Consider the following 60,948-nt stretch of genomic DNA (forward strand, 5'->3'; position numbering starts at 1 on the left):
CGAAAATATGCTGATGGTGATTGGCTGCCGGGGTTTTGAGACTTTGAATCTAACTCATTTGTGTTCCAGATCTGTTAAACCTCTTAAAAGCTGCGTAAATGTTAGGGAGCCTAATAAACGTTAAATAATATAAACAGTTATACGATATATATACACTTTAACTTATATGGGCATTTGGCCTGAAAAACACAAATAACTCGTGTTTAATATTACAATAATATCACGATAATATTCAAACAAAACTTAAAATATATTTTTCACTTACTCACATCCAGAAATATCCATTCGTTCAGAGTATCCAAGTCGTTCAAATATCCAAGTCGTTCAGAGTGCCCACTTTTCATTTTTAAATATATAAATATTCTTGGGTATGTGATTATTTGGACTTATGCTGAAAATTGATCGCTTCCCAATCACTTATGTCCAGTAGCCTTCAGAAATATCCATTAGGAGGGATTCAGAATTTAAAAAATTATCTGTCCTGGCAGCTAAATATTTGGGGCTGTGGGTTTGCGCTAAAGCTGTGCTAACATAGTGTTAATTAAAATATATGCTCCACTAGACTCGCTCCGCGTTCTGTTCCTAACTAGCGAAAGTACGGAATGAGTTTACAGGGCCGTGGTGGCATTTTTTTCGGGAGATGTCATGTATGCAACACCCTGAAAAGACAGCTTCCCCTTTCGTTAAAGGGTGAGATACATTTTCAAAACCAATGATTTAATTCAAAATATTTAGTACATACATTTTAACACACGTTATAATTCAACATTTTTACTATTTCTTACAGATAAAGGGTCCGGTTAGCCCTGACCATTATCCGTTTCCAATTCATCATTGCAAAGTCGCTTGCCCGCTCCATCGAAGCTCTGGACGTTTTCACTCCAGGGAAAGATCCTCCTTCGGCCTTGTGAGTCCTGGGTATGTCTCAACGATAACCTCGGCCATCGCCGTAATTGTTCACGATTTTCGAAAAGACTGTCCAGCTTATTCATCAGTGTTAGGAAAATATGATAATCACACCATTTAAAATTGAACACTGGAATACAGAAGTATACATCCTTGCATGCTTTGGAAAATACATGTGAACTGACAGTTTTCGTCACATTTGCACTATCAAATTGTTCACATGCTAAAATTGTCACTCTGGAGTCAGGGGTATACGCCATTGAAGCGATTCTTAGGGCCATCAGATCACTTCGTCCGCAGACCAGTTCTTCCAACGCAAATCCTGGTAGACTTGAATCAAATCAAATCAAATTTATTTATATAGCCCTTCGTACATCAGCTGATATCTCAAAGTGCTGTACAGAAACCCAGCCTAAAACCCCAAACAGCAAGCAATGCAGGTGTAGAAGCACGGTGGCTAGGAAAAACTCCCTAGAAAGGCCAAAACCTAGGAAGAAACCTAGAGAGGAACCAGGCTATGTGGGGTGGCCAGTCCTCTTCTGGCTGTGCCGGGTAGAGATTATAACAGAACATGGCCAAGATGTTCAAATGTTCATAAATGACCAGCATGGTCAAATAATAATAAGGCAGAACAGTTGAAACTGGAGCAGCAGCACAGTCAGGTGGAAGTTGAAACTGGAGCAGCAGCATGGCCAGGTGGACTGGGGACAGCAAGGAGTCATCATGTCAGGTAGTCCTGGGGCATGGTCCTAGGGCTCAGGTCAGTTGAAACTGGAACAGCAGCATGGCCAGGTGGACTGGGGACAGCAAGGAGTCATCATGTCAGGTAGTCCTGGGGCATGGTCCTAGGGCTCAGGTCCTCCGAGAGAGAGAAAGAAAGAGAGAAGGAGAGAATTAGAGAACGCACACTTAGATTCACACAGGACACCGAATAGGACAGGAGAAGTACTCCAGATATAACAAACTGACCCCAGCCCCCCGACACATAAACTACTGCAGCATAAATACTGGAGGCTGAGACAGGAGGGGTCAGGAGACACTGTGGACCCATCCGAGGACAACCCCGGACAGGGCCAAACAGGAAGGATATAACCCCACCCACTTTGCCAAAGCACAGCCCCCACACCACTAGAGGGATATCTTCAACCACCAACTTACCATCCTGAGACAAGGCTGAGTGTAGCCCACAAAGATCTCCGCCACGGCACAACCCAAGGGGGGGGGCGCCAACCCAGACAGGATGACCACAACAGTGAATCAACCCACTCAGGTGACGCACCCCCTCCAGGGACGGCATGAGAGAGCCCCAGTAAGCCAGTGACCCAGCCCCTGTAATAGGGTTAGAGGCAGAGAATCCCAGTGGAAAGAGGGGAACCGGCCAGGCAGAGACAGCAAGGGCGGTTCGTTGCTCCAGAGCCTTTCCGTTCACCTTCCCACTCCTGGGCCAGACTACACTCAATCATATGACCCACTGAAGAGATGAGTCTTCAGTAAAGACTTAAAGGTTGAGACCGAGTTTGCGTCTCTGACATGGGTAGGCAGACCGTTCCATAAAAATGGAGCTCTATAGGAGAAAGCCCTGCCTCCAGCTGTTTGCTTAGAAATTCTAGGGACAATTAGGAGGCCTGCGTCTTGTGACCGTAGCGTACGTGTAGGTATGTACGGCAGGACCAAATCAGAGAGATAGGTAGGAGCAAGCCCATGTAATGCTTTGTAGGTTAGCAGTAAAACCTTGAAATCAGCCCTTGCTTTGACAGGAAGCCAGTGTAGAGAGGCTAGCACTGGAGTAATATGATCAAATTTTTTGGTTCTAGTCAGGATTCTAGCAGCCGTATTTAGCACTAACTGAAGTTTATTTTAGTGCTTTATCCGGGTAGCCGGAAAATAGAGCATTGCAGTAGTCTAACCTAGAAGTGACAAAAGCATGGATTAATTTTTCTGCATCATTTTTGGACAGAAAGTTTCTGATTTTTGCAATGTTACGTAGATGGAAAAAAGATGTCCTTGAAATGGTCTTGATATGTTCTTCAAAAGAGAGATCAGGGTCCAGAGTAACGCCGAGGTCCTTCACAGTTTTATTTGAGACGACTGTACAACCATTAAGATTAATTGTCAGATTCAACAGAAGATCTCTTTGTTTCTTGGGACCTAGAACAAGCATCTCTGTTTTGTCCGAGTTTAATAGTAGAAAGTTTGCAGCCATCCACTTCCTTATGTCTGAAACACATGCTTCTAGCGAGGGCAATTTTGGGGCTTCACCATGTTTCATTGAAATGTACAGCTGTGTGTCATCCGCATAGCAGTGAAAGTTTACATTATGTTTTCGAATAACATCCCCAAGAGGTAAAATATATAGTGAAAACAATAGTGGTCCTAAAACGGAACCTTGAGGAACACCGAAATTTACAGTTGTTTGTCAGAGGACAAACCATTCACAGAGACAAACTGATATCTTTCCGACAGATAAGATCTAAACCAGGCCAGAACATGTCCGTGTAGACCAATTTGGGTTTCCAATCTCTCCAAAAGAATGTGGTGATCGATGGTATCAAAAGCGGCACTAAGGTCTAGGAGCACGAGGACAGATGCAGAGCCTCGGTCCGATGCCATTAAAATGTCATTTACCACCTTCACAAGTGCCGTCTCAGTGCTATGATGGGGTCTAAAACCAGACTGAAGCATTTCGTATACATTGTTTGTCTTCAGGAAGGCAGTGAGTTGCTGAGCAACAGCCTTCTCTAAAATTTTGAGAGGAATGGAAGATTCGATATAGGCCGATAGTTTTTTATATTTTCTGGGTCAAGGTTTGGCTTTTTCAAGAGAGGCTTTATTACTGCCACTTTTAGTGAGTTTGGTACACATCCAGTGGATAGAGAGCCGTTTATTATGTTCAACATAGGAGGGCCAAGCACAGGAAGCAGATCTTTCAGTAGTTTAGTTGGAATAGGGTCCAGTATGCAGCTTGAAGCACTCAGGGCCTGTTCAATTTGACACAGCACGAGTCTTATCTTAAGCCATTCTCTCATCCTTAGCGCTGGAGAAAAACTCCTGGGTTCTGCCCGATAAAGGGGTTTGGGGCCGCTGTCTGTGAATATCTTAACCGTAGATTCCTCAGGTTGGAATATGTCACTCGTACCCAAAACTACTTTAAAACATTCTGGAGCCTCACGCAAAACATCCTCCAGGCTTTTGTCATTGGGTTCATGACATGAGCTCCAGAGCACCCCGAGAATTGGCATGTGAAACATATTTTTATGTTTAATATTCTGGGCTTTATTTTAAAAATCTTGTTTACTGTTCTGGGGTCGCATGCCTTGTTCTGGACTTTTATTTATAATGTGTCTGCCACAGCCAATACCCCCCGGACATTCCTGCTTCATTAGATAACAACCATAAGGGCAATAAAACTGGGGGTGGGGGGGCCATACACTTTCAAAAGTTCAATCACTGAACGCCCCCCAGTTCAACCAGGTCCCTAGACATCAATCAGCATGAGAACTTCAAAGGATGCAATATAGATATAAAATAACACACCCTCTATCACGTGACCACAGGAACAGGATGGCCTGGCCGAAGGCCCATATTTGGACATGTACACGTCATCATGGACACAGGGTCATAAATCAAAAATTTGACCCGTGCCGTCTACTTTATTCTCTCTCAGGGTGCCTCCCCCTTTGAAGAGGGGGATGACTGCGGCAGCTTTCCAATCCTTGGGGATCTCAGACGATATGAAAGAGAGGTTGAACAGGCTGGTAATAGGGGTTGCGACAATGGCGGTGGATAGTTTCAGAAATAGAGGGTCCAGATTGTCAAGCCCAGCTGATTTGTACGGGTCCAGGTTTTGCAGCTCTTTCAGAACATCTGCTATCTGGATTTGGGTAAAGGAGAACCTGGAGAGGCTTGGGCGAGTAGCTGCGGGGGGGGGGGTGGAGCTGTTGGCCGAGGTTGGAGTAGCCAGGAGGAAGGCATGGCCAGCCGTTGAGAAATGCTTGTTGAAGTTTTCGATAATCATGGATTTATCGGTGGTGACCGTGTTACCTAGCCTCAGTGCAGTGGGCAGCTGGGAGGAGGTGCTCTTGTTCTCCATGGAATTTACAGTGTCCCAGGACTTTTTGGAGTTAGAGCTACTGGATGCAAATTTCTGCCTGAAGAAGCTGGCCTTTGCTTTCCTGACTGACTGCGTGTATTGGTTCCTGACTTCCCTGAACAGTTACATATCGCGGGGACTATTCGATGCTATTGCAGTCCGCCACAGGATGTTTTTGTGCTGGTCGAGGGCAGTCAGGTCTGGAGTGAACCAAGGGCTATATCTGTTCTTAGTTCTGCATTTTTTGAACGGAGCATGCTTATCTAAGTTTAGATATACAGATGTACACACAACTTTAGAAGAAATTGATCGGGAAAGTGAGACAGAAATTGTTGGAGGACGATTCATTTAGCGATTCCCAATTGGAGGACTGGTAAGTTCTTCTCATGCTAATGCCGTTGTTTGAAATTAATAATATAAAATATTACTTGTGATTTTTTTTGTAGAAATATATAAAAATGTAATGTAATGAAATGTGAGATGCGTGTGTCTGCCGCCCCACCCCACCCCCACATGAAATAGCCTATTTGAGGTTGTTGAGGGGAGGGCAGGCCCACAACAATGTGAAATGGAGACAGTAGATACAGCTGGTCTGTTGTAATATAATAAAGACAGTAGATCTAGCTGGTCTGTCATAATATAAATGAGACAGTAGATCTAGCAGGTCTAATATATTCAACCTTATGTTCCCGGTACTCTATATGTATCTGTTCATTATACCTGTTTATACAGGGCTCATATGTGAAACTATTCTAACTGAACATTTTCTGTCACAGTGACACTGACTCCGAATGGGAGCCCCCAGTGCCGAGGTGTCCATCCCCCACTGAAACTGGTTCATCCAGCTCCTGCCACAAGTGGTGTTCATCTGCCCAAATTTATTTCTGCAGGCAAGGATGTGCCTCAGGGCCAAAAGGGCACAGCATGGAGGCGTCGCTGTGTTCTTTGCAAAATGAAGTCCCCTATCACCTGCACCACATGCTTAGTGACCCTCTGCTTTACAGCAGAAAGAGACTGCTATGGCACCTGGCATCAGCAGCACAATATTGTGTAGAGGACTGAGGGTCTTCCAAATACTGAGTGTTATTTTGTAAATGTATATATTTATTTTCATGTTTTTTCTCCATTTTTTTGGAGGGGTGTGTTAGAATACCATTTTGGTATTTTGTATATAGTTATTCCATTCCAAATGTATAACTTCACCAATTTGGCCACTTGGGTACATTTGGGCTACTTGTGTGGGACACCTGGGTGACTTCATGATAAATGTCATGTAGCACACTCATTTTGGAAGTTATCATTCTGAAACTTCGCACAAGTACTGATGCCCTCTTATGTTTTTCACTGAAATTGTCCCCATCATCCTATCTGAATGTTTGTTTTGTCTTGTTCATTTTAAAGATGATGATACAACAATAAAAATGAAAAAACGTATGTTTTTTTCATTGTATTATCTAAACCAGATCTATTGTGTTATATTCTCCTACATTCAATTCACGTTTACACAAACTTCAGAGTGTTTTCTTTCAAATTAAATCAAGAATATGCATTTCCTTGGTTCTGAGCCTGAGCTACAAGCAGTTAGATTTGGGAATGTCTTCAGGCGGAAATTGAAAAAAAGTAGCCTTAAAATAGATAGCCCTAAACCGCATGTGTGTGGAATCATACATTGTCCAATCTGTAAAGGGCCTTTGAAAAGCAGAGACGCTGAAGTGGTTCAAGATGTGCCACACGAGTGATATATTCAGCCCTTGGCTGAAGATGAACATTCAGAGAAATATGTGTTCTATGATTTTGAGACAAATCAGCAATCGGGGGTTCATTTACCTATTTTTGTATCTACCATGACTTTCAAAGGTGAAAAGTGGTCGGCAGAGGGATCCAATTGTGCACTGCTCTTTCTAAAACACTTTAGAAAACCCCAGTACAGAAACTTCACGTTTATAGCGCACAATGCTAGAGCCTACGACTCCTACCTTCTTCTGAACCCCTTGATACAGCAAGGCGTGGCACCCAGTGTCATAGCTCAAGGTAGTAAAATCTTGTGCTTTGTAGACCCAGCCTTCAACCAGAGATACATTGACAGTTTAAGCTTCTTACCCATGAGATTGGCTCAAATGCCAAAGGCCTTGGGTTTGAAAACTCTGTGAAAGGCTGGTTCCCCCACTTCTTCACATCTGAGGAGAATCTACATTATGTTGGATCATATCCCAGCCCAGAAATGTACGGGTGTGATCAAATGTCTCCCAAAGAGCGTGAGAGATTCATGACGTGGTACGAGACAGTAAGACATGGCACCTTTGATTTCCATAAAGAGATGGAATCATACTGTGACAATGATGTGGTTATACTTCGTGAAGGATGCCTCAGATTCAGAGAAGAGGTAATCAAAGATGCAGGCATTGACCCCTGGAGTTGTACAACTATTGCATCGGCATGCATGAAAACCTATCGTACACACTGTCTGCCTCCATCCTCTATAGCAATTCCGTCGCCTGACAACTACCGACGCCAATTCAAGTCATACTCTAGTGGGTCCATTCAATGGTTGGACTATATGGCCCAGGATAAAGACATTTTTATTCAACATGCTTTGAATCGGGGGGAGAAGGCGTTTGGCTCTTACCCATGTAGATGGATACACCCAGATTGACGGGGTTGAGACCGTATATGAGTACAACGGTTGTTTCTTCCACGGTTGTAAATCTTGCTTTGTGCCCCACGCCATGTGTGTCCTAACCCAAAAGACTTTTGGGGAAATGTACCAAGAGTTTCAAGACAAATTGGATTCTTTACAGGCTACTTACGGGCTAAAAGTGGAGGTTTTGTGGGAGCACGAATGGGCCGCCCTCAGAGTCGGATCCTCATGTTCAAGCCTTCCTTTCCAGCTATGACACACCAGAACCCCTGGAACCATGACCGGCCTTGTATGGAGGCCGCACCAATGCTTTGACCTTGCGGTATGTAGCGCAACCCGACAAGACAATAGGATATGTAGATTTTACATTCCTTTATCCTCATGTAATGAGTTCCTCATGCTATCCTAAGGGGCATCCGGAAATTATTCATCGCGATTTTGACTTACCTCAAAACTATTTTGGTCTGATCAAAGCAACTGTCTACCCTCCTAGGGGTTTGTTTATACCAGTGTTGCCTTACAGGGGCCCTCAATGAAAACTTTTCTTTCCCCTTTGTCGCACCTGCAGTGAAAACAAACAGATCAAGAAAGAGCCCTGACAGGGGTTTGGGTCACAGTTGAATTCTCTAAGGCTTTAGAGATGGGGTATCGTGTGGCCAAAATCTTTGAAGTGTGGAACTTTTCCAAGAAATCAGACACTCTTTTTAAAGAGTACATCAAGACCTTCTTGAGATGCAAGCAAATGGCTTCAGGCTATCCTGCATCGGTCACAGATCAAGAGGGCAAAGACAGGTACATTCAAGACTATCACGACAGAGATGGCATACTTCTTGACCCTGACAGAATAAAGGTCAACAAAACCAAACGAAATGTGTCGAAATTGTACTTAAATTCGCTTTGGGGCAAATTATCGCAGAGATGTAATATGCTAACAACAACGATTATTAAAGACCCCGAAGAATTTTTGGAATTTGTTTTTTTTTGGACCAATACGAAATATCACATTTTTCATTCTTGAGTCAAGACATTGCCCTGGTGCAATGGCGACGTAACAAGAAGTGGGTTCTACCCCCGGGTAATGTAAATGTGTTTCTTGCAGCATTTACCACGGTTTATGGCCGAATTGAACTGTACACGCTCATGGAGCAGCTTCAGAGGTGGGTTCTTTATCACGACACAGACTCTGTGGTCTATGTAAGCAAACAGGGGGATTGGAGCCCCCCACTCATCAACTATCTGGGTGGCTTAACGAGTGAACTCGAAGAGGGTGACCATATCACAGAATGTTCCTCCTGTGGTCCCAAAAGCTATGCTTTTAGGACTAAAAAGAATCACGTGGTGTTGAAAGCCAAAGGCGTGACTCAAAACTATGAAAATGCCCCGCGTGTAAACTTGGAATCAATCACACGCTTGGTCAAGGGGTTCCTAAATGACAGGAATAGTGACTTGGAGATTTTGAGCTCCTACAAAAAGATTGTTAGGGATAAAAAGGGCTTCCATCTGAGGAATGCCCCACTTACTAAAAGATTCAGGGTAGTCTATGACAAGAGACTGCTTTTGCCTGACGGGGCCACATTGCCCTTTGGCTACTGACTTATGCTACAAGCCGCAGTGTGTCATTAAAGCTTAAGATATAATGACTGCTGTAGAAGGTTTTGACCCCCGGTTGCAACTACCATTTTCGGCCTTAATCGCATGGCGGTCTAATAGTGGTAAAACTTGTTTTGTAAAAAGTATTTTAGAGAATTCTGAACATGTGTTATCTCAAAAGCCTGATAATGTTGTGTGGTGTTATTCTTGTTATCAACCTCTGTATGATGAATTGTTGTAGACAATAAAAATCAAGTTTGTTGAAGGAATACCTGAATCCCTGTCTGACGATGAACTTTTACCTCCTCATAAAAACAATCTGCTGTTTTTGGACTAAAGTCCCCGTCCTGTGCAGACATTAGGCAAAACTCATCCTTGGCCCTGGTTAATTTTAGTCTTAAATCAACGTCCTTGAAAGAAAATGTTAGAGTGTATAGGGCCTAGTAGATGAAACTCTCGAGATTCGGCACAGTAGCGAGCCCGTGCCTCCAGTCCTTTGTTTGCACCGGTGGAAGGGTCTGTCGATTCCATAGAGACTCCTGCAGTATCCTTGCTAAACAGCCCGGCGCTGAATTGTGTCTTGAGAGTGTCTTCAGAGTAGTTGAGTAAGCACTCCATGATGGCCCTATATGGGTATGTGGCACTGCTTTGACTGATTAGACGTTCACCCAAAGTCACATCCACTTGGGAGAAGATGGTGGCCACTGGGTAATTAATGAGACTCACTTTGGCATCGTTTGCAATATTAGTACCATCTCTTTTGGTCACTTTTAGACGCAAATGCACCAAGGTGTTGTTGAGGTCCAGATAGTTGTCACCGTGGCCTGGTATGAAAAACTCTATGGGACCGTTGTCTGTAATGGCAGAGAGTGGGGCTATCTCCACATAACTGGACCTCTCTACTGAATGTTGGGTTAAGGGGGCCGTGAAAAGATTGAGCTCTGTCTTTATAGCTTCAGAGGACATGCGGTGTAAAAGAGCCATGGTGCTTGTTCTTTTAGAAAATACTTCCGAGTATTCTTTTTACCGTTTTTGGTCCAGACCTCCTCACTTTACCCCGTCTTTGACTAACTGGGTTCCTTTTAACCGTTAACCTCCATTTTTTAGGCGCAAGAGGTCTCTTTTTTTGGTCTTCGAGACAACATCATCAGCCCCGAGCCTTCTTGACGCTCGACATCTTGTGACGCCCTTCTGGTCATAGCATTGGCTACAACCTCACTTACTATATTTTTTGCTGCTGATTTTAAATGCGGCCTCTCTTCATAAATGGTAAAACCATCCTAAAGAGGTTGCGAAATATACCTCCTATCCCCGAACCGTACATGGTTGGGGATCCATAATAGCCGGGTAACCCATTACCCACTTGATCAACATAGTATGAGACATAACGGTTAGGGTCGAGATGTCGGTGTTCCATAACCCTTTTTAATGTATTTGTATTATGTATATAAAATATATGATACTAATATTATATATGTAGAGAGGTTTTGGTGGCTCTAAAGTGGATTTTTACAATCGTTTTACCGTAAGTAAATTCAATGTTTTCGTTCTGATCCGTTTTAAGCTCAACAAGAATGTTTTCAATATATTTCTTGCTTACAGGTACGTAGTGTGGCTTGTCGTAGGTGACAGTGACTATGTCCCCATCCTTTCCGTCTATATGAACCGTTCTCAGGAGTGGCACACAGCTGTCTCCGACCCTTTGACAGGATATGATGTCGGTATACACAAATATGTTGTAAAATCCTGCATGTATATCCGCGGGAAATGGGAATAATTTATCTTTCACATACGTCCATTTATTGGGACCCATCCCCAACATATAGGCTAAATTACCACCGGTCTTTATTCCCCAGGCAGCATCTCCTGAGATTTGTACACGTTTATGTATAGGGTTGTACATCAGGAATATTTCCATATTGTTCAGTGATAGGCGTTCATTCAACTCAGAGACGATCCTGTCGACGGTTCTATAGAACCCTTTTTTTACCTCTTGCGTCGAGCCATCCCGGATCCGGGATCATGAATACAGCCTCAAGCTCATTACCATAACGCAACATTAACTATTCATGAAAATCGCAAATGAAATGAAATTAATATGCTAGCTCTCAAGCTTAGCCTTTTGTTAACAACACTGTCATCTCAGATTTTCAAAATATGCTTCTCAACCATTGAAAAATAAGCATTTGTGTAACAGCTAGCGCTGTTAGCGTAGCATGCCAGGGTAGCATTTAGCGTTAGCATTAGCAGGCAACATTTTTACAAAAACCAGAAAATCATTCAAATAAAATCATTACCTTTGAAGAACTTCAGATGTTTTCAATGAGGAGACTCTCAGTTAGATAGCAAATGCTCAGTTTTTCCTGAAAGATTATTTGTTTAGGAGAAATTGCTCCGTTTGGTGCGTCACGTTTGGCTACCAAAAAAAAACAAAAATTCAGTCTTCAAAACGTCAAACTTTTTTCCAAATTAACTCCATAATATCGACTGAAACATGGCAAACATTGTTTAGGACCAATCCTCAAGGTGTTTTTCACATATCTCTTCATGATATATCGTTCGTTGAAAGCCTCCTCTCTCCTCTCAATCAGTGGATGACTGCGTGCAGCTTGTAGATTACGCACCAATTTACACAAAGGACACTGGGCGGACCCGTGGAAAATGTAGTCTCTTATGGCCAATCTTCCAATGATATGCCTACAAATACGTCACAATGCTGCAGACACCTTGGAGAAATGATAGGAAGGGCAGGCTCATTCCCGGCGCATTCACAGCCATATAAGGAGACAATAGAAAACAGAGCTTTGAAAATTCTGCCCATTTCCTGGTTAAAGTATCATCTTGGTTTCGCCTGTAGCATGAGTTCTGTGGCACTCACAGATAATATCTTTGCAGTTTTGGAAACCTTAGTGTTTTCTTTCCAAAGCTGCCAATTATATGCATAGTCGAGCATCTTTTCGTGACAAAATATTGCGCTTAAAACGGGCACGTTTTTTAATCAATAAATTAAAAGAGCGCCCCCTATATCCAATAAGTTTTTTAACCTTAATAAGTTTTGCAGGTTCCGATAACTTTTTGCAATAAAAATCACGGTCCTTATCTTTGATATTATACCAGCTATGGGGGTATGTAATCTCGCTGAGACCTACTTCCCAGGCCTCTGATAACTCTATAGGCTTTGGAAAATTGGTTGTATAATTCGAACTCTGATTATTACGATATATATGTGCGGACGCATTACTGGGGAGAGTCAGGTAGAAGCCGCTGTGTTCCATGATGCACTCCTGTGTACACACGAATGATGATGTATTTTATCATGCATGTGGGTTTAAATTAACCCCGATGCCTCCACCGCATCGTGCTCTAAATACCCAACTGTTGAACTTTTGGGGCCAGTTTTTCCAGCGGACCATCACCCATTTTTGACCCTTTTCTCTCTTTTGATCTAGAATCTCCTCCATGTGAAATCAAATCAAATCAAATCACATGTATTTATATAGCCCTTCGTACATCAGCTGATATCTCAAAGTGCTGTACAGAAACCCAGCCTAAAACCCCAAACAGCAAGCAATGCAGGTGTAGAAGCACGGTGGTGTAGAAAACTTTGTCTTTACCCAACTGTACCTTCTGTAATTCCTTCTCATAAAAAGATCCCTCTATAAGTTCCCCGTCATAATCTTTTAATTTGTAGACCGAGGGTATGCGCGGCAAACATTCGGTAACCGTGAACAACTCATCGCTGTAGCCTTGCTCATATTTTTTTGTCGAAAACACCCCTCAACTTGGATATACGCACCAAGTCCCCACAATGAATTTATCATTTATTTTTTTCTTACGGAGAAGGGGGAACAAACCATACAGATTTTTAAAGACTTGAAAAGAGTTTTCAGAAGAGAGCTCGGAGGGTTTCATCCGTATACTCTTATGGTAACTATTGTTGTACCCCATTACTAAATCTTGAACTATATCGATATATCTATGCGTATTGTGAGCTGTAAAATAGCGCCACATCCGCTCCTTCAGAGTTCTGTTAAAGCATTCAACAACTGAAGCTTTCAAATCCGAGCCTGTAGCAAAATGTACTATATTGTGCTTCTTCATGAGTTTCTGAAAAGTATTATTAAAAAATTATTTTCCACCATCAGTCACCTCTGCCCCGCTCTTATTTTTAAGACCCTGACAAAAGCTATTTTAGAGAAAATATCTATAACCGTTAGCATGTAGCGATTTCCATCATTTTTATCTGCAAGGGCCTGCATGTCACATAGATCCGCCTGAAATTGGGACAAATTGGGTAGAAAAAACTCTATTTCTTGGAAATTGTTTTATTACGGTAGAGTGTGCGCATCCTGCTCTGATAACCACTCATTCACTTTAGCATCGCTTAACCGGCTACCTGTTTCTTCGGCTATAGCTCTCTGCAAACGTTCCTTACCCCCATAAGACCCAGGGTTAGAGGGATTATAATAAATGTTTTTCAACATCTGCTCTGCCATCCTTCTTGCCTCTCTGAGGTACAATAACGTTAACTTCTTCGATATAGGGGCGCTCTTTTAAGTTTTGGATGAAAAACGTTCCCGTTTTAAACAAGATATTTTGTCACGTATAATTGACAGCTTTGGAAAGAAAACACTCGGACATTTCCAAAACTGCAAAGATATTGTCTGTGAGTGCCACAGAACTGATGTTACAGGCGAAACCCAGATAAAAATCCAATCAGGAAGTGCCGCATTTTTTAAAACCGCCTCATGCCAATGACTCCTTATATGGCTGTGAAGGAGCTAGGAGTCAGCTTACGTTTTCCACATTTTCCCCAAGGTGTCTACAGCATTGTGACGTATTTGTAGGCATATCATTGGAAGATTGACCATAAGAGACTACATCTACCAGGTGGTCGCTTGGTGTCCTCCGTTGCAATTATTGCGTAATCTCCAGCTGCGGTATTTTTCCGTTTGCTTCTGATGAGAAGCCAACTGCCACCACTGATAGATTATCGAATAGATATGTGAAAAACACCTTGAGGATTGATTCTAAACAACGTTTGCCATGTTTCTGTTGATATTATCGCTAATTTGGAAAAAAGTTTGGCGTTGTAAGTGACTGCATTTTCCGGTCTTTTTCTTAGTCAAACGTGATGAACAAAACTGAGCTATTTCGTCTACACAAATAATCTTTTTGGGAAAAATGAACATTTGCTATCTAACTAAGAGTCTCGTCATTGAAAACATCCGAAGTTCTTCAAAGTTAAATTATTTTATTTGAATGCTTTTCTTGTTTTTGTGAAAATGTTGCCTGCTGAATGCTAGCCTTAATGCTATGCTAGGCTATCAATACTCTTACACAAATGCTTGTGTAGCTTTGGTTGAAAAACATATTTTGAAAATCTGAGATGACAGTGTTGTTAACAAAAGGCTAAGCTTGTGTTTGAATATATTTATTTAATTTCATTTGCGATTTTCATGAATAGGAAACGTTGCGTTATGGTAATGAGCTTGAGAATATGATTACGTTCCCGGATACGGGATTGCTCGACGCTAGATGTTTTAATGAGCTACTTTCAAATAACGACAACATTTCATTTTCATTTTTGGGATTTTTATTTTCAAGAAAACATTATGTATTACATATACAGAAAATTCAGAATTTGTTGCAGGATACATGTCCCCGTTTTCTCAATGATCACATCATGCAACACCCTGTATATTTGGTTTAGATTAACAGGCTTGTATCGCTGAATTTTTAAGACACACACATCCGCTATATAAGTATATAAACAACAAATATGATACATGTTACAATTAAATGGTGGTTCAAACAAATAAAGTTGTTGTTTCTAGTTCTTCAGAATCATCCCCAAGACGGGATACCAATTGTGTCCATTGTAGACTCTCGCCCGCATGTCGTACATGATTCATGATTTGTTCCATTTTCAGCACACACTCTACATTAGTCCAGGAATTGTGGGTTGTGTAGAACGATACATTAACTTTATTTTCAATAATTTGATGCATAACATTTGTAAGTTCTCTCAAAATGTCACGGTCGTCCTCCTCTTCATCTGAAGAGGAGAGGCGAGAAGGATCGGAGGACCAATATGCAGCGTGATATGTGTTCATGTTGAATGTTTAATAAAGAAAGAACTGAACACTGAAACACTATACCAAAGTAGTAAACAAAATAACAACCGTGACGCTATTGTGAGCTGCGCTGAAACAACCCATCAACATAGACAATCACCCACAAACAAACAGTGCAACCCAGGCTACCTAAGTATGATTCTCAATCAGAGACAACTAATGACACCTGCCTCTGATTGAGAACCATACTAGGCCGAAACATAGAAATGCCCCAAAACATAGAAAAACAAACATAGACTGCCAACCCAACTCACGCCCTGACCATACTAAATAATGACAAAACAAAGGAAATAAAGGTCAGAACGTGACACAAAATAAAAAATGTATTTATTCTCTCTAACATCGTATACACATAGTTACCCATTGCTTTGCATCTAAATAACAAAATGTCACTCGGTCTCTTGGGGTTTATTGAGCCAGAAAGTTATCACATCAGCCACCACAGCTTCCCTGTATTTGTTATCGTCCACCAGGGTGTGTCGGATTTCTTTGAATTTCTCGTGGATGTAGATCGCCTCCTTCAGTTCCTGTAGGAAAGCCTCGGTTACCCCGTAAACTCTGGGGATATAGACGGCACAAGACCCATAGACTCTAGGGCTCTGACCAGCGATGGTATAAACCTGCAGGACCAAAGTCTTTTCACCAGCGCCTCAAAATGGTTGAAGAAGTAGTATCTTGGGGGTCGTAAAGGCATGGATGCCTGCGCTGGCTGGGGTGATTGATCTCACAACCGATGCATTTTTCTTGTATATACTCTCCAATCACCACGTCTAAAAGCGTGGCTACAGAGGCCTTGATGGTGTCCACAAAAATATTACTGACCACCCCATCAAACACGTCCTCAGGCTGTGTACATGTAGGGGTGTCGTGGGTCTTGCCAGGGGGAGTAGAATGTTGGGCTGCGAGGCATACAATCCTTAGGGTCGGGCCCCCATGACGTTTCGGAGTCCTGGTATGTGGTAGGAATATCCATGGTTAATGCGTAAGTGAAGAACTGTAGGTTTTAAGGACCCTCCTTTTATTGTTGAACCAGCCCTCTGGGTATCAGGGCGTGGTTAACGCAGCCGCGTACTTAGTTTTCTTCGGGGGGTGACCCTTCTGACGATGTACCTTCTACTCAGTAGCCTCGGTTTTTCTAATGACTGCCTTGCCTGGTTCACCAACTACTTTGCAGACAGAGTTCAGTGTGTCAAATCGGAAGGCATGTTGTCCGGTCCTCTGGCAGTCTCTATGGGGTGCCACAGGGTTAAATTCTCGGGCCGACTCTTTTCTCTGTATATATCAATGATGTTGCTCTTGCTGAGGGCGATTCCTTGATCCACCTCTACGCAGACGACACCATTCTGTATACTTCCGGCCCTTCCTTGGACACTGTGCTATCTAACCTCCAAACGAGCTTCAATGCCATACAACACTCCTTCCGTGGCCTCCAACTGCTCTTAAATGCTAGTAAAACCAAATGCATGCTTTTCAACCGTTCGCTGCCTGCACCCGCACGCCCGACTAGCATCACCACCCTGGATGGTTCCGACCTCGAATATGTAGACATCTATAAGTACCTAGGTGTCTGGCTAGACTGTAAACTCTCCTTCCAGACTCATATCAAACATCTCCAATCTAAAATCAAATCTAGAGTCGGCTTTCTATTCCGCAACAAAGCCTGCTTCACTCACGCCACCAAACTTACCCTAGTAAAACTGACTATCCTACCGATCCTCGACTTCGGCGATGTCATCTACAAAATAGCTTCCAATACTCTACTCAACAAACTGGATGCAGTTTATCACAGTGCCATCCGTTTTGTTACTAAAGCACCTTATACCACCCACCACTGCAAACTGTATGCTCTAGTCAGCTGGCCCTTGCTACATATTCGTCACCAGACCCACTGGCTCCAGGTCAATCTACAAGTCCATGCTAGGTAAAGCTCCGCCTTATCTTAGTTCACTGGTCACGATGGCAACACCCACCCGTAGCACACGCTCCAGCAGGTGTATCTCACTGATCATCCCTAAAGCCAACAACTCATTTGGCCGCCTTTCGTTCCAGTTCTCTGCTGCCTGTGACTGGAACGAATTGCAAAATTGCTGAAGTTGGAGACGTTTATCTCCCTCACCAACTTCAAACATCTGCTATCTGAGCAGCTAACCGATCGCTGCAGCTGTACATAGTCTATCGGTAAATAGCCCACCCAATTTACCTACCTCACCCCCATACTCTTTATATTTATTTACTTTTCTGCTCTTTTGCACACCAGTATCTCTACCTGTACATGACCATCTGATCATTTATCACTCCAGTGTTAATCTGCAAAATTGTAATTATTCGCCTACCTCCTCATGCCTTTTGCACACAATGTATATAGACTCTTTTTTTTCTTTTTTTTTCTACTGTGTTATTGACTTGTTAATTGTTTACTCCATGTGTAACTCTGTGTTGTCTGTTCACACTGCTATGCTTTATCTTGGCCAGGTCGCAGTTGTAAATGAGAACTTGTTCTCAACTAGCCTACCTGGTTAAATAAAGGTGAAATAAATAAAATTAAAAATTAAAAAAGATTTAGCTTTCCCTGACTTAGTCGCCATACTGATTGATGTATAAACAGCTGAAGATGCGCTTTACCAAAACAACGCTGTGCGTAACATGCGTTGCTCCTTCCTGTATGAAACTTCAATGGCGAATGACCCTCTTTATGCCGGAGTTTACTGCATGGGTTGGTCTTCCAACACATAAACATTACATATTGCCGTTTACCTCAGCTCATTGGCTATCTACCCAGCTAGATTTCAAGACGATCAGTGGTCATTGGGTTAAAATACAGTAATCAACGAAACAGAGGTAATTTCATTGGTGCACAATGATGTCATTACTTGTTGTCTTCAAATCGGTTTCTTTCAGTCAGTACGTCCCCGCAAAATGACCCATCACATCAGGTTTGGTTGTGTTACAAACAAAGTGATGATGGTTGTGTTACAAACAAACCAGTTGATTGCAATGAAACCAAACATGACTGGAAAAGTCACGTTTAGTGTGTGTATTTACATCGAATGTGTCATCGAAAATGGAATGAGACGGAATTCACGACACAAGCGGTTCACAAAATGTTTCGTGTTAGGCTATAAAAATGGATTTTAACAAACAAAAGACCATTCATTGTGTAACAATGAGCATTGGGATTGCAAACAGAGGAAGATTGTCAAAGGTAAACAATTTATTTTATTGCAGTTTGTGATTTTGTTACGCCTGTGCTGGTTGAAATAGTTGTTTTTTATGGGGCTCTATCCTCAGATAATCGCATTGTATTCTTTCACAGTAAATCCTTTTTAAATCTGACAACTCAGTTGGATGAGCAAGATTCTAGGCTTTCGAAACATGTGAGACACTTGTATTTTCACTAATGTTTAATTTGACTATTTATGTAGCGATCACCGTATGTTGTCGAATTTCATCCCGCTAACTAACGGGTTCGGTGAGCAGAGAGGTTAAGGTATTTCCTGTCATCCTCAGGACATGCACAGATGTCAAATTTCGAAGTCAATCTTGAGCATTCTGCCTGGACAGATATCTGGAAATGTGAGATGGAGGGAGTACTCTATTTTTGTAGCCGAAGATTCGCAGCATGCCCCTGGGAAGAACGCCTCCACGGGATCCCCTCCTTGAATAACACTGCTGGAGGAACCTCTTAGCAGCAGAGACAGCAGCAGATAGTTAGCTGGCTATTTAGAGATACCCCCTCCCCCATTTAGGAGGACTCATGTCTCATTCAGGGAGGTCTGAGACTGCTTGTCACAGAGGTGTTTTTATGAGGCTTATGAAGAGCTAAGTGCTGGGAAGGGAGGAGGAGGAGACTAGGAGGAGAGTTGAGGTCGAGCTGCAGACTGTTCCTATCCTCCATTATCATGACAGCGAAAGACACAAATTATTTACTTCGAAAAACATTTATTTGTGTGTGTGTGTGTGTGTGTGTGTGTGTGTGTGTGTGTGTGTGTGTGTGTGTGTGTGTGTGTGTGTGTGTGTGTGTGTGTATGTGTGTGTGTGCACATGTAATGTGTCAGTGGCGGTCGGTGCCGATTAAGATTAATGAGGACACATTTTGGGAGGCCTTATTTCCATTATAGCATATTGGATGATTGTCATTCATATTCCATTCAACCAGATCAATGTAACATCAATATGTTTAGTCTACTACATGATACTCGAATATGCCCTATACCCATCATGAGGTTGCTACAACCTAGCCTACAAATGAAAGTTTATAACGTAGGTGCACAGGTCGAGTGACAAATTGGAGTAATCAAGGTGACAGACAGTGACACATTCAATACTGCCTTGCACAATCTTGCCTGCATCTAACTGATCTGGGGTGTATTCATTAGTCCAAACCGTTAAAACTACATTTTATATTGGACAAATTCAGGTACGTCCCTCCCTGTTTCATTCCTAGCATTTTGTAACAGAATCACTGGAATGAATACACCCCTGATCACACAGTTAATTTTCATAGCAGCCACACACAGCATCATCACTTTGCTTGTTGTAAAAAAAAAAAAAAGCTACACTCCTCCTCTCACCTTTTCCCTTTGAATGTGGACTTCAGAGAAAAACATAACAGCTGTCTGTGACCAGGCACAAAAACCTCTTCAAGACAAACCTTCATACCATAACCGCCACACAGCCTACATTGTTGTCACCATATTAACGTTATACTCAACAAACTAGAAGTAATGCATTAGTAAACCCACAATCCAATCCATGTGTACAATCACGCAGTACAGTGTACAGCAAATAGTTTAGCAGTTACACCGGCAGGCCCCGGTGGCATTACTTTTATGAAATTGAAAGCTTACCTTGACTTGGAAGATTTGACTTGTTGGTTAGCCTTAGCCAACTAGCTAACATAAATAGCATTCTCTGTTTGAGAATGCTATTTTTTGTCAGGTTGTTGAGTAGGCTAAATGAGCTGCATTAGCTAAGTCAGTGAAAGGTAAATTAAAAAGAAAAAATATAGGCAGCTCAACTATTGTCTTTCTGTCTCTTTGAGTCAACTACTCACTACACTTTATGCACTACAGTGTTGGCTTGCTGTAGCTTATGCTTTCAGTACTAGATTCATTCTCTGATTCTATGATTGGATGGACAAAGTTTCAATTCATACTACAAGAGCTATGATAGGTTGGATGATGTCCTCCAGATGTCATCATAACTAGTGTGTAAGTCTATGGAAGTGTGTAAGAACCATGAGCCTCCTAGGTTTTGTATTGAAGTCAATGTACCCAGAGGATGAATGAAAATAGGTGTTCTCCAGCTACACTATGGTGCTGTTGAGGCTACTGTAAAAAAGGTGTGTTTTAATCAGTTATTTAGTGACGTGAATATATTTAGTATAGTTTTATCTAGAAAGGCCAAAAAAAAAAAATGTTTCTCAATTTTTTTGTAGGATGGTCCTCCCCTTCTCCAACTGAAGAGCCTCCACTGGTGTGTGTGTGTGTGTGTGTGTGTGTGTGTGTGTGTGTGTGTGTGTGTGTGTGTGTGTGTGTGTGTGTGTGTGTGTGTGTGTGTGTGTGTGTGTGTGTGTGTGTGTGTGTGTGTGTGGTGTGATGGAGACAAGGCTCCAAGGCTACTTTCTCTCAGACTTTTTAGGATTGGGCTAAGCTACATGTTTATAAGCAGTGGTTCCCAAACTTTGTGGGTTAGTGATGTGAGTGATCCAGCCATGACCTGCCACTGGGTCCTGGATCCCCCTCTGGATTACCCTTTTGGATTACCATTGGATTAAGAGTGAATATGATGAGTACTATTTTCAGTACTATTTTCAGTTATAATATTTAAGATTCATCCTTACTCTTACCCTCGTAAAACTGACCATCTTACCGATCCTCTACTTGGGTGATGTCATTTACAAAATAGCCTCCAACACCCTACTAAACAAATTGGATGCAGTCTATCACAGTGCCATCCGTTTTGTCACCAAAGCCCCATATACTACCCACCACTGCGACCTGTACGCTCTCGTTGGCTGGCCCTCGCTTCATAGTCGTCGCCAAACCCACTGGCTCCAGGTCATCTACAAGACCCTACTAGGTGAAGTCCCACCTTATCTCTGCTCGCTGGTCACCATAACTGCACCCACCCGTAGCACGCGTTCCAGCAGGTATATCTCACTTGTCACCCCAAAGCCAATTCCTCCTTTGGTCGCCTCTCCTTCCAGTTCTCTGCTGCCAATGGAACGAACTACAAAAATCTCTGAAACTGGAAACACTTATCTCCCTCACTAGCTTTAAGCACCAGCTGTCAGAGCAGCTCACAGATCACTGCACCTGTACATAGCCCATCTATAAATAGCGCAAACAACTACCTCTTCCCCTACTGTATTTATTTATTTTGCTCCTTTGCACCCCAGTATTTCTACTTTGCACACTACTGTCAAATCTACCATTCCAGTGTTTTAATTGCTATATCGTATTTACTTCACCACCATGGCCTATTTATTGCCTTTACCACCCTTATCTCACCTCATTTGCTCACATTGTATATAGACTATTTTTTTCTACTGTATTATTGACTGTATGTTTGTTTTACTCCATGTGTAACTCTGTGTTGTTGTATGTGTCGAACTGCTTTGCTTTATCTTGGCCAGGTCGCAGTTGTAAATGAGAACTTGTTCTCAACTTTCCTACCTGGTTAAATAAAGGTGAAATAAATAAAAAATGTAAAAAATGTAATGGACCAAATTAACTGTAAAATATAATAAAGTCATATTTTATTGAACTCTCATTTCCCTCCCAAGAAAATATTTTGCACAGCACCGACTTTGTGTGGAAAATGAAAAGCAGGAGAAAGTCAGAATAGCATCGTCATCATTCTACTTCACTCTTACAAATATGAATCAGTTCATATTAGTCAAGACAACTTCAATGTCATAGTGTCCTCTAGGCTCACCACAAAGCTCACAGCCCTGGGACTGAACTCCCTATGCAACTGGATCTTGGACTTCCTGACGGGCCACCCTCAGGTGGTGAAGGTCGACAACATCACCTCCTTGGCACTGATTCTCAACACGGGGGCCCACAAGGGTGCGTCCTCAGGCCCCTCCTGTACTCCCTGTTTACCCACGACTGTGTGGCCTCACACCGTTCCAACTCCATCATCAAGTTTGCTGACAACACCACAGTAGTAGGCCTGATTTACAACAAATTATGTGACGGTCTACAGGGAGGAGGTAGGCAATCTGACGGTGTGGTGCCGGTTAAACAACCTCTCCCTTAATGCCAGAAAAACAAAGGAGCTGATTGTGGACTTCAGGAGGAACCAGGCTGGGCATGCCCCCATCCTCATCAACCGTGGAGACGGTCAATGCGTACACATCTCTGAGTGGCTGAAATGGTCACACCACAGGGAAACTGTGGTGAAGAAGGCCTAACAGCGACTCTTCAACCTCAGGATGCTGAAAAAATGTGGCCTGTCTCCGAGGGCCATCACAGTGTTCTATATGAGCACCATCGAGAGCATACTGTCGGGCTGCATCACAGGCTGGTACAGCAACTCCACCGCCGCGAACTGCAAGGCGCTACAGAGGGTTGTACGCTCAGCCGAACACACCAGGTGTTGCAGGAAGGCCAAGGAGATAATCAGGGACCCCAGACACCCGACCCATTGCTTGCTCTCCCATTTCCATCACTCAGTATAGAAGCATCATGGCAAAAACTGTAAGACTGGCCAATAGCTCCATCCCCAACCACCTCAATGGACATTTTTACCCTGTCCCCACCTCAATGGACATTTATCATGCTGAATAGCCACCGCTTGTCAGCTACCTACACCCCATGTACTCTCTCCTGCTCCCCCGGTCTTCTTTTATTTAAATTTGTCCTGTATTGTTGGAGTTCAAGAACTTCACTGTACCCCTGCAATTACATATGCAAAGGTGTAAATATGACTATTAAACTCTCTCATCTCTAAAAACGTTCAGCTATTTTGTGAAACAACATAGCAGTGTAGTGAACTAATGCTTTCTGCTCCGTTGCTGTGACAATGACGGGCAGCCAGGGACGTGGACAGGCAACCTTGGGCAGCAGGAATGCTTTGTACACAGTCACAGAGGACACATTCTGTCAGTTTAACATATTAACTTTCTGACCTACCCCCACACACACTGACTAAACATCTGCACTGTGTAGAACTGAAGACATTGTGGTAGCACTTTACTCATAGTGTTAGGTGTTTGGCTGATAGACAGAGTTTCAGTTTCTGACATCAGAAAATGCACTTTAGGCCTACTCTTTCATGGGGCGTACATGGCAGTTCCATTATAATGTCATGACATATTTCCTAAGCTGTCATGACTCATGACAGTTGACATAAGATGACATATGTTGTAATAACGCATGACTATTCATGACGACATCATTATAAGGATGTAGGCCTTATGACAAAGGCCTTATGACAGTATTTTACTTAAAATGTTTTACCAAAATTATATATCCTTGTGTACCAGGCTTTTAGTTTCTCTAGTCAGGCCAGGATGATCCTCATACAACAACAATCACCTCTGTTGTTCAGTGTCCTGTGTCCATAATGATGAATGGCTGAGGGGGAGGATTGTATACCATCTCAGCTTTAGCCAAACCCACAGACTTCTCTGGACAGATCCAGTCTTGCTTAGTTAGCCAAGGCTGAGGCACACTGGCATCCAAACCATAGAGAGAGCAGTCCATGGCCCTGTTCAAATACTGTTCAAATGAATCTTTCCTTCTTCCCCTCCTTTGGAGTAATCATTAATCCAACACGAAAGGGAGGTGAAAGCGAGAGAGCTTTGTTCGAGGGAGCTTAGATCATTCATGTTAGAACAGGGATTACCTCAAGAAAGGGAGGAAAGAAAGAAGGATGCATTGCAAAAGTATTGTGACAGGGCACAGGGTATATATTACGCTGGATTATGGGAGAGAGATGGGATAAGACTGACAGCAGAATGACACATCTGGGTGCATCTCAATAGTCTAAAGTTCATTTTCCTCACCTGGTCTTCTTGTGTGTGCACTGACAAGCGAAACCACATTCCTCGCAAATATATCAATGTACGTTGCATTCCCCTAGCCTGTGTTCTCAGACCAGTACAGATGAAGGGAACAAAAAGAAGAGGCCACTTTAGACTGTTATATTTACACAACAAATCAGTGCTTCCTTGTACTCATTAATAGCACACAGTTTAAGTGTCTGCAAGCTCTAGTATGCTAAGGTACATAAAGATGGCGTAGCATTGCAGACGTGGTTTGTCGACCTCCCGTTTACTTTTTGTATTTTTCGTATTTTTTTTGTATATATTTACATTTATTTTCAATCTCTTTTCAATTTTTAAATTAAATATACCACAGCCCTAGCCAGAACCTCAGACAGAAGATAGCCATCAGGAGATAACCAGCTAATTAGCTACTAGCTATTTAGTCATTGTTAGCCACTGCTAATGGCCTTTACCTTCTGCACAGACACCAGACGTTTTTTTTAGCCTGGATAATACTTGCCAGTCTGCCCGTATCGGACTGTTTTCTCCACTACAATTCCGGATTTCTGCCATAAACCCTGGACCATTACTCCTGATCATCACAGCTAGCTAGCTGCCACCGAGTGACCCACCCACAAAGCTAGCCCTGAGCCAGGCCCACCTCCCGGCCTACTCTGTGATCACTCGGCTACTCAGCTGATGCCTCCCGGAGCTCTGGACCTTTGCATCGGATCATCGCTGCTAGCTAGCTGCTACCGAGTGGCTATAGTGGCTATAATGCCCCTGCCCCGAAGCAAGCACCCGTTAGCCGCAAGCCAGGCACATCTCCCGGCTAGCAAACGAAATTACTACAACTACAATACCTCTTTCGCCATCTGGTCCGGACCCAATGTCAACACGACGCCCCGAAGTACCACCACGACTGGTCCGCCGACGTAACTCCACCCACTGTGCCCTCAACCGGCCTTTGCCAGATGTCGGAGCAGAAGCTTCTACTTACCCCAGCCTGCTAACTTTAAATGCCGTGTCTCCAGCGTGCTAGCATAGTAACGACTACCCCGCGACTTCCCTGTTCCATCTATTGCTGTTCAATGGACCCTATGATCACTTGGCTACATAGCTGATGCCTGCTGGACTGTTTATTAATCATGGTACTCCATTTTGTTTATTTTTTTGTTTATCTGTCGGCCCAAACCTTGAACTCAGGATCTCAGCGATCACTGCCTCATTGCCTGCATCCACTACAGGTCCGCAGTCAAATGACCACCCATCATCACTGTCAAATGCTCCCTAAAACACTTCTGTGAGCAGGCCTTTCTAATCGAAATGGCCCGGATATCCTGGAAGAAAAGTGACCTCATCCCGTCAGTCAAGGATGCCTGGTTGTTCTTTAAAAGTAATTTCCTCACCCTCTTACATAAGCATGCCCCTTTCCAAAAAAAATTGAACTAAGAACAGATATAGTCCTTGGTTCATTCCAGACCTGACTGCCCTCGACCAGCACAAAAACATCCTGTGGCGGACTATACTAGCATAGAATAGTCCCCGCGATATGCAACTTTTTAGGGAAGTCAGGAACCAATGCACGCAGTCAGTCAGGAAAGCAAAGGCTAGCTTTTTCAAACAGAAATTTGCATCCTGTAGCTCTAACTCCAAAAAGTTTTGGGACACTGTAAAGTCCATGGAGAATAAGAGCACCTCTTCCCAGCTACCCACTGCACTGAGGCTAGGTAACACTGTCACCACCAATAAATCCACAATAATTGATCATTTCAATAAGCATTTCTCTACGGCTGGCCATGCTTTCCTCCTGGCTACCCCAACCCCGGCCAACAGCTTCTCCTTCACGCAAATCCAGATAGCAGATGATCTAAAAGAGCTGCAAAACCTGAACCCATACAAATCAGCTGGGCTAGACAATCTGGACCCTCTCTTTCTAAAATTATCCATCGCCATTGTTGCAACCACTATTACCAGTCTGTTCAAACTCTCTTTCGTATCATCTGAGATCCCTAAAGATTTGAACGCTGCCACAGTCATCCCCCTCTTCAAAGGGGGAAACACTCTTGACCCAAACTGTTACAGACCTGTATCCATCCTGCCCTGCCTTTCTAAAGTCTTCGAAAGCCAAGTTAATAAACAGATCACTGACCATTTTGAATTACACCATACCTTCTCTACTGTGCATTCCGGTTTTCGAGCCGGTCACGGGTGCACCTCAGCCACGCTCAAGGTACTAAACGATATCATGTCCGCCATCGATAAAAGACAGTACTATGCAGCCATCTTCATCGACCTGGCCAAGGCTTTCAACTCTGTCGATCACTGTATTCTTATCGGCAGACTCAACAGCCTTGGTTTCTCAAATGACTGCCTCACCTGGTTCACCAACTACTTCTCAGACAGAGTTCAGTGTGTCAAATTAGAGGGCCTGTTGTCCGGACCTCTGGCAGTCTCTATGGGGGTACCACAGGGTTCAATTCTCGGGCTTATTCTTTTCTCTGTATATATCAACGATGTCGCTCTTGCTGCGGGTGATTCCCTAATCCACCTCTACGCAGACAACACCATTCTGTATACATCTGGCCCCTCTTTGGCCACTGTGTTAACTAACCTCCAAACAAGCTTCTATGCCATGCAACACTCCTTCCGTGGCCTCCAGCTGCCCTTAAACGCAAGTAAAACCAAATGCATGCTTTTCAACCGATCGCTGACCACACCCGCCCACCTGACTAGCATCACTATTCTGGACGGTTCTGACTTAGAATATGTGGACAACTACGAATACCTAGGTGTCTGGCTAGACTGTAAACTTTCCTTTTAGACTCACATTAAAGATCTCCAATCCAAAATTAAATCTAGAATCGGCTTCCTATTTCGAAAACAAAGCATCCTTCACTCACGCCGCCAAACATACCCTCATAAAACTGACTATCCTACCGATCCTCGACTTTGGCGATGCCATTTACAAAATAGCTTCCAATACTCTACTCAGAAAACTGGATGCAGTCTATCACAGTGCCATCCATTTTGTCACCAAAGCACCTTATACCACCCACCACTGCGACCTGTATGCTCTAGTCGGCTGGCCCTCGCTATGTATTCTTCGCCAGACACACTGGCTCCAGGTCATCTATAAGTCTATGCTAGGTAAAGCTCTGCCTTATCTCAGCTCACTGGTCATGATAACACCACCCATCCGTAGAACGCGTCCCACTGACGCACACACATGCCACTGCGGAACTAAGAAAGGTACTCAGAGCTCTAATAAAGGATAGGTTGTCAGAGAAGCCCTCTGACACACTCAAACATTTGCTTTGTACAGTTAATCCATGAAAGTCTGTCCAACCCAGTAACTTTAACTATACATTCATGTACATACTACCTCAATTGGGCCGACCAACCAGTGCTCCCGCATATTGGCTAACCGGGCTATCTGCATTGTGTCCCGCCACCCACCTCCCCCTCTTTTACGCTACTGCGACTCACTTTAACCATATCTACATGTACATACTACCTCAATCAGCCTGATTAACCGGTGTCTGTATGTAGCCTCGCTACTTTTCTAGCCTTGCTAATGTATATAGCCTGTCTTTTTACTGTTGTTTTATTTCTTTACTTACCTATTGTTCACCTAATACCTTTTTTTGCACTATTGGTTAGAGCCTGTAAGTAAACATTTCACTGTAAGGTCTACACCTGTTGTATTCGGCACACTTGACAAATAAACGTTGATTTGATCATTATGAATGGTCTGCTATGACATAGACTGTGTCTGACATCTAGTGGTAAGAACTAGAACTTATAAAACTAGAACATCTAGTGGTAAAAACTAGAACTATCGTTGGAGGAGTTTGTTGAGTAGGCCAAATTTGATCAGATGTAATGGTTTATCCGGCCTCCTTAGCAGCTAACAGTACAGAGTATTTTTCTTATGTCATTTATTTGACAAGGCAGGTATTTGTTAGATCTGTCACAGGACTTGGACTGGACAGTGGTTTATGATCCTCCACCCTCAACATGATTAGACTCTATCTCCTGCCATGTTTGGCCACTGGAGGAGACCAGGGAAAACAGAGAGATGGGGAAACTTGTGATCCCAATGACATCATCATTGTTACTGTAATGTAACATTTATTTTACTTGGTTTAGCCTCCTTGACATTTTGAGAGATACCTGATGGGGGAAAATTGTACGTAGCCTACATTTAAGCATGGATTTAATTAATAAGCTCAATGATAAAATTAATAGTAAACTGTATGCATATTATCTGTTCTAAAATACTGAGATGGGAGACAAAGTTCTGAGTTAAATAAAACACAATAAATAATTGCTGCCAGCCAACAGTGGTGTAAAGTACTTAAGTAGATTTCTGGGGTATCTGTACTTTACTTGACTATTTATATTTTGGACAACTTTTACATTACTACATTCCTTAAGAAAATAATGTACTTTTTACTGCATACATTTTCCGACACCCTAAAGTACATGTTACATTTTGAATGCTTAGCAGGACAGGATAATTGTCTTATTTACACACTTATCAAGAGAACACCCTTGGTCATCCCTATTTCCACTGATCTGGCGGACTTCTGGCAGATATTTTAGCAATTACATTTACTTTTGATACTTAACTATATTTAAAACCAAATACTTTTAGACTTTTATTCAAGTAGTATTTTACTGGGTGACTTTCACTTTTACTTGAGTCATTTTTTATTAATAAGGTATCTTTACTTTTACTCAAGTATGAGAATTGTATACGTTTTCCACCATTTGAGTAAGATATTTAGGAGCCTCCTTTTGGACATGACTGATGACATCCATTGAGATTCAGAGGTCCTGTGTCAGGTATTTTCTGATCAGTCTGCTCTGTAGCTCTAGTTGATTATGTACAGTACAGGCACAGCAGTCGGATTGTGAGAGGCGGAGAGAGATAACGAATATTGGGAAAGACAATTCACAAAATGTATTGCATGGTGGGAAATGTAGGTTAGTTCAACCTACGTAGCCTATTGGCCTCAAAGTTTACTAACAGATAGGCAAAATAGATACACACGGAATCTTTAAATGCTTGCTAAAGCCACACTGTAGATGTATGCTAAATTAAAACATGTCCGCTCCTTTGTGAGATACAGCACCCAATCACTTTCCATGGATTTATGGTGAGTGACGTAATGGACACCAACTCCCAGCGTCCTTTGAGAAGTACACTGATTTCATGAACAGTTCTTTGAGACATAGACCTATCTTGGTAGTTGTAGTTTCCGTAGTAAGACTATTTCCTTGTAGCTTTCATGAGGTGGATTCTGCTCAGCAGAGGGAAGTAGATATGAAAATAGTGCCCAGGTAACTCTGTTTAAATATTTATTCTACTTTAATAATCGTTTTACTACACTAGAGTATAGGCCTGCTGTATTCAAGCCCTCCAGTGCGTCAACTTCGCCTGTTGCGTGCGCTATTGTAATGCAAATGTGAATACCGCAATGGTCGTTTTACTGTAGACCAGAGGTCAGTTTTATGTCACAAAACAACCTCACTGTAGCCTATACATGGTTACATGACGTTGATTGTTACATCGACGTTGATGTCGCAAATAGGCACGCGCGCCTTTGAAAAACAATTGTCACAACATCTGAACAAAAATTACGAATGTGAAAAGCTACACCTCTGCTTACAGGATGGCTTCAACTTGATTATGTCTGTCGCCAGGTATATCTCTTGTCTAGTCCAGAAAAATCTAATTGCTACAATTTTTCGAAACTTGGTCGCAGCGAAATTGACACTAGAGACGCGACATGATTGTAATAGGAAATTGCACTGGCAGAAGTTGAAAGAGGTTATATAGCGAGAGGGAGGGCGACATTGTTGTTTGTTGACATCCGGTATGGCTACAATGTAACAACGCCTGTGGTCTACTCGCGGGAAACTACTAGGCTACATGGGTAAAATAACCAATTATGTAGGACTACTTGTAGACTACATTGGTGGGTGTGGGTTTGTTGGTTGTGGGGGACAGCATAATTTACGCAATCATAATTATGCGATATGATAACACTGTAATTTAGGCAATATTGTTATGAGTGTCCAGAATCCCCAGGTAAATATGTGTGCCTTCTTCCTTTGTAACTTGAATATAGGTATTTCTGCTCCTCAAGACACTGTCCATGTGTTATCCATATAACCTAGTAAAATATAAACTCATAATCCAACACACAATACAATTGTATCAAATTACTTTCTCAAGATTGAGATTATTAAATGTTTTTGTGTTGTAAAATACACTCTTTGCCCTCTACCCACAGGATTGTGTGAATTTATGGAAATATGTCCAAGAAAAGGGGCAGGTATGTTGAATCACTTGTTGGTTATTTAACTGATATTCTAGTACTGTTTTGTGTGTTTCCTGGTTTGCTTGAACCCGAACGGGCCACTGGGCATACGATGGTTGAATTAACGTTGTTTCCACGTCATTTCAACAAAATTACGTTCAACCAACGTGGAATAGACTGTGAATTGACGTCTGTGCCCAGTGGGTTGAATTTATTTTACCCATTTCACATTTACATTTGTCATTTAGCAGACGCTCTTATCCATAGTGACTTTTTTATTTTTTATTTGACCTTTATTTAACCACGCAAGTCAGTTAAGAACAAATTCTTATTTAAATTTAGTGTAAAGATGGCTAAGTGAGACAACCACATATCACAATCATAGTAAGTTTTACCTCAGTATAGTTATCAGCAAAGTGCTAGTATGAAAAAAGTAATGGCACTAGCCAACAAAAGATAGGGCAACAACTGATTAAGACAAATAACTGATACTTAGCTACTCCTGGAGAGAGCAGAAGTCCTCTAGCTACAGATTACTTTAAAAAAAAATTGGGATCCCCATTAGCCGACGCCAATGGAGACAGCTAGTCTTACTGGGGTCTGACACATAACGAAAAAGACATTACAGACATAGATGAAGAGCCTATATTCTTCTCTCCCTTCCCCTCAGAAAGCGTAGCAGCGGTGAGCTGAGTGAGAGTTCAGGTTCGTCTCTGTCATCGACCCCGGACCCTAACAACCTGCTGGGCATGCGGATTGAGCACATCTGGAGGGAGAAGGGCAACCTGACCAAGTGGAAAGGCACAGTGCTGGAGCGCCTCACCGTCAACACCTCCCTCTACATGGTCAAATACGACGGATTCGACTGCGTCTATGGCATTGAGCTGTTCAAGGATGAGCGAGTGTCCAACCTCCAGGTTTTAACAGAGAAAGTCGGTGGGTTGGCTTGCTATTTGAGTATGTTGAAGCTTTTATTTAACCAGGTTGATCACGAGTAGGGCTATGGCGGTCACTAAATTTAGTCAGCCGGTGATTGTCAAGCAAATAACTTCCGATCTCACGGTAATTGACCGTTAATGAACATAAACACATTTAGCCTCTCCTGGCTTCCACACGTAGTCTACAAACCACCGATGGAGAACTTTGAAACATCTATATTATAGAAAGTCTAATAAATCCCTGTAATATAGCCTACACCTTCACAATAAATCCATTATTTATTTTATAATGGTCTAAAGTAATATGGTATGAAGAAAATGTAGTCCATTTCAAAAGAAGAGAACAGCATACTCTGAGTTGTACTTATGTTAGGTCCTGATCTGGCAAAAAACTTTAATGTATACAGAAATTGGCTATTTAGGAAAAAATAATCTTATGAAAACCTTTGAAGTATACAGCTTACCGTGTTGCATCTTCCAAGCTTTGGAGATACAATTTACAACCAGGAATACAATTTTTTGTAAATTGCCATTTTTTGAAATATTTAAAAAAAAATCCAGAATAGTTCGTTTTCTTTGCAACATTTTAGCAAACAGTATAGCTCTCAAATCATCATATACAGTACAATAAAATGTGCACTTCATTCTCAACCTCCTAAATCCCAGATAGTACATAGTCGCTCTTCTTCAATGGCATTGAACCTACGTACTTCAAATTGTCAGAAGCAGTATCCATCCTGGTTCTCAACTGGGCACACAAGGACCTTTTTTGGTTAGGTGAGAGGTGACATAAGGTCATAGATCGTAGCTGCTTTTGATCTGGTTATAAGTTCAGAGTTTTGGTTTAGCCATATGTCCGTTTACCAATTTTCATTGTAGCTAAGGGTTAACTTGTGTTTGATCATACTGCATCCTAACTTGTTTCTAAAGTGTTGTAGATCAGCTTCCTTAAATATGGCATCGAGTTCCATTGTCCAAGGGTAGTTGTGTGTTTTATCCCAGTTGAAATTAATTTTTGTTATTCTGTCCACTGGAATATTGATAAGGCTGTTCCATAACCTAATAATTTCACCCCTCTTGTCTTATTTCACAGAGCTCCCAACCCATGTCTCCTTGAATAGCAAGGCTTGGAGCAAACTTACACACTCCCAGAAAACATTGTATGGCTCTATTCTGAATAGAGTCTGCTGTTTTGGATTCTATAAAACCCCTGATTCCAGCAGCATAGTTCAGTATAGGACACACATGAACTAAAGAGCTGTGAATATGTACAATAGCCCAGGTCTTTACAGACTTTCAGTGTACTTACGACAGACCCCAACATGCTATCTGCAGAATCTAGTACATACTTTATACCCTCTTTAAAGGTCATACATTCATCAAAAGGAAACCAATATGAGTTAGTGTTTTTTAGGGGCATTACTTCAAAAGAGAATATGAAAACTTCTTACTGTCTCATTAATCATTCATCTCCATTTGGTACACCAGAGATTGACTGTGTTCTGCATACATTGCAAATCAAACTCGCTTTCTGCAATGAGAACAATCTCATCCGGGTACAATAGTAAAAGACCAAATAGAGTCTGCAGTAACCTAGTAGACTTTAGGACTTCATTTGGCAACTCTGCTATTCTTATTGCTTTTCTTATTTTGCTTTCAAAAGCCTTCCTAACTTCCTCCAAAGTCAATTCAGGAGCACGTTTGAGGTGTATCCAGCCCTATTCATCTCAATTTCCAACCCATTCTTTAAGTTACATGTATAATTAATCATCAAGCACAGGTGGTATATTATTGCCTGAAAATAGGTTAACAAAATCCTTCTCCCAGTTATCTAATACACAATTCTTCTTATGTTCAAGTTGATAATTTTCCAGTATGATTTCCATTGGAATTTTCATAACTCTTTTCGGACCCAGTTTATTGATTTCAGTCCAAAATTGCTGAGGGTTGTTACTTTGCAGTTGTTCAAGATGCAGTGCTTGGCCCCTTCTGAATCTTCTCTTCTAGAACTTAGCTTGTTGTCAAATATATGTTGACACTGTTTAAACTCTTCCCTTAAACCTCTTCTCATTGATTGGTCGTTACATTTTAGAAACATATTTTCTGCAAGACTCATTACAAACCATAAATGACTTAACTCTTTATTCCAGTAACGGTTTACCAATTTGTTGAGGTCTCAGGCTTGGATGATACTGATTTTAACAGGTAAACACTTTTCCATTGCATCATGTAGTACATCACAGAACCGGCCATACCACTGATCAATATTATATTGTGTTTTCTGGCAAGCTTCCAGGTTATCAATAAGGTCCATAAGAACAGTACAGCACATGTCAGATGAAAGAAAATGGTCCGCTAGGTTTCTAGGCCTTCTTTTGGTCTGATTTGCACTTGACTTTGATAAGCCTACATCACCTTCCTCCCCAGTATAGTTTCAGAAACAACAGTGAAGGATCAGGCCTCCAATCAGGCCAATACACTCAGGACCTTTACCTTTACTTTCTCAGTTGAGAAACATTCAACTCACATTCAACTCCACACATGAATTCAGACAGTCATGAGGTGTTATAATATAGTCGACGACTGCTTTTCACTTTGTTGACAAAATTATCATTTTGTGGTGATAATCTACCATCTAGAATGCAGAATTTGGAATCCTATTGAGAACTCATGCCTATTTAAACCTGTGTCTAAAGCAACTTTAGGTGCAATAACATCAATGTCAATTGAACAATCTTTCAGATCACAGATATGACTGTTCAGGTCACCGAATATATACAGTACCTTCAGAAAGTATTCATACCCCTTGACTTATTCCACATTTTGTGTTACAGGCTGAATTCAAAATGTATTAAATATTTATTTTTCTCACCCATCTACCTCACAATGACAACATGAAAAGATGTTTTAAACCATTTAGCCAATGTACTGAAAATGAAATATCTAATTTACATAAGTATTCACACCCCTGTTAGAATCACTGTTGGCAGCGATTACAGTTAAGTCTTTCTGGGTAAGTCTCTAAGAGCTTTGCACACCTGGATTGTACAATATTTGCCCATTTTTTATTTTTTGAAAATTCTTCAAGATCAGTCAAATTGGTTGTTGGTCATTGCCAGACAGCCATTTTTAAGTCGTGCCATAGAGTTCAAGCTGGTTTAAGTCAAAACTGTAACTTGGCCACTAATGACCATTCAATGTCGTCTTAGTAAGCACCTACAGTATATATTTGGCCTTGTGTTTTAGGTTATTGTCTTGCTGAAAGGTGAATTTGTCTCATAGTGTCTGTTGGAAAGCAGACTGAACCAGGTTTTTCTCTAAGATTTTGCCTGTGTTTAGCTCTATTCTGTTTCTTTTTTTATCCTAAGAAAAACTCCCTAGTCCTTGCCAATGACAAGCACATCCATAACATGATGCAGCCACCACCATGCTTGAAAATATGAAGAGGGTATTGTGTGTAGGCTTGTGGCACAAAATCCCAATTTAATCTATTTTAAATGCAGGCTGTAACACAAGAAATATTGGAAAAAGTCAAGGGTTGTGAACACTTTCAGTGTCCAGAGAATACACCTGTGCCAACAAGTGGAGAGTTCCCCTTGTAGAACCCTCCGGTGGTAAATAAACAAGACAAAATAACAAAATAATGTTTTTTTATTTAACTAGACACACGGTGTTCAAATCTTACACTAATTTTTCCATCCATTGACTTGTCCACAATGTTCACTCTATATTGTTCAATGTGTTCCTAAAAAAAGTCAGATGCCGCCTGAAGCTTTAGGGGCTCTTGCTCTTATATGAACGTTTCGGTTGTGTCCAAACCAAGAATAACCATCCAAGTCATTCAGATGAATAGTCAGGGTGTAGGGCCTGTAGTAGTAATGTTCTAAGAGTAGAATTTGAGGTCGTCCATCCATTAACGTTCCAGTGAATTAAATACAATTGTTAAGCCGGGTCATGATCTGTTAGTCCCGGCGTCTGTGGTCGCCCTAGGGATCAGAAGAACTGCTTCATCATCCTCCCATTCCCCGAAATGTAGAAATCTTGAAGTTTTGAAGTTGATTTTGATTATTCCATTTGTGTGGGCCGATGATGCTTTAGCCGGAGGACATCCCCTTTATCTTTAATGTGACCTTCACGACTCCTGGTCCCTAGCCTCTTGCTCTCATTCTTTCGGTGGCCACCAACTCTGGCACTCTCGGTGACAGCTCCCCTCCTTTTCTGCTGTGTCTTTGTTGTCCTTGTAAGGTTACTATTATAGATGCATCTGGGTCAAACTGTTTAGTTGGGTTCTTGTTGTGTTACATTTTTGTCCTCGATACTGCACATTCTTGAACTCAGGAGCGCTATATCCAGGTCAATATCTTCAGATTTATTTGGCTTTCTGCTCCAAATCAGTTTATGAGATTTTGATTTTCTATGACCAGCTTCTCCATGTTGTCACGAAGGCTGTCAACCTTGCTGTTTATTTGCTTTTCAAGAGTCGTTTGCATTGTGACCATTTTCGCATTGAGAATCTTCAATTATTCCATTATACCGTCAGTCTTGTTTTTGTCAAAGCGAATCTCCATCCGGGTTATTTTCTGCCTTAACGGTAGCATAGCAGACGTCTCCCATATGGTTAAGATAGCCTGCTGAGTAATTAATGTAACTTTAGGAAGTTTAAAACAACGTATTTACATTTTGTTTTCAAAGTTTTGTCTCAGTTTGCTAAACACTGTTCACCAATTGGAAGTCCAGTCAGTCTATCTACAAAATACACAAGCGCTACTGTGTGTGCAGGTCTTTGCTCCAGACCAGCATGTACATGACAGATGAATTTGATCAAATCAAATAGCCCTTCGTACATCAGCTTATATCTCAAAGTGCTGTACAGAAACCCAGCCTAAAACCCCAAACAGCAAGCAATGCAGGTGTAGAAGCACTGTGGCTAGGAAAAACTCCCTAGAAAGGCCAAAACCTAGGAAGAAACCTAGAGAGGAACCAGGCTATGTGGGGTGGCCAGTCCTCTTCTGGCTGTGCCGGGTGGAGATTATAACATAACATGGCCAAGATGTTCAAATGTTTATAAATGACCAGCATGGTCAAATAATAATAATCACAGGCAGAACAGTTGAAACTGGAGCAGCAGCACGGCCAGGTGGACTGGGGACAGCAAGGAGTCATCATGTCAGGTAGTCCTGAGGCATGGTCCTAGGGCTCAGGTCCTCCGAGAGAGAGAAATAATTGTATAGAAAAGCCTGTATAACCTTATCTCCCTTTACTCTCCTTATCCCCAAGTTAATGCCCTACCATTGCCTTATCATGTGTAATTTCCCCTCATTGATAATTGAATTCTTCTTCCGTACAGCAAACCACAACTCTGTGCAATATAATTGTACTCAATCCCATTATGAACCCTAGCACCTCGCTTCTACTGTATATGTGTCAATGTGGAAGGATTGTGTAGGATTGGACCTATACAGCTATCCATGCCATTCAGATCTACACAAGTGCTTAGGAGTGGTTTTGAAATTTAGTATTTGTGTTTCCAACTCTAGTCACCCCCCAAAGTACACATAAAAAGCAATGCTATTCCCTCTACCTTTCCCAACTTGGGGAACTATTTTAGTTGCCTGGTGGAATCTGCCTTGTCTTGCGAAAGCTCACATTCTGTTTAATTTTAAACCAAAAGTGAGCGCAGAATTCGGTCTGCTTAACCATGTTGCTATTTGATTTATTTTCAACACTATAAAATCTGTGGTTTACCCCTATAGTAAACAACAAGATCAAGGTGCCCCATGATGCGCCAGAGCTGGTGGGGAAGGCTGTGGAGCACCTGTTTGAGAAGGAGGACGGTGAGAAGAACGAGTGGCGGGGCATGGTGCTGTCTCGCGCCCCCATCATGACCAACTGGTACTACATCACCTATGAGAAGGACCCTGTGCTCTACATGTACCAGCTCTGGGACGACTATAAGGACGGAGACCTCCGCATCCTCCCTGAAGCAGGTAAGAGCTTTTATTTGTTTTGGGGTATTTGTTTTAATTTTCTTTGGTTGGAATCAGCTAATTCCCTAATCCTGTAAAAAGAGGGAAGGGCAATACAGAGAGACAGAAATGGTGAGAGATAATCGGTCCATTGATAAATCTGGACTATACAAATAAAAGATTAAACATTCTCAGACACTGCCAGAGATAGTTATCATTCCCTCTCAAATAGCCTATTATGATAATCTCAGGATTTATGCAATGTTAGTGCTGACCAAAGGGAAACCTCATTTAACATAGTAATGGGGATGGTGGTCCTTTTGATTGTCAAGGGTACACTCATGTTGGTATAGCTCTACAGTATCTTATCTTCTTAAACTTCTTGGCGCACACATCCCGTTATCGGGATCATTTTTGTCAACATCCGCTGAATTGCAGAGCGCCGAATTCAAATTAAATTACTCAAAATATTTAATTTTCATGAAATCACAAGTGCAATATAGCAAAACACAGCTTAGCTTGTTGTTAATCCACCTGACGTGTCAGATTTCAAAAAAGCTTTACAGCAAAAGCTATCCAAGCATTTATGTTAGGACATCTCTCTCAGCAGACAAAACATTATCATGAAAGTCAGAAAAGCAATAGAACGAATCACTTACCTTTGATCTTCGGATGTTTGCACTCACGAGACTCCCAGTTACACAATAAATGTTCCTTTTGTTCCATAACGATTATTTTTATATCCAAAATACCTCCATTTGGTTAGCGCGTTTTGTTCTGAAATCCACAGGCTCGAGCGGTCACGACGGGGCAGATGAAAATTCCAAATAGTATCCGTAAAGTTCGTAGAAACATGTCAAACGTTTTTTATAATCAATCCTCAGGTTGTTTATAATCGATTAATATTTCAACCGGACCATAGCTTTTTCAATAGGAGAGAGAGAGAAAATGTCTGCTCCAAGCTGTTGCGCATGTGATCCTTCTCGCTCATATTTCAGAATAAAAGCCTGAAACTATGTCTAAAGACTGTTCACACCATGTGGAAGCCATAGAGAACGGAATCTGGTTGATATCCCTTTAAATGGAGGGAAGGCATGCAATGGAACAGAGACGTTTCAGGAAAAACAGCACTTCCTGGTTGGATTTTCCTCAGGCTTTCGCCTGCAATATCAGTTCTGTTATACTCACAGACAATATGTTGACAGTTTTGGAAACTTTAGAGTGTTTTCTATCCTAATCTGACAATTATATATTCTAGATTCTGGGCCCGAGAAATAGGCAGTTTCATTTGGGTGTGTTTTGCATCCAAACATCAAATACTGCCCCCTACACTCAAGGTTTTAAGAAGGCATAGTACTGGAGTTTACTGCGTACAGCACTGAAGTTGGAATAGGGACATAGTACTCTCGACGTCGTTCTCTTCCTATGACCACCTGTGGTGAAGTAATTGTTGTGAAGCTAAATGGAAGGCAGGTGACTGAAAGCATATGAAAAAATAGGAGGTCATGTAAATCTTGTGAGGCTACTGGGTGAAATAGACTTGAGTTTTTAAATGAGCATGAGAACTGGAACACACATACATACATACCTTATGCTCATTCCCTGTTCAGGATGTTATTGTAAAATAGAGTGTGTTCTCAATTACTTACCTGGTTAAATAAAGGCAAATAAATAGCTTAGCTTCTGAGCAGGCTACCTGAATGAGGAGGAAGTATTTGTTTTGGTATGTGAAGTAAAAGGGCAGACAACAGCATATGCAAATTCTCTTTTTTCATTCTCTCTGTTCTTTCTTCCTCATCTTATTATTTTATTGTTTCCCAGAGAACAAACACCTACTGCCTGCAGACAGGAAGCCAGGCGAGGAGACAGAGAGCCTTGTGGGTAAGCAGGTGGAGTACGTCACGGATAAGGGCGTGAAAAGGACGGGGCTGGTTATCTACCAGGTTCCAGCCAAACCCTCTGTCTACTACATCAAATACGACGATGACTTCCACATCCACGTCTACGACCTGGTCAAAACCACCTAGAATACAACTCTACCCGGTCAAAGCCCCCTAGAAAGGACTAGGCCCCACTGCCTCAGACCCTCACACCTGTACACTCATCTTAGGTTGAGGCCTATTTCAACTCAGTCAATTCAGGAAGAGAGTTGAAGTTCAGTATTCACCAAAGTCAAAATATTGGGAAACTTAATTCATTATTGGAATGTCAATCCATTTCCTGAATTGACTGGATTGAAATTGAACTCTCTGCAACCATGACACTACCCTGCCATTATTATGGACATATTCCCTGCCCTGTGTCTTGTCCAACGTCAGAAGTTTGCTAAAAGTGTGAACTCTGTGACTCATAGTGACTAGTGTTTTGTAAACAGTGCAAAGCCTGCATGTATTTCCTTTGCTTTTAAGAAACAAGTGATAAAGCAGTTATGTTTGATTTTGTTTGGCTAAGATGTACTAATTATAAATCGCTCTGGATAAGAGTGTCTGCTAAATGACTAAAATATAAATGTAAGGAAGTAGATATTATCAATGAAAATGACCTATGTTGATGTTCAAATGTGTTGCTAGAATAAGTGCAATAAAAAAATGATTTAATAGAAATTATAAACAACTGCCAAGATTTGACTGCACATGTCTCAGAATAGCCAAACACCAGCTGAGGTCAAATTATTAGACCTACTAGTTTCACGAGTACAGAGAAGGTCATGTTTATTTGAGCCAGACATTTAAATACTATTGGCTGTCACTGCAAGACATTTTGGATTATAATCTACCCTTAGTCATGGTTGAATAATCAAATATTTCTGTCACGTTAGAACGCCGTGAACTGTACTTTGCTTTTGTAAATACCTGTATTGTGAGGCATTCTTGAAAATACTGCAAAGATGCTTTGGTATGATTTGCTGTTAAATAATGCATGATTTAGAGATTGCAGCAATTGTTGGTTCATTGTTTGTTTCATTATGGTGGGTAACCACCCCAGTTGGTAAAGCAGCACAATATATACAAAAAGACAGAAGGACAAATGGTTTCTCCATCATTTAATCCTCCCCCCTCCAACATTTACAGATATTAGCAGATGTTTAAGCAGGTGCCGCGACAACAAGAAAATAAACAAGAAATTAAGAAACGAGCAATGTCAGAGTCCGGAATATTAATACAGGGTGTGTATAGACAATATCTACAATATACGGTGTAAGTAGTAAAAGGGTATGTACAGCAGTAGTTGTATAGGATGAGCTATGTCAAGAATACAGTATCCCACTAGGCACAAATGTCAATTCAACATCTTCCATATTGGTTCAATGTAATTTCATTGAAATAATGTAGAAACAACACCTAAAGTGGACATTGCTCTTGGCTGCATGGAGTCGCATTAACAGTAATCCCATGCAGCCTTGTTTACAAGTTTGAACACTGGAAGATGACATTTAATTTACACCTCAATTAGGATGATAGAGCGTAATTATTTATAGCTTATATTCTCGTTCTAAACTTCTAACGCAAGTGGGGCGGGTGTGGCTTCATGCCAATGATGGCAAGAGCAGCTGCTCACCTATTTTACCCAATGCAGTTCCACCTCCAACACCGCCAAAACATCCGCTATGCGGGTGTCTGCTATCGCCAGTTAATGCTTGATCTGATTGAATCTAGGCCGGCTAGTGATGACTGTTTAACAGTCTGATGGCCTAGAGATAGAAGCTGCTTTTCAGACTCTTGGGGCCAGCTTTGATGTACCTGTACTGTCTCTGCCTGCTAGATGGTCGCAGGTTGAACTTAGGTGGCTGAGCTCCTTGATAATCTTCTTTGCCTTCCTGTGATACCCGGTGCTGAAGGTGTCCTGGAGGGTAGGCATTGTGCCCCAGGTGATGCGCTGGGCAAGACCGCACCACCCTCTGGAGAGCCCTGCGGGTGATGCGCTGGGCAAGACCTCACCACCCTCTGGAGAGCCCTGCGGTTGCGGGAGGTGCAGTTGCCGTACCAGGCGGTGATACAGCCCGACAGAATGGTGCTCAATGGTGCATCTGTAGAAGTTTGAGATGGTCAAACACGACTCCAAGACAAATTTCTTCAGCCTCCTGTGGTTGAAGAGGTGCTGTTGCCCCTTCATCACGGTATCAGTGTAGCGGTACCATTTCAGGTTTCTCAGGAGGAACTATGCACTCCGTGGAACTTGAAGCTTTTGACCCTCTCCACTGTGGCCCCGTGGGTGGAGGCGTACTCTCATGGCTGTCTCCTGTAGTCCACAAACAACTCCTTCGTTTTCTTGACATTGAGGGAGAGGTTATTTTCCTGGCACCACTTCGCCAGGGCTCTCACCTCCTTGTAGGCTGTCTCGTCATTGTTGGTAATCAGGCCTACCACTGTGTCGTCAGCAAACTTGATGATAAAGTTGGAGACGTGCGTTGCCATGCAGTCGTGTGAATGGGGAGTACCTTCACCACCTGGAGTTGGCCCATCAGGAAGTCTAGTTGCACAGAGAGGGGTTCAGACCCAGGGTCCTGAGCTTAGTGATGAGCTTGGAGGGCACTATGGTGTTGAATGCTGAGCTGAAGTTGATGAACAACATTCTCACATAGGTGTTCTTCTTGTCAAGGTTGGATAGGAAAGTATGCAGTGGCGATTTCGTCTTCCATGGATCTGTTGTGGCGGTATGCAAATTGTAGTGGGTGTCGGATAAGGTGGAGGTAATATGGTCCTTAAATAGCCTCGCAAAGCACTTCATGAGGCAGGGGTGAGGCTGTGGATGTTTGTATGTCAGCATGTTGTCATTTTTGTGTATGTTTTGTATTGTATAATAAAACTTCTTTTTTTTTTACAAAAAAGAGCACTTCATGATGACATTTAGATCAGTAACCTTTGCTTTCTTGGGTACAGGAACAATGGTGTACATCTTGAAGCAAGTGGGGACAACAGAAACCATTTTGTAATATGATTCTAGCAGGTAATTACTGATTGTTAGAAATAGTTCAATTGAGCAAAAGCTTTAATAAACACATTAAACCACACTTTGAACAATTGTTGTAAAATGAGCATTTCCTTGTTTTAGCAATGACTGCGTGGCAAACACGACTCCAACACCATCATTAGGTTTGCTGACGACACAACAGTGCGACAACGATGAGACAGCCTATAAGGAGGAGGTCAGAGAACTGGCAGTGGGGTGCCAGGACAACAACCTCTCCCTCAGTGTGAGCAAGACAAAGGAACTGATCGTGGACAACAGGAAAAGGCGGGCCGAACAGGCCCACATTAACATCGATGGGGCTGTAGTGCTCTGTGGACAGGTTCACTAATAAGGAATGAAACATAAATGGTAATAAAAACGTTTAATGTTTCTAGCTTAGCTTTTGTTCTTTGTTCACCTCGGGAAATAACAGGTGTAAAAATTGCACAGACCTTTCTAAAGCTGGACATTAGGTTTTAATGGGGTATTTTTCAACAGTAAGAGGTTGATGTTGAAATTGACTTTTGAAACTAGCTTTTGTTTAGAAAAGTTGAAGATAAATACCTTCTTAGTCATGTTCTCTCAAAATGCCATTTTTAATTTAACTCTGAAATTATACATCCCATTTTGAGACTTGTCATTTTCCTCTCCTCTTGTGTTCTGCTCTATTATTCTCGTTGTGTTTGCTAGCTATTGAAACCATTGTTTCTGTCATTATGTCAGTCTATCAGTCAGTGGCATTCAAAATCTCTGTTTGGAATAATTTTTTTATTTGTAATGTTCTCTCCTCCCTCTCCTTCGTCGTTACAGTGTATATATAGTTTGCGAGCTTACAGGACTGTCAAGGCCTTCGGAGGAAATATATTTGCAATGTTATTTTGCAGCTTTCTACAAAAGTGTATTATTTAGTAAGCTTAGAAGTGTTGAATTCTCCGTCTTATCTGTTTGTGTAACAACACTATCATGGATAATTTTAAAAAATTGCACACGGTGTGTATATGTTCCCAGCTCCTGGTACATAGCTCCCATTTCACTGTTCATGGAAATAGGGTGGGAGGAAGAAGTAGAATGAATTAAAGGAAGAGGGAACACAATTACATAGTGTTTGTGTGTCCGTGCATGCCTATCTGATGTGAAAAATATATAGTACCAGTCAACTCATTCAAGCGTTTTTCTTTATTTTTTACTATTTTCTACATTGTAGAATAATGGTGAAGACATTAAAACTATGAAATAACACATGGAATCATGTAGTAACCAAAAAAGTGTTAAACAAATCAAAATGTAATTTATATTTGAGATTCTTCAAAGTAGCCACCCTTTGCCTTGATGACAGCTTTGCACACTCTTGGCATTCTCTCAACCAGATTCATCTGGAATGCTTTTCCAACAGTCTTGAAGGTGTTTCCGCATATGCTTCTATTGGCTGCTTTTCCTTCACTCTGCGGTCCAACTCATCCCAAATCATGTCAATTGGGTTGAGGTTGTGTGATTGTGGAGAACAGGTCATCTGATGCAGCACTCCATCACTCTCCTTCCTGGTCAAATAGCCCTTACACAGCCTGGAGGTGTGTTGGGTCAATGTCCTGTTAAAAACAAATGATAGTCCCACTAAGCGCAAACCAGATGGGATGGCGTAGCGCTGCAGAATGCTGAGGTAGCAATGCTGGTTAAGTGTGCCTTGAATTAAAAGTAAATCACTGACAGTGTCACCAGCAAAGCGAACCCACACCATCACTCCTCCTACATGCTAAACGTTGGGAACCACACATACAGAGATCTGTTCACCTACTCTGCATCTCACAAAGACTCAAATTTGGACTCAGACCAAAGGACAGATCTAATGTCATTTGCTCATATTTCTTGGCCCAAGAAAGTCTCTTCTTATTATTGGTGTCCTTTAGTAGTGGTTTTTTTGCAGCAATTCAACAATGAAGGCCTGATTCATGCAGTCTCCTCTGAACAGTTGATGTTGAGATGTGTCTCTTACGAACTCTGTGACGCATTAATTTGTCCTGCAATCTGAGGTGCAGTTAACTCTAATGAACTTATCCTCTACAGCAGAGGTAACCTGGGACGCAAACTGGTGAGGGCTAAAAAGGTGACACTTTTTTAATTTCCACCAAAGCATGCAAAAAATCCCTGCACTTGGGAAAAAAACATCTTAAAGTACAAATAGAATGAAACTGTAATGGTTTCCCTCCTCTTCTGAGGAGGAGTAGGAAAGATCGGACCAATGTGCAGCGTGGTAAGTGTCCATATTTTAATGAAATATAAACGAACACTGAATACAAAAGAAATAAATGAAAACCGAAACAGTTCTGTATGGTAAAACACAGACACAGAAAACAACTACCCACAACCCATAGTGGGAAAACAGGCTGCCTAAGTAAGTTCTCAATCAGAGACAACGATCAACAGCTGCCTCTGATTGGGAACCATACCAGGCCAAACACAGAAACAATAGAATACACAACATAGAATGCCCACCCCAACTCACGCCCTGACCAAACTAAAACAGAGACATAAAAAAGGAACTAAGGTCAGGACGTGACAGAAACACACAGGCATTCTATTGTTGTTCTATTATAGTGGCCACTATGGTAGACATTGATCAAGTGCACAAGGCTACACATGTGCAAAAATAACATTCACTGAGTAAAACATTTAATTACCCCCCCCCCTCACTCACACACAAGTTGTACTGTGAAGTTCAACACAAAATCAATATCTTTGGGCTACACTGCAGGTTATTACATTGTACACTTTCTGCCTGTAGACATCTGTTCTACAATGTGCCAGCCGCAGAGCATGAGACCCTTTGTTGACATAATTGATCTCTTTCAGGCAGAGTACAGCTGGCATACCCCTTTTTATCCACTTTATTGGAAAAGTGAGAAAGAGAGGAAGTGTGTGGTGTGTGGTGTTCCTTTCACCTCTATAGTGGCATCCAGCTTAAGCCAGGGCTGGCTACACTTTTTTTTAAACCTTTATTTAACTAGGCAAGTCAGTTAAGAAAATATTTTTTATTTACAATGACACCTACACCGGCCAATCCCAGACAACGCTGGGCCAATTGTGCACCACCCTATGGGACTCCCAATCACGGCTGGATGTGATACAGCCTGGATTCAAACCAGGGTGTCTGTAGTGACGCCTCTAGCACTGAAATGCAGTGCCTTAGACCGCTGTGCCACTCAGGAGCCCCAATCCACTTGTTTAACAAGCAACGCCTCATTTTTACCTAATTCTCTCATTCTGAACATTAACCACATATTGTAGAGGGAAAACATTAGTTCACAGATAGTAGTTAGTTCATTAGCTAGCTAACTAGTCAACATTTCATATAGATTGCGAGGGTCCCGTAAGCAACTAACGCGTTATAACTTCAAGAATGGCAAGGAGTCATAACATTATACCAGTTAAGTTAATACTATAGCGAATTGGTTAGCTCATCTGATGTTAGTTCATCTGATGGTGTAACGTTAGCTAGCTAACGTTAGCTGACTGACTTTATTAGCCAGCTAATTTTCCCACCATAAACTAAATTAGCAGTTAAGTTGGCTAATGTTGCTCAACATTTCTCTGGCTAGCTTATGGAGAATTAGTTCCAGCTAGCAAGATAACGTTACTTAACAATGCTAACAATAATAGTACTTGTTCCACCACACTTTCTCCCTCACCTTAAACTTTCCAAATGCCAGTTGTTTTTTGGTTACAGCTCATGAAGTATGCTTCATCACCTTCTCACCCCGTCTCCGTAGTCAGGCTTTTCACCTACCTCTTCGTTATCGTTTAGGGGACACACTGCTGTAAGTGGCAAACTGCCTTTCTACTCTCTGCTGTCTTTCCAGAGCTAGCAAATTGGTTGTCTCTTCTCTCTTCAGTCGTGTGCTGCATTCTGCTGTTAAGTGAATGATATTTCCCAGAAAGGTGACTAGTTTGCATTCCGGGGTAACTCTGGGTCTTCCTTTTCTGTGGCGGTCCTCAATTGAGCCAGTTTCATCATAGCGCTTGATGGTTTTTGAAAGACTTTCAAAATTCTTGAAATTTTTCAGATTGACTGACCTTCATGTCTTAAAGTAATGATGGACTGTCGTTTCTCTTTGCTTATTTGAGCTGTTATTGCTATAATATGGACTTGGTCTTTTACCAAATAGGGCTATCTCTTGTATACCACCCCTACCTTGTCACAACTCAACTGATTGGCTCAAACGCAAATAAACGTTTAACAAGGCACACCTGTTAATTTAAATGCATTCCAGGTGATTTCAGATGACCTGACCTTCACAATCACCCAACCTCAACCCAATTGAGATGGTTTGGGATGAGTTGGACTGCAGAGTGAAGGAAAAGCAGCCAACAAGTATTCAGCATATTTGGGATCTCCTTCATGACGGTTGGAAAATAATTCCAGGTGAAGCTGGTTGAGAGAATGCCAAGAGTGTGCAAAGCTGTCATCAAGGCTACTTTGAAGAATCTCAAATATGAAATATATTTTGATTTCTTGAACACTTTTTTGATTACGACATGATTCCATGTGTAGTTTTGATGTCTTCACTATTATTCTACAATGTAGAAAAGAGCAAAAAATAAAGAAAAACCCTGGAATGAGTAGGTGTGTCCAAACTTTTGACTGGTACAGTATATTAAATCCAATTTTATTTCATATGCTTCGTAAATAACAGGTGTAGACTAACAGTGAAATGCTTACTTGCCCTTCCCGTCAATGCAAAGAGAAAAAATAATAGAAGAAAAACACAAGGAAGTAACAATAACTTGGCTATTTTCACTGGGTACCAGTACCGAGTCGATGTGCAGGGGTACAAGGTAATTGAGGTAGATATGTACATATACTGTATGTAGTAGAGGTCGACCGATTAATCGGAATGGCCGATTAATTAGGGCCGATTTCAAGTTTTCATAACAATCGAAAATCGGTAATTTTGGACGCCAATTTTCCCGATTTTACACCTTTTTTACACCTTTATTTAATCTTCAGTTAAGAACACATTCTTACTTTCAATGACAGCCTAGGAACGGTGGGTTAACTGCCTTGTTCAGGTGCAGAACGATAGATTTTTACCTTGTCAGTTTAGGAATTCAATCTTGCAACCTTACAGTTAACTAGTCCAACGCTCTAACCACCTGCCTCACGAGGAGCCCGCCTGTTACGCGAATACAGTAAGAAGCCAAGGTAAGTTGCTAGCTAGCATTAAACTTAATCAATCATAATTGCTAGTTATAACTACACATGGTTGATGATATTACTAGTTTATCTAGCGTGTCCTGTGTTGCATATAATCGCTGCAGTGCACATTCGCGAAAAAGGACTGTCATTGCTCCAAAGTGTACCTAACCATAAACACCAATGCCTTTCTTAAAATCAATACACAGAAGTATATATTTTTAAACCTGCATATTTAGCTAAAAGAAATCCAGGTTAGCAGGCAATATTAACCAGGTGAAATTGTGTCACTTCTCTTGCGTTCATTGCACGCAGTGTCAGGGTATATGCAACAGTTTGGGCCGCCTGGCTCATTGCGAACTAATTTGCTAGAATTTTACGTAATTATGACATAACATTGAAGGTTGTGCAATGTAACAGGAATATTTAGACTGATGGATGCCACCCGTTAGATAAAATACGGAACGGTTCCGTATTTCACTGAAAGAATAACCGTCTTGTTTTCGAGATTATAGTTTCCGGATTCGACCATATTAATGACCTAAGGCTCGTATTTCTGTGTGTTATTATGTTATAATTATGTTTATGATTTGATAGAGCAGTCTGACTGAGCGATGGTCGGCACCAGCAGGCTTGTAAGCATTCATTCAAACAGCACTTTGCGTTTGCCAGCAGCTCTGCTGTTTATGACTTCAAACCTATCAACTCACGAGATTAGGCTGGTGTAACGATGTGATGTGAAATGGCTAGCTAGTTAGCGGGGTGCGCGCTAATAGCGTTTCAAACGTCACTCGCTCTGAGACTTGGAGGAGTTGTTACCCTTGCTCTGCATGGGTAACGCTGCTTCGAGGGTGGCTGTTGTCGATGTGTTCCTGGTTCGAGCCCAGGTAGGAGCGAGGCGAGGTACGGAAGCTATACTGTTACACTGGCAACACTAAAGTGTCTATAAGAACATCCAAAAGTCAAAGGTATATGAAATACAAATGGTATAGAGAGAAATAGTCCTATAATTCCTATAATAACTACAACCTAAAACTTCTTACCTGGGAATATTGAAGACTCATGTTAAAAGGAATCACCAGCTTCCATATGTTCTCATGTTCTGAGCAAGGAACTTAAACGTTAGCTTTCTTACATGGCACATATTGCACTTTTACTTTCTTCTCCAACACTTTGTTTTTGCACTATTTAAACCAAATTGAACAAGTTTCATGGGTGGCTGGAGTCTTTTGAGTCTCCATCTATGTGCCAACTTTACAATCAAAACATAAACCTTGGCATCTGGGCTAGATAAGGCTATAGTAGTAAGGCTCTATTCAATCTGTAAATTTCAGTGTTACAGCGTGATTTAAATTTAAAGGCAATATTTCCGCGTCAATGGAGACTGCATTCACAATGAAGCTGCGTACACTGAGTATACAAAACATTAAGAATACCTGCTCTTTCTATGACATAGACTGACCAGGTGAAAGCTATGATCCCTTATTGATGCCACTTGTTAAATCCACTTCAATCAGTGTAGATGAAGGGGAGGAGACCGGGTAAAGAAGGATTTTTAAGCCTTGAGACAATTGAGACATGGATTGTCTATGTGTGCCATTCAGAGGGTGAATGGGCAAGACAAAATATTTAAGTACCTTTGAACGGGGCATGGTAGTAGCGCACCGGTTTGAGTGTATCAAGAACTGCAACGTTGCTGGATTTTTCACGCTCAACAGTATGTCTCAAGAATGGTCCACCACCCAACAGACATCCAGCCAACTTGACACAACTGTGGGAAGCCTTGTAGTCAACATGGTCCAGCATCCCTGTGGAATGCTTTCGACACCTTGTAGAGTCCATAGCCCGACAAATTGAGTCTGTTCTGAAGGCATAAGGGGGTGCAGCTCAATATTAGGAAGGTGTTCATAATGTTTTATACACTCTGTGTATGTCGGCTCAATTGGAAATTACCTTTACATTTCTCTTGTGGAATCTGTAAAACTTCAGTGATAAAGATTGAATAGAGCCCTTAGTTTAACTTCCATGCCCTTCAGAGGGGTTGGGTTAAATGCGGAAGACACATTTCAGTTGAAGGCATTCAGTTGTACAACTGACTAGGTATCCCCATTTCCGGGAAGACAAGCAGTAGGCTATACCTACTATACATTTGAAGAAGTGGATGTCATCCCATTGGATGGCGAGAATCTCTCTTCCTGCGGCTTGCAGCAGAGTACCTACATAGGCTACCATCCTGTACAGAACTTGGTGGAGTTTTTAGAATATACTTTTTGAGAGTTTTGATTTTAGATCAACTAGGATATTGACACAGGTGTGAATTTTTTAAAACAAACAAGGTGTGTTACCTAAGCATCACCTGTAGCATTGAAATGAATTCAACATGATTACGAAGGGCAGGCAAATGTTTCATGTTCAGCATTTGGCTGATGGCAGTCCTCTGGAAGGACACATTTGATCCAGTTCTCCAACAGTAGCTATCCATGTCAGTTGAGTAGCAAGGCAAAGGGCAGGCAAAAATATTATTCAAGGTTTTGAATACACCTTTTGAGCTACTTTTATGTATATTCTTTATTTTTAAGGCAATTGTTGTCATTTTCATTTTCCATTCTTATATTCATTTTTACCTTTTTCTATTTCACATACATTGAGATTTAATGCACTGATTTGACTATTGTGATTATTTGACAATATAATGGAGCTCTTTCTGACGTATGTTGGCTTCAAATATGTGAGGGTCTTTATGGTAATGATGATGATGATCATTTCAACACAAATTCATGCTCAAATTCAAAACATCAATATTGTATCATATCCATTGTGATGAGATGATTTTCTAATTCCCGAACCGACTAGGTGAAAAATCTGTCGATGTGCCCTTGTGCAAAGCAATTAACCCTGTGTAACCATGTACGCTGAGGGTCGGGAAGCAAGTTCAGGGAGTGAATACATTTAATAAATAAACTAACAAAACAAGAAACACAAACAGCGCACCGACATGAAACAGCAACAATAACGACTGGGGAAGGAACCAAAGGGAGTGATATATAAAGGGCAGGTAGTCAAGAAGGTGATGGAGTCCAGGTGAGTGTCATTATGCGCGTAACGCTGCTGACAGGTGTGTGCCCTAACGAGCAGCCTGGTGACCTAGAGGCCGTAGACGGAGCACACGTGACACCCTAATTGCTCCTGTAAGTCGCTGTGGATAAGAGCGTCTGCTAAATGACTAAAATGTAAAATGATCTTCTTCCCTCGTCAGTTGTCTTCCTCACCCCAAGCAGATCTTCTGACTGATGTTTGTCTGTCTCTCCCCTCGGTCTGTTCGTGGTGCCAGGGTGCTGGTGACTGGTGCCAGCACGGGCATAGGAGAGCAGGTGGCATACCACTACTCAAAGATGGGTGGCCAGAACGTCATCACGGCCAGGAAGGAGCTCGCCTTGCAGAAGGTTTGTGGATCTGTCTGTCTGACTAACTACACTGCTCAAAAAAATAAAGGGAACACTTAAACAACACAATGTAACTCCAAGTCAATCACACTTCTGTGAAATCAAACTGTCTACTTAGGAAGCAACACTGATTGACAATAAATTACACATGCTGGAAATTATAGGCAATTAGCAAGACACACCCAATAAAGGAGTGGTTCTGCAGGTGGAGACCACAGACCACTTCTCAGTTCCTATACTTCCTGGCTGATGTTTTGGTCACTTTTGAATGCTGGCGGTGCTTTCACTCTAGTGGTAGCATGAGACGGAGTCTACAACCCACACAAGTGGCTCAGGTAGTGCAGCTCATCCAGGATGGCATATCAATGCGAGCTGTGGCAAGAAGGTTTGCTGTGGCTGTCAGCGTAGTGTACAGAGCATGGAGGCGCTACCAGGAGACAGGCCAGTACATCAGGAGACGTGGAGGAGGGCGTAGGAGGGCAACAACCCAGCAGAAGGACCACTACCTCCGCCTTTGTGCAAGGAGGAGCACTGCCAGAGCCCTGCAAAATGACCTCCAGCAGGCCACAAATGTGCAATGTGTCTGCTCAAACGGTCAGAAACAGACTCCATGAGGGTGGTATGAGGGCCCGACGTCCACAGGTAGGGGTTGTGCTTACAGCCCAACACCGTGCAGGACGTTTGGCATTTGCCAGAGAACACCAAGATTGGCAAATTCGCCACTGGCGCCCTGTGCTCTTCACAGATGAAAGCAGGTTCACACTGAGCACGTGACAGACGTGACAGAGTCTGGAGACGCCGTGGAGAACGTTCCGCTGCCTGCAACATCCTCCAGCATGACCGGTTTGGTGGTGGGTCAGTCATGGTGTGGGGTGGCATTTCTTTGGGGGGCCGCACAGCCCTCCATGTGCTCGCCAGAGGTAGCCTGACTGCCATTAGGTACCGAGATGAGATCCTCAGACCCCTTGTGAGACCATATGCTGGTGCGGTTGGCCCTGGGTTCCTCCTAATGCAAGACAATGCTAGACCTCATGTGGCTGGAGTGTGTCAGCAGTTCCTGCAAGAGGAAGGCATTGATGCTATGGACTGGTCAGCCCGTTCCCCAGACCTGAATCCAATTGAGCACATCTGGGACATCATGTCTCGCTCCATCCACCACAGACTGTCCAACAGTTGGCGGATGCTTTAGTCCAGCTCTGGGAGGAGATCCCTCAGGAGACCATCCGCCACCTCATCAGGAGCATGCCCAGGCGTTGTAGGGAGGTCGTAAAGGCACGTGGAGGCCACACACACTACTGAGCCTCATTTTGACTTGTTTTAAGGACATTACATCAAAGTTGGATCAGCCTGTAGTGTGGTTTTCCACTTTAATTTTGAGTGTGACTCCAAATCCAGACCTCCATGGGTTGATAAATTTGATTTCTATTGATAATTTTTGTGTGATTTTGTTGTCAGCACATTCAACTATGTAAAGAAAAAAGTATTTAATAAGAATACTTCATTCATTCAGATCTAGGATGTGTTATTTTAGTGTTCCCTTTATTTTTTTGAGCAGTGTATGTACATCTGTCCTTTCTATTATGACCAGATGGTGACAGCCTCTTTACCAGTGTGTCATTGCTCCCTCTGTCCTGTAGGTGGCAGAGAACAGCACAAGTCTGGGGGCCCAGAAGGCTCTGTATGTGACAGGAGATGTGTGCCAAGCCTCAGATCCAGAGGGAGTGGTGAGGATGGCTGGGTAAGAACTGATCACTTAGATTAACTTCAGTCATTGTCTGTATTATGTTAAAGATTCATAAGGCACATTAGTTTACATTTTCAAACTGTCTTTTTGTCCTGCAGAATGTCTTGACATCCTAGTTTTGAATCACATTGGATCCTCCCCATTCGCCATATGGAACGGAGACAGGGCGCACGTCAGGGAACTAATGCAGATACGCTTCGTTTTTTCCCCTTTATATTAGGCTATACTTAGCCTTGCACCTAGCCAAGTGAGACAAGGCTATGCTATAGTAGTTTTTAATGTGTTGCTGTTTTCCAAAGGTGAATTTCCTCAGCTACATGAACATTGCTTCTGCAGCTTTGTCAGTGTTGGAGTATAGGGTCTGTGATCGTAGTATCCTCTCTGTTGGGTGAGTACACAACACACGGTCTTATACATATACAGTCTTATACAGATGCACACTACACTAGTACTCCTTCTACTGTATTTTTAGATCTGAAGATCTGTCCTTCTGTCTGAAGTACTCAGACAAGCACTGTCAATACTGTGTGAACTCACCAACTTTCTTTTCACCCTGTCTCTCCTTCTCTCCCCTACAGGTAAGATGACTACTCCGTGGAGCCCTACGCGGCCAACGGTTTCTTGTAGTGAATGTTTTCTTTGGCACCACATGCTTCACCTACTTAAAAAGGGAACCCTCATAGTTGTATGGAATGAGCTTACCTACTACTGTGACCACACAGGAAGCCCAACTCCATGTTGTATCTATATGAGGCGTTTCCACCTATGGTTGGATGTTGTATTTATATGAGGCGCTCTCATGTCTTCAAAATGCTTTCCATTGTAATGGCGGTGAATGCTCCTTATCCACTACCCAAGGTGCAGCACCCGTTGTGACCAATCAGACTAATCTGGAGGGAGGAGGTGGGTGGTTAAATGGAAAGCATATCAGGGCGTAGAGTGACCATAGTGGCTATATCTCATTATGTGTGGTCACTAGTGTGCAATTGAGATCTGCTTTAATGATTTCACAGGCCCTCCTTTAAGCCCCCTTCAGGTGCTACATGTGGGGACATCAAAGGATTTGAGTTCTAGCCACCGGTTCTTATAACCCATTCCTTTAATTAACATGCAATATTCTGTGTCTAGAGACTAAGGTGCACAATAAACTATGGTGCTAAGCGGAAGGTTGAAGTAGGGATGTAACGTGAAGACCTCTGAAGTGTTGTGTGTGAGTGATGACACGCTCGACAGCAACGCTAACTGTGTGCAGTCATATGAATACAATTAATAGAACAGACACAAGTCTGGGGAGGCTATGTGTTCTCATGACTCATTGGGTCAAATGGAACACAGAGGGGAATGATAAATTGAATAGAAGTATTCCATCTTGGTAACAGAGCACTTCAAAATGGCTTCTTTTGTACAAATCCATTACCAATGCCCTTTGTCTCCGTAGTCATATAAATGCTGCCTGTACATTGTCTGTAGGTTAAAATCTGTAATGTGTTAGTTGGTCTAGGCTTTCTGCAAATGTTGATGAAGTCTGTTGATGTAAGATAAAGCAATTATAGAGGTGTTTTTATCTACAAAGTGTAGTCATAGAGTCATATACCGTTGGTCTCCTGCCCTAGTTCAACTGTACCAGTTTTAAATGCAAGTCACATGCGATTACTAGGGGAAAATGGCTGCTTCTCCCTTTTAACAGCTTGCCTGGGAAACTGATCAAAGCATGTTTGCGATGAGGTTCCAAATTTCAAATGCATTTTCTGATTGTATGAATGTGACCATTTGTACATGTTTTGTATTTTATCAATGTTCCAGTCTTGAATTAAATATCTATGTTATTTCAGTTTACACATCATGATGGTTTTATTTGCATTTATAGTCATGCATGTTTACGTTGCAATTCCACCTCGAAACAACACACACACACCCACACACACACACACACACACACAGTAGTATGCAGCAGACTGTAGGGAAGTGCCCTGTGCTGAGAGGCAGACTGGGACTTGTTGTTATTCTCATTGCTCAGCATCACAACAAAATCACTAGTCTTCCACACTGCACTAGGACCATGTCTCTCTCTCCATCCTCCATCCATCTGTCTGGTGTTTTTATTTCATCCCTTGCTTCAGCTGAAAGAGAATAATGATAAAAAAAATGTGATAGCACAGAGCCTTGACACAGATTCTGAGGGTAAAAACTCACATTCCACTTGACATTTCACGTATGTACCCACCTAACATTTGTATTCCCGCTCCACACATCCACATTTATACAGTATGCACTCAATATATAAATACCACACTCTCCTATGCATACTCACACTGCATTTGGGAGCTGTAGTGGAACTCTAGTGGAAGATATAAAAAGTGAAAAGGGATGTAGGGGCTAGAGGTTGATTTCGCACTGTCCTTTACTCATTCCTGTGTTTCCTCTCTTTCTCTCCCCCATCTCTCTCCGTTCTCTCTGCCTATTTCTCTCTGAAGCCTGTTGACATTCCGTCCTGCCTTTGTTGTTCTAATGCCAACCTTTCAGCTCTTCTCAAAGAGGCAGAGGAGAGGAGAGCAGGATGAGGGGAGGTGGAGGAGAATAGGGGGAGGGGAACATAGCACTCATAATAAACCTTATTTGCTAAAGCACTGCTACTGCATGGAGGCCTTCTTTTCTAGTCAAATTCTAATATTAAAGAAATGGAGATGGCCTTCATTAGTATGCCTGATCTACATAGGTATTTATTCAAATGGTTATATGATTTCATGATGTAAATGTTATATTACATTATCTAGACACTACAGTCACCTCCACTAATGACAGTAAAAAATAAACTTCACTGCACTTCCACAGCAGATAAATCAGATTATTGTTGGCTTTTGACTTAATTTTCTTTAACATTTATATTTTTTATTTTTCAACATATGCCATGCTAGCATGCATGCACACATGCTCACATGCACACACACAGCTATAATCTTTGTCTTCCATCTCCAGTGTTTCACGGGCAGAGCTGGTAGCTATGCAACAGGACTGGGAGCAACTGGGAGAGGGGGATGGGGTGGGGGTGACAGTTTAGCAAAGGAAGAGAAGGGAAGGATGGGGGGAAGGGGCCTTGACAGTCGTTGTTGGCAACCATGGTTGGTAGAGAGGTAGGCTGATCACGAGCAGAGAAAGCCCTCTCTTAGGAGAACAGATTGACTAGAGGAGATGTGTCATCTTGTGTGGAAAAGTAAATTCCTCTTTTGCATAGTTATATTTGCCAAGACCTGCCTTGACTTGATTTTCTGTTGGCAATAAAATTTTAGAGTGAAAATTACATTGAAAAGTAAAATGAAACATAAACATATCAATGGCTCTTTTTGACATGAATTTCATGAACCTTTACACTTGTATATATTGTGTATATATTCTGAGGCAAAAGCCTACTAGTTATATAATTACATGGTGTGAGGTAGTTGCTAACAAGACCAACAAACACATTTAAAATCTGGTGGCGAATTTAAAAGAAACAACCTTTGTATTGATTGACCCACATAAATAGGCGAATAGACATTGTGAACGTAGGAGCTGTCCGGTGTCTCGGGCTGAATGACGCCCTACTTCATCTCTCTCCCATCCTCAGCATCAGACTCGCCTTTCCCTACTCCGGCCCGGAAAAAAACCTGCCACCTGTTGCACGAAAGTTTCCCATCTAAAGCTGATTTTATTTTTTATGATATTCAACGTAAATGAAGATAAACTACGTAAATAGGCTACTGAAAGTTAACGGCTGCTCAAAACATTTTGCGATTTGTTCTTTAAAAAATTTAAAAAACAGCAACCGGTGAGGGAATATTTTTTCTCGAGGCTCGAGTTATATCGCGGCAGACGAGCGAGAGAATTACAATATATTTCAGAATCACTCCTGTAAAGATGGAGTCTACTCTTAATTTGTCAATGATAGATCACGATTTACTGTTTTCTCACACTGACCGTTTTCTTCTTTGGGACACGTCCTGTACCATTAAACCATAATTGTGTGAACATCAAAATATATCTCTACAATGACCACGTCGACGAAATGTTCTTAACAACCCGTTTTAAATAGATTTACCTGTCTAACATGTGAAATTGAGAAAGTCTGACTTACCATCATGTAGCGTAGCCTATACGGATCAACAGGGGTCTCCTTATGGCAGCACATCTCTCTCTCCGGCTGCCATTGAAACACACGTCAATCTCAGCTGTAAGCCCTCCCCATTTGAGGTCCACGTATTGGTTATTATGATGTTACTAGGTAGCTCAGAGAGAGAGAGATTCTGTCTGTTTATATACTGTCCAAACACCAGAAAGGAGGTTGGATCAATGCAGATGACGACTACAGGAAGAGACCAATTGAGATTCGATTATTTTTTTCTAGTGCTGTAGTAGAAAATCAAGGGTGCGGCCCTAACAAATTGTGACATGAAATTACAAATAAAAGCCAATGGAGTTACACATTAATGATGTAAAACGCAAATAGGCCTAAAAGCACATGCTATAATGTATAACATTTATTCATGATGATCATATACAAGGCTGTTTGCAATTGGATTAAATCTACTATCATGAGAAAAGGTGAAATGCATTGGGCAATTATTCTTTACAGAGTATGGTCACTTTACACACAGGTGTAAGCCTGGAAACCACAAGATGATTGATCATATTCATGTGTGGATACTGTCTTTTCCTAGCCAGTTGCAATTACCTGAACAAATAATTGAAATAGGAAATAATATGCAAAGGATTTCATCTCTTCAAATAAATTGTCAAACCTTCAATAACCACCTAAGGCCTACTTATATGTGCCTTAATATTGGTGAAAGTGCTCATCTCACCCCTCTTCCACATAAACATATTTGTAAAAGCAAAACCTACTTGGAAAATCCAAGTGGTGCTACTTTGCAATTCAACCCTAATTTTGACATGGTCCATACCTCACCCCTGATACCGCACAATACCTATTCACTAAACAGTTTTAAAGACGTTTCATAGCCAGTGGATAAATGAATGAATACAATTACGCAGGAGCATTGTCTGTAAAAGGTTGCTCATAATTGTGAAGTCCCACTCGCGCCTCAAGAGAGCCCTGAGCCATGCAAACTCAAATAGATGGCCGCAAGTCTGCAATGACTGAGGATGCTGTGGGCAACGCTACAATCCTATACGGACACAACCTATTAGTAGGGATGTCAAACATTTAGCTTGCTGCACAGACCATGTGGAAACTCTAGTCTAGGTGGTGGTTTTTCTGTGTTCGTTTTAACAGGACGTGCAAACTCATCTCTCCCCTTTTGCACAATTGATTTAAACTTATTTATCGATAGGATTGATTGACAAAACAGTGTTGCGTCTCTCTTTCTGTGAGGTGAGCCCAGTGGTTATTTTGGCATTGATATGTGTCACATATCAGTGTGAAAACTCATTGACTTAAATAAAGCTGCATACAAACATGGTCTCTTTTTAGTTTTATTGGTTAAGGCAGCTCCTAAATGCAGGTGTTTCAGCCTTGCTCAATGCTTTCTGTGGTGGTGGGGCAGCCAGTGGAAAATACGGAGCGTAGGGGTCGGCAATTTCTCAGTTGAGCCGTGATTGGCTCAGTATTCTGTCACTCATGGGGATACCTTGTCACCGTAACATCTATGAGTAGAGCTAGAAAATTCAAGCCCCTTGGATACTGCCACATTAGAAATGCCCTCAAGGTCATTGGCCACAGATAAAATAATGTCAAATCACGTTTTATCTACCATAGCTTTGATTGGACTGTCAACGTCATACTTTCAAAAATCTTAGCTAGCAAGCTAGCAGTCATCATCATGAATCAAGTTGACAATCTACTGGCAAATCCTTTTCAATCCTTGTCACAATGAGAGAAATGTTGAAGAGAAATTATAGATAAAACGTATCATATCAGCCATTGGACATAAACATTACACAACAAGTTGGAAATCGCAAATTCAACAGTGAGTGGTTTGGATGGAATCAGTGGAGTGGGTGTGTGGTCCAAGTGTGGGTTTAAGGGTCTCTTTTCCAAGCTTAAAAGGATAAACATTCAACACAATGGGCCATAAAAGGTTGAAGACATTGACCATGCTATCAAACCAGCATGACTTCTGCCGCGTTCAAACAACTGGAAACTCGGAACTGGGAGATCTTCAGACATCTTCAGACATCAGGGAGTTCAAGACAACTGGGAACTATCTCCGACTGGGGAAATATGTTTTGAACAGTCATCCATCTCAGAATTCCAAATCAAGAATTCGGGCCTCTTTCTAGAGCTCCAACCTGAAGATCACTGACATCATGATTCAACCTTGTTTTTTTACGAGTTGTCTTGAAAGCACCATAAATCCAGAGAATGCCAGACTTTGATGACAAAGTTTGATGATATAATTTGCCCACAATAAGAACCACCTTCCTGTTCAAGTGAGCACAACACAACAAGGTGAGTCCAAAAATGTATTCTATGCTGCTACACAAATTATGTAATTTGCCAGGGAGATATGTACTGTATACTGTAGCTAAGAAAGTCATACTAAGTATATGTTGTGTAGTAAGCTGTTAGTAGCCCATATGCCTCACCTTAATAATTTGGTCCCTTTTCCCCTCATAACTTACTCTTCTGTTCTGATTTGGTGGTGCATATGTAGCCTATAGCCTGCTTTAGAGAAATGTAATCATTGAATATTGTGAGAGCTTTTATTGTCTGGTTATATGCCACCTTTATTTATCCTACGGTTCTGACTTGGGTGGTGCACATGTAGCCTATACATACATGTTTTATAGAAATGTAATCATTGAATATTGTAAGAGTTTCCATTCTCTGCTTATAGGCGCCCTTTATTTATCCTACCGTTCTGACTTGGTGTACAGGGAGACCACTGTAAGAACGACCAAATGTTCTGAATTCTGTTGCTCTACATTTCAAATGCGCTAAACAAATAGTTACATTGACTACATCCGTCAAAGCTCTTTCATTAATGTCTTAATCAAAATTGCAGATTGCCTCTTATTTAAGCAAGTCAGCCATATCAGCTATGTTTTTTTTAAAGGCAGTAAGTGAGGCTGAATTAACTGTTTCGCTACCAAATAAGGCTCCACTAATAGCAAGGTGTAGCAGTGGTAAGGATTTACTCCATGGTGCTGAAAAAAGCTCTGCTGTTGGGACAGCTTTATGTAGGCCCTAACAGGTTGTTTTGCTGACATATGCATCTAAAAAAAAAAAAACTCAGAAAAAGAGGGAAACGAAGCGGTCTTCTGGTCAGACTCCGGAGATGGGCACACCGTGCACCACTCCCTAGCATTCTTCTTGCCAATATCCAGTCTCTTGACAACAAGGTTGATGAAATCCGAGCAAGGGTAGCATTCCAGAGGGACATCAGAGACTGTAACGTTCTCTGCTTCACGGAAACATGGCTCACTGGAGAGACACTATCCGAAGCGGTGCAGCCAGCGGGTTTCTCCACGCATCGCGCCGACAGAAACAAACATCTTTCTGGTAAGAAGAGGGGCGGGGGCGTATGCCTTATGGCCAACGTGACATGGTGTGATGAAAGAAACATACAGGAACTCAAATCCTTCTGTTCACCTGATTTAGAATTCCTCACAATCAAATGTAGACCGCATTATCTACCAAGAGAATTCTCTTCGATTATAATCACAGCCGTATATATCCCCCCAAGCAGACACATCGATGGCTCTGAACGAACTTTATTTAACTCTCTGCAAACTGGAAACATTTATCCGGAGGCTGCATTCATTGTAGCTGGGGATTTTAACAAGGCTAATCTGAAAACAAGACTCCCTAAATTTTATCAGCATATCGATTGCGCAACCAGGGGTGGAAAGACCCTGGATCATTGTTACTCTAACTTCCGCGACGCATATAAGGCCCTGCCCCGCCCCCTTTCGGAAAAGCTGACCACGACTCCATTTTGTTGATCCCTGCCTACAGACAGAAACTAAAATAAGAGGCTCCCACGCTGAGGTCTGTCCAACGCTGGTCCGACCAAGCTGACTCCACACTCC

The 60,948-nt window shown here is 41.9% G+C and overlaps 1 protein-coding gene across 2 annotated transcripts; it reads left to right on the forward strand.

Annotated features, from left to right (window-relative positions):
- The first annotated feature begins 29,572 nt into the window (after positions 1-29,572).
- LOC112226594 (spindlin-1) lies at positions 29,573-40,730 on the forward strand. Of its 2 annotated transcripts, none has more exons than XM_024391024.2 (5): positions 29,573-29,708; positions 30,665-30,706; positions 31,362-31,627; positions 37,383-37,616; positions 39,417-40,730. In XM_024391024.2, the coding sequence occupies exons 2-5, from the start codon at positions 30,687-30,689 to the stop codon at positions 39,620-39,622; spliced, it is 726 nt and encodes a 241-aa protein (XP_024246792.1). In that variant the 5' UTR covers positions 29,573-29,708; positions 30,665-30,686; the 3' UTR covers positions 39,623-40,730. The 2 variants fall into 2 exon arrangements, with proteins under 2 accessions (XP_024246792.1, XP_024246793.1); XM_024391025.2 differs by lacking the exon at positions 29,573-29,708 and adding an exon at positions 30,247-30,304.
- Positions 40,731-60,948: the final 20,218 nt, after the last annotated feature.

Source organism: Oncorhynchus tshawytscha, linkage group LG28 (genome assembly GCF_018296145.1).
Source record: "Oncorhynchus tshawytscha isolate Ot180627B linkage group LG28, Otsh_v2.0, whole genome shotgun sequence".
NCBI lineage: Eukaryota > Metazoa > Chordata > Actinopteri > Salmoniformes > Salmonidae > Oncorhynchus > Oncorhynchus tshawytscha.

Bases quoted from the DNA above. Each gene is read 5' to 3' on its own strand.
- LOC112226594 (XM_024391024.2), top strand. From the start codon at position 30,687: ATGTCCAAGAAAAGGGGCAG. The intron at 30,707-31,361 runs GTATGTTGAATC...CCTTCCCCTCAG, and splicing joins ATGTCCAAGAAAAGGGGCAG to AAAGCGTAGCAGCGGTGAGC. The intron at 31,628-37,382 runs GTGGGTTGGCTT...TTACCCCTATAG, and splicing joins GGTTTTAACAGAGAAAGTCG to TAAACAACAAGATCAAGGTG.